Consider the following 72089-nt stretch of genomic DNA (forward strand, 5'->3'; position numbering starts at 1 on the left):
TAACTCCTGCACACTCACCCACCAACTATGAAAGTATTAATGCTGCACAGAAACAGTGACATCACTAACTACTGCACACTCACCACCAACCACCAAAGTTTTAATGCTGCACAGAAACAGTGACAGGATAGTGACATCACTAACTACTGCACACTCGCCCACCAACCACCAAAGTATTAATGCTGCACAGAAACAGTGACAGGATAGTGACAACACTAACTACTGCACACTCACCACCAACCACCAAAGTATTAATGCTGCACAGAAACTGTGACAGGATAGTGACATCACTAACTACTGCACACTCACCACAAACCACCAAAGTATTAATGCTGCACAGAAAAAGTGTTAGGATAGTGACATCACTAAATACTGCACACTCCCACCAACCACCAAAGTATCAATGCTGCACAGAAACTGTGACAGGATAGTGACATCACTAACTCCTGCACACTCACCCACCAACTATGAAAGTATCAATGCTGAACAGAAACAGTGACAGGATAGTGACATCACTAAATCCTGCACACTCACCACCAACCACCAAAGTATCAATGCTGCACAGAAACAGTGACAGGATAGTGACATCACTAACTACTGCACACTCCCACCAACCTCCAAAGTATCAATGCTGCACAAAAACAGTGACAGGATAGTGACATCACTAACTCCTGCACACTCACCCACCAACCACCAAAGTATTAATGCTGCACAGAAACAGTGACATCACTAACTACTGCACACTCACCACCAACCACCAAAGTTTTAATGCTGCACAGAAACAGTGACAGGATAGTGACATCACTAACTACTGCACACTCGCCCACCAACCACCAAAGTATTAATGCTGCACAGAAACAGTGACAGGATAGTGACAACACTAACTACTGCACACTCACCACCAACCACCAAAGTATTAATGCTGCACAGAAACTGTGACAGGATAGTGACATCACTAACTACTGCACACTCACCCACCAACCACCAAAGTATTAATGCTGCACAGAAAAAGTGTTAGGATAGTGACATCACTAACTACTGCACACTCCCACCAACCACCAAAGTATCAATGCTGCACAGAAACTGTGACAGGATAGTGACATCACTAACTACTGCACACTCACCACCAACCACCAAAGTATCAATGCTGCAGAGATACAGTGACAGGATAGTGACATCACTAACTACTTCACACTTCCTAGAACCACCAAAGTATCAATGCAGCACAGAAACAGTGACAGGATAGTGACATCACTAACTACTGCATACTCCCCACCAACCACCAAAGTATTAATGCTGCACAGAAACAGTGACATCACTAACTACTGCACACTCACTACCAACCACCAAAGTATTAATGCTGCACAGAAACAGTGACAGGAGATTGACATCACTAACTACTGCACACTCACCCACCAACCACCAAAGTATTAATGCTGCACAGAAACAGAGACAGGATAGTGACATCACTAACTACTGCACACTCACCCACCAACCACCAAAGTATTAATGCTGCACAGAAACAGTGACAGGATAGTGACATCACTAACTACTGCACACTCCCCACCAATCACCAAAGTACTAAAGCTGCACAGAAACAGTGACAGGATAGTGACATCACTAACTACTGCACACTCACCCACCAACCACCAAAGTATTAATGCTGCACAGAAACAGTGACAGGATAGTGACATCACTAACTACTGCACACTCCCACCAACCAACAAAGTATCAATGCTTCACAGAAACAGTGACAGGATAGTGACATCACTAACTACTGCACACTCCCCACCAACCACCAAAGTATTAATGCTGCACAGAAACAGTGACATCCCTAACTACTGCACACTCACCACCAACCACCAAAGTATTAATGCTGCACAGAAACAGTGACTGGAGAGTGACATCACTAACTACTGCACACTCACCCACCAACCACCAAAGTATTAATGCTGCACAGAAACAGAGACAGGATAGTGACATCACTAACTACTGCACACTCACCCACCAACCACCAAAGTATTAATGCTGCACAGAAACAGTGACAGGATAGTGACATCACTAACTACTGCACACTCCCCACCAACCACCAAATTATTAATCATACACAGAAACAGTGACATCACTAACTACTGCACACTCACCACCAACCACCAAAGTATTAATGCTGCACAGAAACAGTGACAGGATAGTGACATCACTAACTACTGCACACTCACCCATCAACCACCAAAGTATTAATGCTGCAAAGAAACAGTGACAGGATAGTGACATCACTAACTACTGCACACTCACCACCAACCACCAAAGTATTAATGCTGCACAGAAACAGTGACAGGATAGTGAGATCACTAACTACTGCACACTCACCCACCAACCACCAAAGTATTAATGCTGCACAGAAACAGTGACAGGATAGTGACATCACTAACTACTGTAAACTCACCACCAACCACCAAAGTATTAATGCTGCACAGAAACTGTGACAGGATAGTGACATCACTAACTACTGCACACTCACCCACCAACCACCAAAGTATCAATGCTGCACAGAAACAGTGATAGGATTGTGACATCACTAACCACTGCAGACTCACCACCAACCACCAAAGTATTAATGCTGCACAGAAACAGTGACAGGATAGTGACATCACTAACTCCTGCACACACCCCACCAACCCCCAAAGTATCAATGCTGCACAGAAACAGTGACGGGATAGTGACATCACTAACTACTGCACACTCACCACCAACCACCAAAGTATCAATGCTGCACAGAAACAGTGACAGGATAGTGAGATCACTAACTACTGCACACTCCCCACCAACCACCAAAGTATCAATGCTGCACAGAAACAGTGACAGGATAGTGACATCACTAACTACTGCACACTCACCACCAACCACCAAAGTATCAATGCTGCACAGATACAGTGACAGGATAGTGACATCACTAACTACTTCACACTCCCACCAACCACCAAAGTATAAATGCTGCACAGAAACAGTGACAGGATATTGACATCTCTAACTACTGCACACTCCCCACCAACCACCAAAGTATCAATGCTGCACAGAAACAGTGACAGGATAGTGACATCACTAACTACTGCACACTCCCACCAACCACCAAAGTATCAATGCTGCACAGAAACAGTGACAGGATAGTGACATCACTAACTACTGCACACTCACCACCAACCACCAAAGTATCAATGCTGCACAGATACAGTGACAGGATAGTGACATCACTAACTACTTCACACTCCCAAGAACCACCAAAGTATAAATGCTGCACAGAAACAGTGACAGGATATTGACATCTCTAACTACTGCACACTCCCCACCAACCACCAAAGTATCAATGCTGCACAGAAACAGTGACAGGATAGTGATATCACTAACTACTGCACACTCCCACCAACCACCAAAGTATCAATGCTGCACAGAAACAGTGACAGGATAGTGACATCACTAACTACTGCACACTCACCACTAACCACCAAAGTATCAATGCTGCACAGATACAGTGACAGGATAGTGACATCACTAACTACTTCACACTCCCACCAACCACCAAAGTATAAATGCTGCACAGAAACAGTGACAGGATATTGACATCTCTAACTACTGCACACTCCCCACCAACCACCAAAGTATCAATGCTGCACAGAAACAGTGACAGGATAGTGACATCACTAACTACTGCACACTCCCACCAACCACCAAAGTATCAATGCTGCACAGAAACAGTGACAGGATAGTGACATCACTAACTACTGCACACTCACCACCAACCACCAAAGTATCAATGCTGCACAGATACAGTGACAGGATAGTGACATCACTAACTACTTCACACTCCCAAGAACCACCAAAGTATAAATGCTGCACAGAAACAGTGACAGGATATTGACATCTCTAACTACTGCACACTCCCCACCAACCACCAAAGTATCAATGCTGCACAGAAACAGTGACAGGATAGTGACATCACTAACTACTGCACACTCCCACCAACCACCAAAGTATCAATGCTGCACAGAAACAGTGACAGGATAGTGACATCACTAACTACTGCACACTCACCCACTAACCACCAAAGTATTAATGCTGCACAGAAACAGTTGGATAGTGACATCACTAACTACTGCACACTCAAACCAACCACCAAAGTATCAATGCTGCACAGAAACAGGGACAGTATAGTGACATCACTAACTACTGCACACTCCCCACCAACTACCAAAGTATTAATCATGCACAGAAACAGTGACATCACTAACTAATGCACACTCACCACCAACCACCAAAGGATTAATGCTGCACAGAAACAGTGACAGGATAGTGACATCACTAACTACTGCACACTCACCACCAACCACCAAAGTAATAATGCTGCACAGAAACAGTGACACAATAGTGTGATCACTAACTACTGCACACTCACCCACCAACCACCAAAGTATTAATGCTGCACAGAAACAGTGACAGGAGAGTGACATCACTAACTACTGCACACTCACCACCAAACAGCAAAGTATTAATGCTGCACAGAAACTGTGACAGAATAGTGACATCACTAACTACTGCATACTCACCCACCAACCACCATAGTATTAATGCTGCACAGAAAAAGTGATAGGATAGTGACATCACTAACTACTGCACACTCCCACCAACCACCAAAGTATCAATGCTGCACAGAAACAGTGACAGGATTGTGAGATCACTAACTACTGCACACTCCCCACCAACCACCAATGTATTAATGCTGCACAGAAATAGTGACATCACTAACTACTGCACACTGCACCAACCACCAAAGTATCAATGCTCTACAGAAACAGTGACAGGATAGTGACATCACTAACTACTGCACACTCACCACCAACCACCAAAGTATTAATGCTGCACAGAAACTGTGACAGGATAGTGACATCACTAACTACTGCACACTCACCCACCAACCACCAAAGTATTAATGCTGCACAGATACAGTGACAGGATAGTGACATCACTAACTACTGCACTCTCACCCACCAACCACCAAAGTATTAATGCTGCACAGAAACAGTGAAAGGACAGTGACATCACTAACTACTGCACACTCACCACCAACCACCAAAGTATCAATGCTGGACAGAAACAGTGACAGGATAGTGACATCACTAACTACTGCACTATCCCCACCAACCTCCAAAGTATTAATGCTGCACAGAAACAGTGACAGGATAGTGACATCACTAACTACTGCACACTCACCACCAACCACCAAAGTATTAATGCTGCACAGAAACTGTGACAGGATAGTGACATCACTAACTACTGCACACTCACCCACCAACCACCAAAGTATTAATGCTGCACAGATACAGTGACAGTATAGTGACATCACTAAATACTGCACACTCCCCACCAACTACCAAAGTATTAATCATGCACAGAAACAGTGACATCACTAACTAATGCACACTCACCACCAACCACCAAAGGATTAATGCTGCACAGAAACAGTGACAGGATAGTGACATCACTAACTACTGCACACTCACCACCAACCACCAAAGTAATAATGCTGCACAGAAACAGTGACACAATAGTGTGATCACTAACTACTGCACACTCACCCACCAACCACCAAAGTATTAATGCTGCACAGAAACAGTGACAGGAGAGTGACATCACTAACTACTGCACACTCACCACCAAACAGCAAAGTATTAATGCTGCACAGAAGCTGTGACAGGATAGTGACATCACTAACTACTGCACACTCACCCACCAACCACCATAGTATTAATGCTGCACAGAAAAAGTGATAGGATAGTGACATCACTAACTACTGCACACTCCCACCAACCACCAAAGTATCAATGCTGCACAGAAACAGTGACAGGATTGTGAGATCACTAACTACTGCACACTCCCCACCAACCACCAATGTATTAATGCTGCACAGAAATAGTGACATCACTAACTACTGCACACTGCACCAACCACCAAAGTATCAATGCTCTACAGAAACAGTGACAGGATAGTGACATCACTAACTACTGCACACTCACCACCAACCACCAAAGTATTAATGCTGCACAGAAACTGTGACAGGATAGTGACATCACTAACTACTGCACACTCACCCACCAACCACCAAAGTATTAATGCTGCACAGATACAGTGACAGGATAGTGACATCACTAACTACTGCACTCTCACCCACCAACCACCAAAGTATTAATGCTGCACAGAAACAGTGAAAGGACAGTGACATCACTAACTACTGCACACTCACCACCAACCACCAAAGTATCAATGCTGGACAGAAACAGTGACAGGATAGTGACATCACTAACTACTGCACTATCCCCACCAACCACCAAAGTATTAATGCTGCACAGAAACAGTGACAGGATAGTGACATCACTAACTACTGCACACTCACCACCAACCACCAAAGTATTAATGCTGCACAGATACAGTGACAGGACAGTGACATCACTAACTACTGCACACTCCCCACCAACCACCAAAGTAAAAATGCTGGACAGAAACAGTGACAGGATAGTGACATCACTAACTACTGCACAATCCCCACCAACCACCAAAGTATTAATCATGCACAGAAACAGTGACATCACTAACTACTGCATACTCACCACTAAACACAAAAGTATTAATGCTGCACAGAAACAGTGACAGGATAGTGACATCACTAACTACTGCACACTCACCCACCAACCACCAAAGTATTAATGCTGCACAGAAACAGTGACAGGATAGTGAGATCACTAACTAATGCACACTCACCACCAACCACCAAAGTATTAGTGCTGCACAGAAACTGTGACAGGATAGTGACATCACTAACTACTGCACATTCACCACCAACCACCAAAGTATTAATGCTGCACAGAAACAGTGACAGGATAGTGACATCACTAACTACTGCACACTCACCCATCAACCACCAAAGTATTAATGCTGCAAAGAAACAGTGACAGGATAGTGACATCACTAACTACTGCACACTCACCACCAACCACCAAAGTATTAATGCTGCACAGAAACAGTGACAGGATAGTGAGATCACTAACTACTGCACACTCACCCACCAACCACCAAAGTATTAATGCTGCACAGAAACAGTGACAGGATAGTGACATCACTAACTACTGTAAACTCACCACCAACCACCAAAGTATTAATGCTGCACAGAAACTGTTACAGGATAGTGTAATCACTAACTACTGCACACTCACCCACCAACCACCAAAGTATCAATGCTGCACAGAAACAGTGATAGGATTGTGACATCACTAACCACTGCAGACTCACCATCAACCACCAAAGTATTAATGCTGCAAAGAAACAGTGACAGGATAGTGACATCACTAACTACTGCACACTCACCACCAACCACCAAAGTATTAATGCTGCACAGAAACAGTGACAGGATAGTGAGATCACTAACTACTGCACACTCACCCACCAACCACCAAAGTATTAATGCTGCACAGAAACAGTGACAGGATAGTGACATCACTAACTACTGTAAACTCACCACCAACCACCAAAGTATTAATGCTGCACAGAAACTGTGACAGGATAATGACATCACTAACTACTGCACACTCACCCACCAACCACCAAAGTATCAATGCTGCACAGAAACAGTGATAGGATTGTGACATCACTAACCACTGCAGACTCACCACCAACCACCAAAGTATTAATGCTGCACAGAAACAGTGACAGGATAGTGACATCACTAACTCCTGCACACACCCCACCAACCCCCAAAGTATCAATGCTGCACAGAAACAGTGACAGGATAGTGACATCACTAACTACTTCACACTCCCACCAACCACCAAAGTATAAATGCTGCACAGAAACAGTGACAGGATATTGACATCTCTAACTACTGCACACTCCCCACCAACCACCAAAGTATCAATGCTGCACAGAAACAGTGACAGGATAGTGACATCACTAACTACTGCACACTCCCACCAACCACCAAAGTATCAATGCTGCACAGAAACAGTGACAGGATAGTGACATCACTAACTACTGCACACTCACCACCAACCACCAAAGTATCAATGCTGCACAGATACAGTGACAGGATAGTGACATCATTAACTACTTCACACTCCCAAGAACCACCAAAGTATAAATGCTGCACAGAAACAGTGTCAGGATATTGACATCTCTAACTACTGCACACTCCCCACCAACCACCAAAGTATCAATGCTGCACAGAAACAGTGACAGGATAGTGACATCACTAACTACTGCACACTCCCACCAACCACCAAAGTATCAATGCTGCACAGAAACAGGGACAGTATAGTGACATCACTAACTACTGCACACTCCCCACCAACTACCAAAGTATTAATCATGCACAGAAACAGTGACATCACTAACTAATGCACACTCACCACCAACCACCAAAGGATTAATGCTGCACAGAAACAGTGACAGGATAGTGACATCACTAACTACTGCACACTCACCACCAACCACCAAAGTAATAATGCTGCACAGAAACAGTGACACAATAGTGTGATCACTAACTACTGCACACTCACCCACCAACCACCAAAGTATTAATGCTGCACAGAAACAGTGACAGGAGAGTGACATCACTAACTACTGCACACTCACCACCAAACAGCAAAGTATTAATGCTGCACAGAAACAGTGACAGGATAGTGACATCACTAACTACTGCACACTCACCACCAACCACCAAAGTATTAATGCTGCACAGAAACTGTGACAGGTTAGTGACATCACTAACTACTGCACACTCACCCACCAACCACCAAAGTATAAATGCTGCACAGAAACAGTGACAGGATATTGACATCTCTAACTACTGCACACTCCCCACCAACCACCAAAGTATCAATGCTGCACAGAAACAGTGACAGGATAGTGACATCACTAACTACTGCACACTCCCACCAACCACCAAAGTATCAATGCTGCACAGAAACAGTGACAGGATAGTGACATCACTAACTACTGCACACTCACCACCAACCACCAAAGTATCAATGCTGCACAGATACAGTGACAGGATAGTGACATCATTAACTACTTCACACTCCCAAGAACCACCAAAGTATAAATGCTGCACAGAAACAGTGTCAGGATATTGACATCTCTAACTACTGCACACTCCCCACCAACCACCAAAGTATCAATGCTGCACAGAAACAGTGACAGGATAGTGACATCACTAACTACTGCACACTCCCACCAACCACCAAAGTATCAATGCTGCACAGAAACAGGGACAGTATAGTGACATCACTAACTACTGCACACTCCCCACCAACTACCAAAGTATTAATCATGCACAGAAACAGTGACATCACTAACTAATGCACACTCACCACCAACCACCAAAGGATTAATGCTGCACAGAAACAGTGACAGGATAGTGACATCACTAACTACTGCACACTCACCACCAACCACCAAAGTAATAATGCTGCACAGAAACAGTGACACAATAGTGTGATCACTAACTACTGCACACTCACCCACCAACCACCAAAGTATTAATGCTGCACAGAAACAGTGACAGGAGAGTGACATCACTAACTACTGCACACTCACCACCAAACAGCAAAGTATTAATGCTGCACAGAAACAGTGACAGGATAGTGACATCACTAACTACTGCACACTCACCACCAACCACCAAAGTATTATTGCTGCACAGAAATTGTGACAGGATAGTGACATCACTAACTACTGCACACTCACCCACCAACCACCAAAGTATTAATGCTGCACAGATACAGTGACAGGATAGTGACATCACTAACTACTGCACTCTCACCCACCAACCACCAAAGTATTAATGCTGCACAGAAACAGTGAAAGGACAGTGACATCACTAACTACTGCACACTCACCACCAACCACCAAAGTATCAATGCTGGACAGAAACAGTGACAGGATAGTGACATCACTAACTACTGCACTATCCCCACCAACCTCCAAAGTATTAATGCTGCACAGAAACAGTGACAGGATAGTGACATCACTAACTACTGCACACTCACCACCAACCACCAAAGTATTAATGCTGCACAGAAACTGTGACAGGATAGTGACATCACTAACTACTGCACACTCACCCACCAACCACCAAAGTATTAATGCTGCACAGATACAGTGACAGTATAGTGACATCACTAACTACTGCACACTCCCCACCAACTACCAAAGTATTAATCATGCACAGAAACAGTGACATCACTAACTAATGCACACTCACCACCAACCACCAAAGGATTAATGCTGCACAGAAACAGTGACAGGATAGTGACATCACTAACTACTGCACACTCACCACCAACCACCAAAGTAATAATGCTGCACAGAAACAGTGACACAATAGTGTGATCACTAACTACTGCACACTCACCCACCAACCACCATAGTATTAATGCTGCACAGAAACAGTGACAGGAGAGTGACATCACTAACTACTGCACACTCACCACCAAACAGCAAAGTATTAATGCTGCACAGAAGCTGTGACAGGATAGTGACATCACTAACTACTGCACACTCACCCACCAACCACCATAGTATTAATGCTGCACAGAAAAAGTGATAGGATAGTGACATCACTAACTACTGCACACTCCCATCAACCACCAAAGTATCAATGCTGCACAGAAACAGTGACAGGATTGTGAGATCACTAACTACTGCACACTCCCCACCAACCACCAATGTATTAATGCTGCACAGAAATAGTGACATCACTAACTACTGCACACTGCACCAACCACCAAAGTATCAATGCTCTACAGAAACAGTGACAGGATAGTGACATCACTAACTACTGCACACTCACCACCAACCACCAAAGTATTAATGCTGCACAGAAACTGTGACAGGATAGTGACATCACTAACTACTGCACACTCACCCACCAACCACCAACGTATTAATGCTGCACAGATACAGTGACAGGATAGTGACATCACTAACTACTGCACTCTCACCCACCAACCACCAAAGTATTAATGCTGCACAGAAACAGTGAAAGGACAGTGACATCACTAACTACTGCACACTCACCACCAACCACCAAAGTATCAATGCTGGACAGAAACAGTGACAGGATAGTGACATCACTAACTACTGCACTATCCCCACCAACCACCAAAGTATTAATGCTGCACAGAAACAGTGACAGGATAGTGACATCACTAACTACTGCACACTCACCACCAACCACCAAAGTATTAATGCTGCACAGAAACTGTGACAGGATAGTGACATCACTAACTACTGCACACTCACCCACCAACCACCAAAGTATTAATGCTGCACAGATACAGTGACAGGATAGTGACATCACTAACTACTGCACACTCACCCACCAACCACCAAAGTATTAATGCTGCACAGAAACAGTGAAAGGACAGTGACATCACTAACTACTGCACACTCCCCACCAACCACCAAAGAAAAAATGCTGGACAGAAACAGTGACAGGATAGTGACATCACTAACTACTGCACAATCCCCACCAACCACCAAAGTATTAATCATGCACAGAAACAGTGACATCACTAACTACTGCATACTCACCACTAAACACAAAAGTATTAATGCTGCACAGAAACAGTGACAGGATAGTGAGATCACTAACTACTGCACACTCACCCACCAACCACCAAAGTATTAATGCTGCACAGAAACAGTGACAGGATAGTGACATCACTAACTACTGTAAACTCACCACCAACCACCAAAGTATTAATGCTGCACAGAAACTGTGACAGGATAGTGACATCACTAACTACTGCACACTCACCCACCAACCACCAAAGTATCAATGCTGCACAGAAACAGTGATAGGATTGTGACATCACTAACCACTGCAGACTCACCATCAACCACCAAAGTATTAATGCTGCAAAGAAACAGTGACAGGATAGTGACATCACTAACTACTGCACACTCACCACCAACCACCAAAGTATTAATGCTGCACAGAAACAGTGACAGGATAGTGAGATCACTAACTACTGCACACTCACCCACCAACCACCAAAGTATTAATGCTGCACAGAAACAGTGACAGGATAGTGACATCACTAACTACTGTAAACTCACCACCAACCACCAAAGTATTAATGCTGCACAGAAAATGTGACAGGATAGTGACATCACTAACTACTGCACACTCACCCACCAACCACCAAAGTATCAATGCTGCACAGAAACAGTGATAGGATTGTGACATCACTAACCACTGCAGACTCACCACCAACCACCAAAGTATTAATGCTGCACAGAAACAGTGACAGGATAGTGACATCACTAACTCCTGCACACACCCCACCAACCCCCAAAGTATCAATGCTGCACAGAAACAGTGATGGGATAGTGACATCACTAACTACTGCACACTCACCACCAACCACCAAAGTATCAATGCTGCACAGAAACAGTGACAGGATAGTGACATCACTAACTACTGCACACTCCCCACCAACCACCAAAGTATCAATGCTGCACAGAAACAGTGACAGGATAGTGACATCACTAACTACTGCACACTCACCACCAACCAACAAAGTATCAATGCTGCACAGATACAGTGACAGGATAGTGACATCACTAACTATTTCACACTCCCACCAACCACCAAAGTATAAATGCTGCACAGAAACAGTGACAGGATATTGACATCTCTAACTACTGCACACTCCCCACCAACCACCAAAGTATCAATGCTGCACAGAAACAGTGACAGGATAGTGACATCACTAACTACTGCACACTCCCACCAACCACCAAAGTATCAATGCTGCACAGAAACAGTGACAGGATAGTGACATCACTAACTACTGCACACTCACCACCAACCAAAAAAGTATCAATGCTGCACAGATACAGTGACAGGATAGTGACATCACTAACTACTTCACACTCCCAAGAACCACCAAAGTATAAATGCTGCACAGAAACAGTGACAGGATATTGACATCTCTAACTACTGCACACTCCCCACCAACCACCAAAGTATCAATGCTGCACAGAAACAGTGACAGGATAGTGACATCACTAACTACTGCACACTCCCACCAACCACCAAAGTATCAATGCTGCACAGAAACAGTGACAGGATAGTGACATCACTAACTACTGCACACTCACCCACTAACCACCAAAGTATTAATGATGCACAGAAACAGTTGGATAGTGACATCACTAACTACTGCACACTCCCACCAACCACCAAAGTATCAATGCTGCACAGAAACAGGGACAGTATAGTGACATCACTAACTACTGCACACTCCCCACCAACTACCAAAGTATTAATCATGCACAGAAACAGTGACATCACTAACTAATGCACACTCACCACCAACCACCAAAGGATTAATGCTGCACAGAAACAGTGACAGGATAGTGACATCACTAACTACTGCACACTCACCACCAACCACCAAAGTAATAATGCTGCACAGAAACAGTGACACAATAGTGTGATCACTAACTACTGCACACTCACCCACCAACCACCAAAGTATTAATGCTGCACAGAAACAGTGACAGGAGAGTGACATCACTAACTACTGCACACTCACCACCAAACAGCAAAGTATTAATGCTGCACAGAAACAGTGACAGGATAGTGACATCACTAACTACTGCACACTCACCACCAAAGTATTAATGCTGCACAGAAACTGTGACAGGATAGTGACATCACTAACTACTGCACTCTCACCCACCAACCACCAAAGTATTAATGCTGCACAGAAACAGTGTAAGGACAGTGACATCACTAACTACTGCACACTCACCACCAACCACCAAAGTATCAATGCTGGACAGAAACAGTGACAGGATAGTGACATCACTAACTACTGCACTATCCCCACCAACCTCCAAAGTATTAATGCTGCACAGAAACAGTGACAGGATAGTGACATCACTAACTACTGCACACTCACCACCAACCACCAAAGTATTAATGCTGCACAGAAACTGTGACAGGATAGTGACATCACTAACTACTGCACACTCACCCACCAACCACCAAAGTATTAATGCTGCACAGATACAGTGACAGTATAGTGACATCACTAACTACTGCACACTCCCCACCAACTACCAAAGTATTAATCATGCACAGAAACAGTGACATCACTAACAAATGCACACTCACCACCAACCACCAAAGGATTAATGCTGCACAGAAACAGTGACAGGATAGTGACATCACTAACTACTGCACACTCACCACCAACCACCAAAGTAATAATGCTGCACAGAAACAGTGACACAATAGTGTGATCACTAACTACTGCACACTCACCCACCAACCACCAAAGTATTAATGCTGCACAGAAACAGTGACAGGAGAGTGACATCACTAACTACTGCACACTCACCACCAAACAGCAAAGTATTAATGCTGCACAGAAACTGTGACAGGATAGTGACATCACTAACTACTGCACACTCACCCACCAACCACCATAGTATTAATGCTGCACAGAAAAAGTGATAGGATAGTGACATCACTAACTACTGCACACTCCCACCAACCACCAAAGTATCAATGCTGCACAGAAACAGTGACAGGATTGTGAGATCACTAACTACTGCACACTTCCCACCAACCACCAATGTATTAATGCTGCACAGAAATAGTGACATCACTAACTACTGCACACTGCACCAACCACCAAAGTATCAATGCTCTACAGAAACAGTGACAGGATAGTGACATCACTAACTACTGCACACTCACCACCAACCACCAAAGTATTAATGCTGCACAGAAACTGTGATAGGATAGTGACATCACTAACTACTGCACACTCACCCACCAACCACCAAAGTATTAATGCTGCACAGATACAGTGACAGGATAGTGACATCACTAACTACTGCACTCTCACCCACCAACCACCAAAGTAGTAATGCTGCACAGAAACAGTGAAAGGACAGTGACATCACTAACTACTGCACACTCACCACCAACCACCAAAGTATCAATGCTGGACAGAAACAGTGACAGGATAGTGACATCACTAACTACTGCACTATCCCCACCAACCACCAAAGTATTAATGCTGCACAGAAACAGTGACAGGATAGTGACATCACTAACTACTGCACACTCACCACCAACCACCAAAGTATTAATGCTGCACAGAAACTGTGACAGGATAGTGACATCACTAACTACTGCACACTCACCCACCAACCACCAAAGTATTAATGCTGCACAGATACAGTGACAGGATAGTGACATCACTAACTACTGCACACTCACCCACCAACCACCAAAGTATTAATGCTGCACAGAAACAGTGAAAGGACAGTGACATCACTAACTACTGCACACTCCCCACCAACCACCAAAGTAAAAATGCTGGACAGAAACAGTGACAGGATAGTGACATCACTAACTACTGCACAATCCCCACCAACCACCAAAGTATTAATCATGCACAGAAACAGTGACATCACTAACTACTGCATACTCACCACTAAACACAAAAGTATTAATGCTGCACAGAAACAGTGACAGGATAGTGACATCACTAACTACTGCACACTCACCCACCAACCACCAAAGTATTAATGCTGCACAGAAAAAGTGATAGGATAGTGACATCACTAACTACTGCACACTCCCACCAACCACCAAAGTATCAATGCTGCACAGAAACAGTGACAGGATTGTGAGATCACTAACTACTGCACACTCCCCACCAACCACCAATGTATTAATGCTGCACAGAAATAGTGACATCACTAACTACTGCACACTGCACCAACCACCAAAGTATCAATGCTCTACAGAAACAGTGACAGGATAGTGACATCACTAACTACTGCACACTCGCCACCAACCACCAAAGTATTAATGCTGCACAGAAACTGTGACAGGATAGTGACATCACTAACTACTGCACACTCACCCACCAACCACCAAAGTATTAATGCTGCACAGATACAGTGACAGGATAGTGACATCACTAACTACTGCACTCTCACCCACCAACCACCAAAGTATTAATGCTGCACAGAAACAGTGAAAGGACAGTGACATCACTAACTACTGCACACTCACCACCAACCACCAAAGTATCAATGCTGGACAGAAACAGTGACAGGATAGTGACATCACTAACTACTGCACTATCCCCACCAACCACCAAAGTATTAATGCTGCACAGAAACAGTGACAGGATAGTGACATCACTAACTACTGCACACTCACCACCAACCACCAAAGTATTAATGCTGCACAGAAACTGTGACAGGATAGTGACATCACTAACTACTGCACACTCACCCACCAACCACCAAAGTATTAATGCTGCACAGATACAGTGACAGGATAGTGACATCACTAACTACTGCACACTCACCCACCAACCACCAAAGTATTAATGCTGCACAGATACAGTGACAGGATAGTGACATCACTAACTACTGCACTCTCACCCACCAACCACCAAAGTATTAATGCTGCACAGAAACAGTGAAAGGACAGTGACATCACTAACTACTGCACACTCACCACCAACCACAAAAGTATCAATGCTGGACAGAAACAGTGACAGGATAGTGACATCACTAACTACTGCACTATCCCCACCAACCACCAAAGTATTAATGCTGCACAGAAACAGTGACAGGATAGTGACATCACTAACTACTGCACACTCACCACCAACCACCAAAGTATTAATGCTGCACAGAAACTGTGACAGGATAGTGACATCACTAACTACTGCACACTCACCCACCAACCACCAAAGTATTAATGCTGCACAGATACAGTGACAGGATAGTGACATCACTAACTACTGCACACTCACCCACCAACCACCAAAGTATTAATGCTGCACAGATACAGTGACAGTATAGTGACATCACTAACTACTGCACACTCCCCACCAACTACCAAAGTATTAATCATGCACAGAAACAGTGACATCACTAACTACTGCACACTCACCACCAACCACCAAAGTATCAATGCTGCACAGAAACAGTGACAGGATAGTGACATCACTAACTACTGCACACTCCCCACCAACCACCAAAGTATCAATGCTGCACAGAAACAGTGACAGGATAGTGACATCACTAACTACTGCACACTCACCACCAACCACCAAAGTATCAATGCTGCACAGATACAGTGACAGGATAGTGACATCACTAACTACTTCACACTCCCACCAACCACCAAAGTATAAATGCTGCACAGAAACAGTGACAGGATATTGACATCTCTAACTACTGCACACTCCCCACCAACCACCAAAGTATCAATGCTGCACAGAAACAGTGACAGGATAGTGACATCACTAACTACTGCACACTCCCACCAACCACCAAAGTATCAATGCTGCACAGAAACAGTGACAGGATAGTGACATCACTAACTACTGCACACTCACCACCAACCACCAAAGTATCAATGCTGCACAGATACAGTGACAGGATAGTGACATCACTAACTACTTCACACTCCCAAGAACCACCAAAGTATAAATGCTGCACAGAAACAGTGACAGGATATTGACATCTCTAACTACTGCACACTCCCCACCAACCACCAAAGTATCAATGCTGCACAGAAACAGTGACAGGATAGTGACATCACTAACTACTGCACACTCCCACCAACCACCAAAGTATCAATGCTGCACAGAAACAGTGACAGGATAGTGACATCACTAACTACTGCACACTCACCCACTAACCACCAAAGTATTAATGCTGCACAGAAACAGTTGGATAGTGACATCACTAACTACTGCACACTCCCACCAACCACCAAAGTATCAATGCTGCACAGAAACAGGGACAGTATAGTGACATCACTAACTACTGCACACTCCCCACCAACTACCAAAGTATTAATCATGCACAGAAACAGTGACATCACTAACTAATGCACACTCACCACCAACCACCAAAGGATTAATGCTGCACAGAAACAGTGACAGGATAGTGACATCACTAACTACTGCACACTCACCACCAACCACCAAAGTAATAATGCTGCACAGAAACAGTGACACAATAGTGTGATCACTAACTACTGCACACTCACCCACCAACCACCAAAGTATTAATGCTGCACAGAAACAGTGACAGGAGAGTGACATCACTAACTACTGCACACTCACCACCAAACAGCAAAGTATTAATGCTGCACAGAAACTGTGACAGGATAGTGACATCACTAACTACTGCACACTCACCCACCAACCACCATAGTATTAATGCTGCACAGAAAAAGTGATAGGATAGTGACATCACTAACTACTGCACACTCCCACCAACCACCAAAGTATCAATGCTGCACAGAAACAGTGACAGGATTGTGAGATCACTAACTACTGCACACTCCCCACCAACCACCAATGTATTAATGCTGCACAGAAATAGTGACATCACTAACTACTGCACACTGCACCAACCACCAAAGTATCAATGCTCTACAGAAACAGTGACAGGATAGTGACATCACTAACTACTGCACACTCACCACCAACCACCAAAGTATTAATGCTGCACAGAAACTGTGACAGGATAGTGACATCACTAACTACTGCACACTCACCCACCAACCACCAAAGTATTAATGCTGCACAGATACAGTGACAGGATAGTGACATCACTAACTACTGCACTCTCACCCACCAACCACCAAAGTATTAATGCTGCACAGAAACAGTGAAAGGACAGTGACATCACTAACTACTGCACACTCACCACCAACCACCAAAGTATCAATGCTGGACAGAAACAGTGACAGGATAGTGACATCACTAACTACTGCACTATCCCCACCAACCTCCAAAGTATTAATGCTGCACAGAAACAGTGACAGGATAGTGACATCACTAACTACTGCACACTCACCACCAACCACCAAAGTATTAATGCTGCACAGAAACTGTGACAGGATAGTGACATCACTAACTACTGCACACTCACCCACCAACCACCAAAGTATTAATGCTGCACAGATACAGTGACAGTATAGTGACATCACTAACTACTGCACACTCCCCACCAACTACCAAAGTATTAATGATGCACAGAAACAGTGACATCACTAACTAATGCACACTCACCACCAACCACCAAAGGATTAATGCTGCACAGAAACAGTGACAGGATAGTGACATCACTAACTACTGCACACTCACCACCAACCACCAAAGTAATAATGCTGCACAGAAACAGTGACACAATAGTGTGATCACTAACTACTGCACACTCACCCACCAACCACCAAAGTATTAATGCTGCACAGAAACAGTGACAGGAGAGTGACATCACTAACTACTGCACACTCACCACCAAACAGCAAAGTATTAATGCTGCACAGAAACTGTGACAGGATAGTGACATCACTAACTACTGCACACTCACCCACCAACCACCATAGTATTAATGCTGCACAGAAAAAGTGATAGGATAGTGACATCACTAACTACTGCACACTCCCACCAACCACCAAAGTATCAATGCTGCACAGAAACAGTGACAGGATTGTGAGATCACTAACTACTGCACACTCCCCACCAACCACCAATGTATTAATGCTGCACAGAAATAGTGACATCACTAACTACTGCACACTGCACCAACCACCAAAGTATCAATGCTCTACAGAAACAGTGACAGGATAGTGACATCACTAACTACTGCACACTCACCACCAACCACCAAAGTATTAATGCTGCACAGATACAGTGACAGGATAGTGACATCACTAACTACTGCACTCTCACCCACCAACCACCAAAGTATTAATGCTGCACAGAAACAGTGAAAGGACAGTGACATCACTAACTACTGCACACTCACCACCAACCACCAAAGTATCAATGCTGGACAGAAACAGTGACAGGATAGTGACATCACTAACTACTGCACTATCCCCACCAACCACCAAAGTATTAATGCTGCACAGAAACAGTGACAGGATAGTGACTTCACTAACTACTGCACACTCACCACCAACCACCAAAGTATTAATGCTGCACAGAAACTGTGACAGGATAGTGACATCACTAACTACTGCACACTCACCCACCAACCACCAAAGTATTAATGCTGCACAGATACAGTGACAGGATAGTGACATCACTAACTACTGCACACTCACCCACCAACCACCAAAGTATTAATGCTGCACAGAAACAGTGAAAGGACAGTGACATCACTAACTACTGCACACTCCCCACCAACCACCAAAGTAAAAATGCTGGACAGAAACAGTGACAGGATAGTGACATCACTAACTACTGCAGAATCCCCACCAACCACCAAAGTATTAATCATGCACAGAAACAGTGACATCACTAACTACTGCATACTCACCACTAAACACAAAAGTATTAATGCTGCACAGAAACAGTGACAGGATAGTGACATCACTAACTACTGCACACTCACCCACCAACCACCAAAGTATTAATGCTGCACAGAAACAGTGAAAGGATAGTGAGATCACTAACTACTGCACACTCACCACCAACCACCAAAGTATTAGTGCTGCACAGAAACTGTGACAGGATAGTGACATCACTAACTACTGCACACTCACCCACCAACCACCAAAGAATCAATGCTGGACAGAAACAGTGACAGGATAGTGACATCACTAATTACTGCACACTCCCCACCAACCACCAAAGTATTAATCATGCACAGAAACAGTGACATCATTAACTACTGCATACTCACCACCAAACACAAAAGTATTAATGCTGCACAGAAACAGTGACAGGATAGTGACATCACTAACTACTGCACACTCACCCACCAACCACCAAAGTATTAATGCTGCACAGAAACAGTGACAGGATAGTGAGATCACTAACTACTGCACACTCACCACCAAACACAAAAGTATTAATGCTGCACAGAAACAGTGACAGGATAGTGACATCACTAATTACTGCACACTCACCCACCAACCACCAAAGTATTAATGCTGCACAGAAACAGTGACAGGATAAAACATCACTAACTACTGCACACTCACCACCAACCACCAAAGTATAAATGCTGCACAGAAACAGTGACAGGATAGTGACATCACTAACTACTGCCTACTCCCCACCAACCACCAAAGTATCAATGCTGCACTAAAACAGTGATAGGATAGTGACATCACTAACTACTGCACAATACCCACCAACCACCAAAGTATCAATGCTGCACAGAAACAGTGACAGGATAGTGACATCACTAACTACTGCACACTCCCCACCAACCACCAAAGTATCAATGTTGCACAGAAACAGTGACAGGATAGTGACATTACTAACTACTGCACATTCACCACCAACCACCAAAGTATTAATGCTGCACAGAAACAGTGACACAATAGTAACATCACTAACTACTGCACACTCACCACCAACCACCAAAGTATCAATGCTGCACAGAAACAGTGACAGGATAGTGACATCACTAACTACTGCACACTCCCCACCAACCACCAAAGTATCAATGTTGCACAGAAACAGTGACAGGATAGTGACATTACTAACTACTGCACAGTCCCCACCAACCACCAAAGTATCAATGCTGCACAGAAACAGTGTCAGGATAGTGACACCACTAACTACTGCACACTCACCACCAACCACCAAAGTATTAATGCTGCACAGAAACAGTGACACGATAGTGACATCACTAACTACTGTAAACTCACCACCAACCACCAAAGTATTAATGCTGCACAGAAACTGTGACAGGATAGTGACATCACTAACTACTGCACACTCACCCACCAACCACCAAAGTATTAATGCTGCACAGAAACAGTGATAGGATTGTGACATCACTAACTACTGCAGACTCACCACCAACCACCAAAGTATTAATGCTGCACAGAAACAGTGACAGGATAGTGACATCACTAACTCCTGCACACACCCCACCAACCCCCAAAGTATCAATGCTGCACAGAAACAGTGATGGGATAGTGACATCACTAACTACTGCACACTCACCACCAACCACCAAAGTATCAATGCTGCACAGAAACAGTGACAGGATAGTGACATCACTAACTACTGCACACTCCCCACCAACCACCAAAGTATCAATGCTGCACAGAAACAGTGACAGGATAGTGACATCACTAACTACTGCACACTCACCACCAACCACCAAAGTATCTATGCTGCACAGATACAGTGACAGGATAGTGACATCACTAACTACTTCACACTCCCACCAACCACCAAAGTATTAATGCTGCACAGAAACAGTGACAGGATAGTGACATCACTAACTACTGCACACTCCCACCAACCACCAAAGTATCAATGCTGCACAGAAACAGTGATAGGATTCTGACATCACTAACCACTGCAGACTCACCACCAACCACCAAAGTATTAATGCTGCACAGAAACAGTGACAGGATAGTGACATCACTAACTCCTGCACACACCCCACCAACCCCCAAAGTATCAATGCTGCACAGAAACAGTGACGGGATAGTGACATCACTAACTACTGCACACTCACCACCAACCACCAAAGTATCAATGCTGCACAGAAACAGTGACAGGATAGTGACATCACTAACTACTGCACACTCCCCACCAACCACCAAAGTATCAATGCTGCACAGAAACAGTGACAGGATAGTGACATCACTAACTACTGCACACTCACCACCAACCACCAAAGTATCAATGCTGCACAGATACAGTGACAGGATAGTGACATCACTAACTACTTCACACTCCCACCAACCACCAAAGTATAAATGCTGCACAGAAACAGTGAAAGGATATTGACATCTCTAACTACTGGACACTCCCCACCAACCACCAAAGTATCAATGCTGCACAGAAACAGTGACAGGATAGTGACATCACTAACTACTGCACCCTCCCACCAACCACCAAAGTATCAATGCTGCACAGAAACAGTGACAGGATAGTGACATCACTACCTACTGCACACTCACCACCAACCACCAAAGTATCAATGCTGCACAGATACAGTGACAGGATAGTGACATCACTAACTACTTCACACTCCCAAGAACCACCAAAGTATAAATGCTGCACAGAAACAGTGACAGGATATTGACATCTCTAACTACTGCACACTCCCCACCAACCACCAAAGTATTAATGCTGCACAGAAACAGTGACAGGATAGTGACATCACTAACTACTGCACACTCCCACCAACCACCAAAGTATCAATGCTGCACAGAAACAGTGACAGGATAGTGACATCACGAACTACTGCACACTCACCCACTAACCACCAAAGTATTAATGCTGCACAGAAACAGTGACAGGATAGTGACATCACTAACTACTGCACACTCCCACCAACCACCAAAGTATCAATGCTGCACAGAAACAGGGACAGTATAGTGACATCACTAACTACTGCACACTCCCCACCAACTACCAAAGTATTAATCATGCACAGAAACAGTGACATCACTAACTAATGCACACTCACCACCAACCACCAAAGTAATAATGCTGCACAGAAACAGTGACACAATAGTGTGATCACTAACTACTGCACACTCACCCACCAACCACCAAAGTATTAATGCTGCACAGAAACAGTGACAGGGGAGTGACATCACTAACTACTGCACACTCACCACCAAACAGCAAAGTATTAATGCTGCACAGAAACTGTGACAGGATAGTGACATCACTAACTACTGCACACTCACCCACCAACCACCATAGTATTAATGCTGCACAGAAACAGTGACAGGGGAGTGACATCACTAACTACTGCACACTCACCACCAAACAGCAAAGTATTAATGCTGCACAGAAACTGTGACAGGATAGTGACATCACTAACTACTGCACACTCACCCACCAACCACCATAGTATTAATGCTGCACAGAAAAAGTGATAGGATAGTGACATCACTAACTACTGCACACTCCCACCAACCACCAAAGTATCAATGCTGCACAGAAACAGTGACAGGATTGTGAGATCACTAACTACTGCACACTCCCCACCAACCACCAATGTATTAATGCTGCACAGAAATAGTGACATCACTAACTACTGCACACTGCACCAACCACCAAAGTATCAATGCTCTACAGAAACAGTGACAGGATAGTGACATCACTAACTACTGCACACTCACCACCAGCCACCAAAGTATTAATGCTGCACAGAAACTGTGACAGGATAGTGACATCACTAACTACTGCACACTCACCCACCAACCACCAAAGTATTAATGCTGCACAGATACAGTGACAGGATAGTGACATCACTAACTACTGCACTCTCACCCACCAACCACCAAAGTATTAATGCTGCACAGAAACAGTGAAAGGACAGTGACATCACTAACTACTGCACACTCACCACCAACCACCAAAGTATCAATGCTGGACAGAAACAGTGACAGGATAGTGACATCACTAACTACTGCACTATCCCCACCAACCACCAAAGTATTAATGCTGCACAGAAACAGTGACAGGATAGTGACATCACTAACTACTGCACACTCACCACCAACCACCAAAGTATTAATGCTGCACAGAAACTGTGACAGGATAGTGACATCACTAACTACTGCACACTCACCCACCAACCACCAAAGTATTAATGCTGCACAGATACAGTGACAGGATAGTGACATCACTAACTACTGCACACTCACCCACCAACCACCAAAGTATTAATGCTGCACAGAAACAGTGAAAGGACAGTGACATCACTAACTACTGCACACTCCCCACCAACCACCAAAGTAAAAATGCTGGACAGAAACAGTGACAGGATAGTGACATCACTAACTACTGCACAATCCCCACCAACCACCAAAGTATTAATCATGCACAGAAACAGTGACATCACTAACTACTGCATACTCACCACTAAACACAAAAGTATTAATGCTGCACAGAAACAGTGACAGGATAGTGACATCACTAACTACTGCACACTCACCCACCAACCACCAAAGTATTAATGCTGCACAGAAACAGTGAAAGGATAGTGAGATCACTAACTACTGCACACTCACCACCAACCACCAAAGTATTAGTGCTGCACAGAAACTGTGACAGGATAGTGACATCACTAACTACTGCACACTCACCCACCAACCACCAAAGAATCAATGCTGGACAGAAACAGTGACAGGATAGTGACATCACTAATTACTGCACACTCCCCACCAACCACCAAAGTATTAATCATGCACAGAAACAGTGACATCATTAACTACTGCATACTCACCACCAAACACAAAAGTATTAATGCTGCACAGAAACAGTGACAGGATAGTGACATCACTAACTACTGCACACTCACCCACCAACCACCAAAGTATTAATGCTGCACAGAAACAGTGACAGGATAGTGAGATCACTAACTACTGCACACTCACCACCAACCACCAAAGTATTAGTGCTGCACAGAAACTGTGACAGGATAGTGACATCACTAATTACTTCACACTCACCCACCAACCACCAAAGTATTAATGCTGCACAGAAACAGTGACAGGATAAAACATCACTAACTACTGCACACTCACCACCAACCACCAAAGTATAAATGCTGCACAGAAACAGTGACGGGATAGTGACATCACTAACTACTGCCTACTCCCCACCAACCACCAAAGTATCAATGCTGCACTGAAACAGTGATAGGATAGTGACATCACTAACTACTGCACAATACCCACCAACCACCAAAGTATCAATGCTGCACAGAAACAGTGACAGGATAGTGACATCACTAACTACTGCACACTCCCCACCAACCACCAAAGTATCAATGTTGCACAGAAACAGTGACAGGATAGTGACATTACTAACTACTGCACACTCCCCACCAACCACCAAAGTATCAATGCTGCACAGAAACAGTGTCAGGATAGTGACATCACTAACTACTGCACACTCACCACCAACCACCAAAGTATTAATGCTGCACAGAAACAGTGACACGATAGTAACATCACTAACTACTGCAAACTCACCACAAACCACCAAAGTATTAATGCTGCACAGAAACTGTGACAGGATAGTGACATCACTAACTACTGCACACTCACCCACCAACCACCAAAGTATTAATGAAGCACAGAAACAGTGATAGGATAGTGAGATCTCTAACTACTGCACACTCACCACCAACCACCAAAGTATTAGTGCTGCACAGAAACTGTGACAGGATAGTGACATCACTAACTACTGCACACTCACCCACCAACCACCAAAGAATCAATGCTGGACAGAAACAGTGACAGGATAGTGACATCACTAATTACTGCACACTCCCCACCAACCACCAAAGTATTAATCATGCACAGAAACAGTGACATCATTAACTACTGCATACTCACCACCAAACACAAAAGTATTAATGCTGCACAGAAACAGTGACAGGATAGTGACATCACTAACTACTGCACACTCACCCACCAACCACCAAAGTATTAATGCTGCACAGAAACAGTGACAGGATAGTGAGATCACTAACTACTGCACACTCACCACCAACCACCAAAGTATTAGTGCTGCACAGAAACTGTGACAGGATAGTGACATCACTAACTACTGCACACTCACCCACCAACCACCAAAGTATTAATGCTGCACAGAAACAGTGACAGGATAAAACATCACTAACTACTGCACACTCACCACCAACCACCAAAGTATAAATGCTGCACAGAAACAGTGACGGGATAGTGACATCACTAACTACTGCCTACTCCCCACCAACCACCAAAGTATCAATGCTGCACTGAAACAGTGATAGGATAGTGACATCACTAACTACTGCACAATACCCACCAACCACCAAAGTATCAATGCTGCACAGAAACAGTGACAGGATAGTGACATCACTAACTACTGCACACTCCTCACCAACCACCAAAGTATCAATGTTGCACAGAAACAGTGACAGGATAGTGACATTACTAACTACTGCACACTCCCCACCAACCACCAAAGTATCAATGCTGCACAGAAACAGTGTCAGGATAGTGACATCACTAACTACTGCACACTCACCACCAACCACCAAAGTATTAATGCTGCACAGAAACAGTGACACGATAGTGACATCACTAACTACTGCACACTCACCACCAACCACCAAAGTATTAATGCTGCACAGAAACTGTGACAGGATAGTGACATCACTAACTACTGCACACTCACCCACCAACCACCAAAGTATTAATGAAGCACAGAAACAGTGATAGGATAGTGACATCACTAACTACTGCACACTCACCCACCAAACACCAAAGTATAAATGCTGCACAGAAACAGTGACGGGATAGTGACATCACTAACTACTGCCTACTCCCCACCAACCACCAAAGTATCAATGCTGCACTGAAACAGTGATAGGATAGTGACATCACTAACTACTGCACAATACCCACCAACCACCAAAGTATCAATGCTGCACAGAAACAGTGACAGGATAGTGACATCACTAACTACTGCACACTCCCCACCAACCACCAAAGTATTAATGTTGCACAGAAACAGTGACAGGATAGTGACATTACTAACTACTGCACACTCCCCACCAACCACCAAAGTATCAATGCTGCACAGAAACAGTGTCAGGATAGTGACATCACTAACTACTGCACACTCACCACCAACCACCAAAGTATTAATGCTGCACAGAAACAGTGACACGATAGTGACATCACTAACTACTGCACACTCACCACCAACCACCAAAGTATTAATGCTGCACAGAAACTGTGACAGGATAGTGACATCACTAACTACTGCACACTCACCCACCAACCACCAAAGTATTAATGCTGCACAGAAACAGTGACAGGATAAAACATCACTAACTACTGCACACTCACCACCAACCACCAAAGTATAAATGCTGCACAGAAACAGTGACGGGATAGTGACATCACTAACTACTGCCTACTCCCCACCAACCACCAAAGTATCAATGCTGCACTGTAACAGTGATAGGATAGTGACATCACTAACTACTGCACAATACCCACCAACCACCAAAGTATCAATGCTGCACAGAAACAGTGAAAGGATAGTGAGATCACTAACTACTGCACACTCACCACCAACCACCAAAGTATTAGTGCTGCACAGAAACTGTGACAGGATAGTGACATCACTAACTACTGCACACTCACCCACCAACCACCAAAGAATCAATGCTGGACAGAAACAGTGACAGGATAGTGACATCACTAATTACTGCACACTCCCCACCAACCACCAAAGTATTAATCATGCACAGAAACAGTGACATCATTAACTACTGCATACTCACCACCAAACACAAAAGTATTAATGCTGCACAGAAACAGTGACAGGATAGTGACATCACTAACTACTGCACACTCACCCACCAACCACCAAAGTATTAATGCTGCACAGAAACAGTGACAGGATAGTGAGATCACTAACTACTGCACACTCACCACCAACCACCAAAGTATTAGTGCTGCACAGAAACTGTGACAGGATAGTGACATCACTAATTACTTCACACTCACCCACCAACCACCAAAGTATTAATGCTGCACAGAAACAGTGACAGGATAAAACATCACTAACTACTGCACACTCACCACCAACCACCAAAGTATAAATGCTGCACAGAAACAGTGACGGGATAGTGACATCACTAACTACTGCCTACTCCCCACCAACCACCAAAGTATCAATGCTGCACTGAAACAGTGATAGGATAGTGACATCACTAACTACTGCACAATACCCACCAACCACCAAAGTATCAATGCTGCACAGAAACAGTGACAGGATAGTGACATCACTAACTACTGCACACTCCCCACCAACCACCAAAGTATCAATGTTGCACAGAAACAGTGACAGGATAGTGACATTACTAACTACTGCACACTCCCCACCAACCACCAAAGTATCAATGCTGCACAGAAACAGTGTCAGGATAGTGACATCACTAACTACTGCACACTCACCACCAACCACCAAAGTATTAATGCTGCACAGAAACAGTGACACGATAGTAACATCACTAACTACTGCAAACTCACCACCAACCACCAAAGTATTAATGCTGCACAGAAACTGTGACAGGATAGTGACATCACTAACTACTGCACACTCACCCACCAACCACCAAAGTATTAATGAAGCACAGAAACAGTGATAGGATAGTGAGATCTCTAACTACTGCACACTCACCACCAACCACCAAAGTATTAGTGCTGCACAGAAACTGTGACAGGATAGTGACATCACTAACTACTGCACACTCACCCACCAACCACCAAAGAATCAATGCTGGACAGAAACAGTGACAGGATAGTGACATCACTAATTACTGCACACTCCCCACCAACCACCAAAGTATTAATCATGCACAGAAACAGTGACATCATTAACTACTGCATACTCACCACCAAACACAAAAGTATTAATGCTGCACAGAAACAGTGACAGGATAGTGACATCACTAACTACTGCACACTCACCCACCAACCACCAAAGTATTAATGCTGCACAGAAACAGTGACAGGATAGTGAGATCACTAACTACTGCACACTCACCACCAACCACCAAAGTATTAGTGCTGCACAGAAACTGTGACAGGATAGTGACATCACTAACTACTGCACACTCACCCACCAACCACCAAAGTATTAATGCTGCACAGAAACAGTGACAGGATAAAACATCACTAACTACTGCACACTCACCACCAACCACCAAAGTATAAATGCTGCACAGAAACAGTGACGGGATAGTGACATCACTAACTACTGCCTACTCCCCACCAACCACCAAAGTATCAATGCTGCACTGAAACAGTGATAGGATAGTGACATCACTAACTACTGCACAATACCCACCAACCACCAAAGTATCAATGCTGCACAGAAACAGTGACAGGATAGTGACATCACTAACTACTGCACACTCCCCACCAACCACCAAAGTATCAATGTTGCACAGAAACAGTGACAGGATAGTGACATTACTAACTACTGCACACTCCCCACCAACCACCAAAGTATCAATGCTGCACAGAAACAGTGTCAGGATAGTGACATCACTAACTACTGCACACTCACCACCAACCACCAAAGTATTAATGCTGCACAGAAACAGTGACACGATAGTGACATCACTAACTACTGCACACTCACCACCAACCACCAAAGTATTAATGCTGCACAGAAACTGTGACAGGATAGTGACATCACTAACTACTGCACACTCACCCACCAACCACCAAAGTATTAATGAAGCACAGAAACAGTGATAGGATAGTGACATCACTAACTACTGCACACTCACCCACCAAACACCAAAGTATAAATGCTGCACAGAAACAGTGACGGGATAGTGACATCACTAACTACTGCCTACTCCCCACCAACCACCAAAGTATCAATGCTGCACTGAAACAGTGATAGGATAGTGACATCACTAACTACTGCACAATACCCACCAACCACCAAAGTATCAATGCTGCACAGAAACAGTGACAGGATAGTGACATCACTAACTACTGCACACTCCCCACCAACCACCAAAGTATTAATGTTGCACAGAAACAGTGACAGGATAGTGACATTACTAACTACTGCACACTCCCCACCAACCACCAAAGTATCAATGCTGCACAGAAACAGTGTCAGGATAGTGACATCACTAACTACTGCACACTCACCACCAACCACCAAAGTATTAATGCTGCACAGAAACAGTGACACGATAGTGACATCACTAACTACTGCACACTCACCACCAACCACCAAAGTATTAATGCTGCACAGAAACTGTGACAGGATAGTGACATCACTAACTACTGCACACTCACCCACCAACCACCAAAGTATTAATGCTGCACAGAAACAGTGACAGGATAAAACATCACTAACTACTGCACACTCACCACCAACCACCAAAGTATAAATGCTGCACAGAAACAGTGACGGGATAGTGACATCACTAACTACTGCCTACTCCCCACCAACCACCAAAGTATCAATGCTGCACTGTAACAGTGATAGGATAGTGACATCACTAACTACTGCACAATACCCACCAACCACCAAAGTATCAATGCTGCACAGAAACAGTGACAGGATAGTGACATCACTAACTACTGCACACTCCCCACCAACCACCAAAGTATCAATGTTGCACAGAAACAGTGACAGGATAGTGACATTACTAACTACTGCACACTCCCCACCAACCACCAAAGTATCAATGCTGCACAGAAACAGTGTCAGGATAGTGACATCACTAACTACTGCACACTCACCACCAACCACCAAAGTATTAATGCTGCACAGAAACAGTGACACGATAGTGACATCACTAACTACTGCACACTCACCACCAACCACCAAAGTATTAATGCTGCACAGAAACTGTGACAGGATAGTGACATCACTAACTACTGCACACTCACCCACCAACCACCAAAGTATTAATGAAGCACAGAAACAGTGATAGGATAGTGACATCACTAACTACTGCACACTCACCCACCAAACACCAAAGTATAAATGCTGCACAGAAACAGTGACGGGATAGTGACATCACTAACTACTGCCTACTCCCCACCAACCACCAAAGTATCAATGCTGCACTGAAACAGTGATAGGATAGTGACATCACTAACTACTGCACAATACCCACCAACCACCAAAGTATCAATGCTGCACAGAAACAGTGACAGGATAGTGACATCACTATCTACTGCACACTCCCCACCAACCACCAAAGTATTAATGTTGCACAGAAACAGTGACAGGATAGTGACATTACTAACTACTGCACACTCCCCACCAACCACCAAAGTATCAATGCTGCACAGAAACAGTCAGGATAGTGACATCACTAACTACTGCACACTCACCACCAACCACCAAAGTATTAATGCTGCACAGAAACAGTGACACGATAGTGACATCACTAACTACTGCACACTCACCACCAACCACCAAAGTATTAATACTGCACAGAAACTGTGACAGGATAGTGACATCACTAACTACTGCACACTCACCCACCAACCACCAAAGTATTAATGAAGCACAGAAACAGTGATAGGATAGTGACATCACTAACTACTGCACACTCACCCACCAAACACCAAAGTATCAATGCTGCACAGAAACAGTGACAGGATAGTGACATCACTAACTACTGCATACTCCCCACCAACCACCAAAGTATCAATGCTGCACAGAAACAGTGTCAGGATAGTGACATCACTAACTCCTGCACACTCCCCACCAACCACCAAAGTATCAATGCTGCACTGAAACAGTGACAGGATAGTGACATCACTAACTACTGCACACTCACCACCAACCACCAAAGTATCAAATCTGCACAGATACAGTGACAGGATAGTGACATCACTAACTACTTCACACTCCCACCAACCACCAAAGTACCAATGCTGCACAGAAACAGTGACAGGATAGTGACATCACTAACTCCTGCACACTCACCCACCAACTATGAAAGTATGAATGCTGCACAGAAACAGTGACAGGATAGTGACATCACTAACTACTGCACACTCACCACCAACCACCAAAGTATCAATGCTGCACAGAAACAGTGACAGGATAGTGACATCACTAATTACTGCACACTCCCACCAACCACCAAAGTATCAATGCTGCACAAAAACAGTGACAGGACAGTGACATCACTAACTCCTGCACACTCACCCACCAACCACCAAAGTATTAATGCTGCACAGAAACAGTGACATCACTAACTACTGCACACTCACCACCAACCACCAAAGTTTTAATGCTGCACAGAAACAGTGACAGGATAGTGACATCACTAACTACTGCACACTCGCCCACCAACCACCAAAGTATTAATGCTGCACAGAAAGAGTGACAGGATAGTGACATCTCTAACTACTGCACACTCCCCACCAACCACCAAAGTATCAATGCTGCACAGAAACAGTGACAGGATAGTGACATCACTAACTACTGCACACTCCCACCAACCACCAAAGTATCAATGCTGCACAGAAACAGTGATAGGATTCTGACATCACTAACCACTGCAGACTCACCAGCAACCACCAAAGTATTAATGCTGCACAGAAACAGTGACAGGATAGTGACATCACTAACTCCTACACACACCACCAACCCCCAAAGTATCAATGCTGCACAGAAACAGTGACGGGATAGTGACATCACTAACTACTGCACACTCACCACCAACCACCAAAGTATCAATGCTGCACAGAAACAGTGACAGGATAGTGACATCACTAACTACTGCACACTCCCCACCAAACACCAAAGTATCAATGCTGCACAGAAACAGTGACAGGATAGTGACATCACTAACTACTGCACACTCACCACCAACCACCAAAGTATCAATGCTGCACAGATACAGTGACAGGATAGTGACATCACTAACTACTTCACACTCCCACCAACCACCAAAGTATAAATGCTGCACAGAAACAGTGACATCACTAACTAATGCACACTCACCACCAACCACCAAAGGATTAATGCTGCACAGAAACAGTGACAGGATAGTGACATCACTAACTACTGCACACTCCCACCAACCACCAAAGTATCAATGCTGCACAGAAACAGGGACAGTATAGTGACATCACTAACTACTGCACACTCCCCACCAACTACCAAAGTATTAATCATGCACAGAAACAGTGACATCACTAACTAATGCACACTCACCACCAACCACCAAAGGATTAATGCTGCACAGAAACAGTGACAGGATAGTGACATCACTAACTACTGCACACTCACCACCAACCACCAAAGTAATAATGCTGCACAGAAACAGTGACACAATAGTGTGATCACTAACTACTGCACACTCACCCACCAACCACCAAAGTATTAATGCTGCACAGAAACAGTGACAGGAGAGTGACATCACTAACTACTGCACACTCACCACCAAACAGCAAAGTATTAATGCTGCACAGAAACTGTGACAGGATAGTGACATCACTAACTACTGCACACTCACCCACCAACCACCATAGTATTAATGCTGCACAGAAAAAGTGATAGGATAGTGACATCACTAACTACTGCACACTCCCACCAACCACCAAAGTATCAATGCTGCACAGAAACAGTGACAGGATTGTGAGATCACTAACTACTGCACACTCCCCACCAACCACCAATGTATTAATGCTGCACAGAAATAGTGACATCACTAACTACTGCACACTGCACCAACCACCAAAGTATCAATGCTCTACAGAAACAGTGACAGGATAGTGACATCACTAACTACTGCACACTCACCACCAACCACCAAAGTATTAATGCTGCACAGAAACTGTGACAGGATAGTGACATCACTAACTACTGCACACTCACCCACCAACCACCAAAGTATTAATGCTGCACAGATACAGTGACAGGATAGTGACATCACTAACTACTGCACTCTCACCCACCAACCACCAAAGTATTAATGCTGCACAGAAACAGTGAAAGGACAGTGACATCACTAACTACTGCACACTCACCACCAACCACCAAAGTATCAATGCTGGACAGAAACAGTGACAGGATAGTGACATCACTAACTACTGCACTATCCCCACCAACCACCAAAGTATTAATGCTGCACAGAAACAGTGACAGGATAGTGACATCACTAACTACTGCACACTCACCACCAACCACCAAAGTATTAATGCTGCACAGAAACTGTGACAGGATAGTGACATCACTAACTACTGCACACTCACCCACCAACCACCAAAGTATTAATGCTGCACAGATACAGTGACAGGATAGTGACATCACTAACTACTGCACACTCACCCACCAACCACCAAAGTATTAATGCTGCACAGAAACAGTGAAAGGACAGTGACATCACTAACTACTGCACACTCCCCACCAACCACCAAAGTAAAAATGCTGGACAGAAACAGTGACAGGATAGTGACATCACTAACTACTGCACAATCCCCACCAACCACCAAAGTATTAATCATGCACAGAAACAGTGACATCACTAACTACTGCATACTCACCACTAAACACAAAAGTATTAATGCTGCACAGAAACAGTGACAGGATAGTGACATCACTAACTACTGCACACTCACCCACCAACCACCAAAGTATTAATGCTGCACAGAAACAGTGAAAGGATGGTGAGATCACTAACTACTGCACACTCACCACCAACCACCAAAGTATTAGTGCTGCACAGAAACTGTGACAGGATAGTGACATCACTAACTACTGCACACTCACCCACCAACCACCAAAGAATCAATGCTGGACAGAAACAGTGACAGGATAGTGACATCACTAATTACTGCACACTCCCCACCAACCACCAAAGTATTAATCATGCACAGAAACAGTGACATCATTAACTACTGCATACTCACCACCAAACACAAAAGTATTAATGCTGCACAGAAACAGAGACAGGATAGTGACATCACTAACTACTGCACACTCACCCACCAACCACCAAAGTATTAATGCTGCACAGAAACAGTGACAGGATAGTGAGATCACTAACTACTGCACACTCACCACCAACCACCAAAGTATTAGTGCTGCACAGAAACTGTGACAGGATAGTGACATCACTAATTACTTCACACTCACCCACCAACCACCAAAGTATTAATGCTGCACAGAAACAGTGACAGGATAAAACATCACTAACTACTGCACACTCACCACCAACCACCAAAGTATAAATGCTGCACAGAAACAGTGACGGGATAGTGACATCACTAACTACTGCCTACTCCCCATCAACCACCAAAGTATCAATGCTGCACTGAAACAGTGATAGGATAGTGACATCACTAACTACTGCACAATACCCACCAACCACCAAAGTATCAATGCTGCACAGAAACAGTGACAGGATAGTGACATCACTAACTACTGCACACTCCCCACCAACCACCAAAGTATCAATGTTGCACAGAAACAGTGACAGGATAGTGACATTACTAACTACTGCACACTCCCCACCAACCACCAAAGTATCAATGCTGCACAGAAACAGTGTCAGGATAGTGACATCACTAACTACTGCACACTCACCACCAACCACCAAAGTATTAATGCTGCACAGAAACAGTGACACGATAGTAACATCACTAACTACTGCAAACTCACCACCAACCACCAAAGTATTAATGCTGCACAGAAACTGTGACAGGATAGTGACATCACTAACTACTGCACACTCACCCACCAACCACCAAAGTATTAATGAAGCACAGAAACAGTGATAGGATAGTGAGATCTCTAACTACTGCACACTCACCACCAACCACCAAAGTATTAGTGCTGCACAGAAACTGTGACAGGATAGTGACATCACTAACTACTGCACACTCACCCACCAACCACCAAAGAATCAATGCTGGACAGAAACAGTGACAGGATAGTGACATCACTAATTACTGCACACTCCCCACCAACCACCAAAGTATTAATCATGCACAGAAACAGTGACATCATTAACTACTGCATACTCACCACCAAACACAAAAGTATTAATGCTGCACAGAAACAGTGACAGGATAGTGACATCACTAACTACTGCACACTCACCCACCAACCACCAAAGTATTAATGCTGCACAGAAACAGTGACAGGATAGTGAGATCACTAACTACTGCACACTCACCACCAACCACCAAAGTATTAGTGCTGCACAGAAACTGTGACAGGATAGTGACATCACTAACTACTGCACACTCACCCACCAACCACCAAAGTATTAATGCTGCACAGAAACAGTGACAGGATAAAACATCACTAACTACTGCACACTCACCACCAACCACCAAAGTATAAATGCTGCACAGAAACAGTGACGGGATAGTGACATCACTAACTACTGCCTACTCCCCACCAACCACCAAAGTATCAATGCTGCACTGAAACAGTGATAGGATAGTGACATCACTAACTACTGCACAATACCCACCAACCACCAAAGTATCAATGCTGCACAGAAACAGTGACAGGATAGTGACATCACTAACTACTGCACACTCCCCACCAACCACCAAAGTATCAATGTTGCACAGAAACAGTGACAGGATAGTGACATTACTAACTACTGCACACTCCCCACCAACCACCAAAGTATCAATGCTGCACAGAAACAGTGTCAGGATAGTGACATCACTAACTACTGCACACTCACCACCAACCACCAAAGTATTAATGCTGCACAGAAACAGTGACACGATAGTGACATCACTAACTACTGCACACTCACCACCAACCACCAAAGTATCAATGCTGCACAGAAACAGTGTCAGGATAGTGACATCACTAACTACTGCAAACTCACCCACCAACCACCAAAGTATTAATGAAGCACAGAAACAGTGATAGGATAGTGACATCACTAACTACTGCACACTCACCCACCAAACACCAAAGTATAAATGCTTCACAGAAACAGTGACGGGATAGTGACATCACTAACTACTGCCTACTCCCCACCAACCACCAAAGTATCAATGCTGCACTGAAACAGTGATAGGATAGTGACATCACTAACTACTGCACAATACCCACCAACCACCAAAGTATCAATGCTGCACAGAAACAGTGACAGGATAGTGACATCACTAACTACTGCACACTCCCCACCAACCACCAAAGTATTAATGTTGCACAGAAACAGTGACAGGATAGTGACATTACTAACTACTGCACACTCCCCACCAACCACCAAAGTATCAATGCTGCACAGAAACAGTGTCAGGATAGTGACATCACTAACTACTGCACACTCACCACCAACCACCAAAGTATTAATGCTGCACAGAAACAGTGACACGATAGTGACATCACTAACTACTGCACACTCACCACCAACCACCAAAGTATTAATGCTGCACAGAAACTGTGACAGGATAGTGACATCACTAACTACTGCACACTCACCCACCAACCACCAAAGTATTAATGAAGCACAGAAACAGTGATAGCATAGTGACATCACTAACTACTGCACACTCACCCACCAAACACCAAAGTATCAATGCTGCACAGAAACAGTGACAGGATAGTGACATCACTAACTACTGCATACTCCCCACCAACCACCAAAGTATCAATGCTGCACAGAAACAGTGTCAGGATAGTGACATCACTAACTCCTGCACACTCCCCACCAACCACCAAAGTATCAATGCTGCACTGAAACAGTGACAGGATAGTGACATCACTAACTACTGCACACTCACCACCAACCACCAAAGTATCAAATCTGCACAGATACAGTGACAGGATAGTGACATCACTAACTACTTCACACTCCCACCAACCACCAAAGTACCAATGCTGCACAGAAACAGTGACAGGATAGTGACATCACTAACTCCTGCACACTCACCCACCAACTATGAAAGTATGAATGCTGCACAGAAACAGTGACAGGATAGTGACATCACTAACTACTGCACACTCACCACCAACCACCAAAGTATCAATGCTGCACAGAAACAGTGACAGGATAGTGACATCACTAACTACTGCACACTCCCACCAACCACCAAAGTATCAATGCTGCACAAAAACAGTGACAGGATAGTGACATCACTAACTCCTGCACACTCACCCACCAACCACCAAAGTATTAATGCTGCACAGAAACAGTGACATCACTAACTACTGCACACTCACCACCAACCACCAAAGTTTTAATGCTGCACAGAAACAGTGACAGGATAGTGACATCACTAACTACTGCACACTCGCCCACCAACCACCAAAGTATTAATGCTGCACAGAAAGAGTGACAGGATAGTGACATCTCTAACTACTGCACACTCCCCACCAACCACCAAAGTATCAATGCTGCACAGAAACAGTGACAGGATAGTGACATCACTAACTACTGCACACTCCCACCAACCACCAAAGTATCAATGCTGCACAGAAACAGTGATAGGATTCTGACATCACTAACCACTGCAGACTCACCACCAACCACCAAAGTATTAATGCTGCACAGAAACAGTGACAGGATAGTGACATCACTAACTCCTGCACACACCCCACCAACCCCCAAAGTATCAATGCTGCACAGAAACAGTGACGGGATAGTGACATCACTAACTACTGCACACTCACCACCAACCACCAAAGTATCAATGCTGCACAGAAACAGTGACAGGATAGTGACATCACTAACTACTGCACACTCCCCACCAAACACCAAAGTATCAATGCTGCACAGAAACAGTGACAGGATAGTGACATCACTAACTACTGCACACTCACCACCAACCACCAAAGTATCAATGCTGCACAGATACAGTGACAGGATAGTGACATCACTAACTACTTCACACTCCCACCAACCACCAAAGTATAAATGCTGCACAGAAACAGTGACATCACTAACTAATGCACACTCACCACCAACCACCAAAGGATTAATGCTGCACAGAAACAGTGACAGGATAGTGACATCACTAACTACTGCACACTCCCACCAACCACCAAAGTATCAATGCTGCACAGAAACAGGGACAGTATAGTGACATCACTAACTACTGCACACTCCCCACCAACTACCAAAGTATTAATCATGCACAGAAACAGTGACATCACTAACTAATGCACACTCACCACCAACCACCAAAGGATTAATGCTGCACAGAAACAGTGACAGGATAGTGACATCACTAACTACTGCACACTCACCACCAACCACCAAAGTAATAATGCTGCACAGAAACAGTGACACAATAGTGTGATCACTAACTACTGCACACTCACCCACCAACCACCAAAGTATTAATGCTGCACAGAAACAGTGACAGGAGAGTGACATCACTAACTACTGCACACTCACCACCAAACAGCAAAGTATTAATGCTGCACAGAAACTGTGACAGGATAGTGACATCACTAACTACTGCACACTCACCACCAACCACCAAAGTATCAATGCTGCACTGAAACAGTGATAGGATAGTGACATCACTAACTACTGCACAATACCCACCAACCACCAAAGTATCAATGCTGCACAGAAACAGTGACAGGATAGTGACATCACTAACTACTGCACACTCCCCACCAACCACCAAAGTATTAATGTTGCACAGAAACAGTGACAGGATAGTGACATTACTAACTACTGCACACTCCCCACCAACCACCAAAGTATCAATGCTGCACAGAAACAGTGTCAGGATAGTGACATCACTAACTACTGCACACTCACCACCAACCACCAAAGTATTAATGCTGCACAGAAACAGTGACACGATAGTGACATCACTAACTACTGCACACTCACCACCAACCACCAAAGTATTAATGCTGCACAGAAACTGTGACAGGATAGTGACATCACTAACTACTGCACACTCACCCACCAACCACCAAAGTATTAATGAAGCACAGAAACAGTGATAGCATAGTGACATCACTAACTACTGCACACTCACCCACCAAACACCAAAGTATCAATGCTGCACAGAAACAGTGACAGGATAGTGACATCACTAACTACTGCATACTCCCCACCAACCACCAAAGTATCAATGCTGCACAGAAACAGTGTCAGGATAGTGACATCACTAACTCCTGCACACTCCCCACCAACCACCAAAGTATCAATGCTGCACTGAAACAGTGACAGGATAGTGACATCACTAACTACTGCACACTCACCACCAACCACCAAAGTATCAAATCTGCACAGATACAGTGACAGGATAGTGACATCACTAACTACTTCACACTCCCACCAACCACCAAAGTACCAATGCTGCACAGAAACAGTGACAGGATAGTGACATCACTAACTCCTGCACACTCACCCACCAACTATGAAAGTATGAATGCTGCACAGAAACAGTGACAGGATAGTGACATCACTAACTACTGCACACTCACCACCAACCACCAAAGTATCAATGCTGCACAGAAACAGTGACAGGATAGTGACATCACTAACTACTGCACACTCCCACCAACCACCAAAGTATCAATGCTGCACAAAAACAGTGACAGGATAGTGACATCACTAACTCCTGCACACTCACCCACCAACCACCAAAGTATTAATGCTGCACAGAAACAGTGACATCACTAACTACTGCACACTCACCACCAACCACCAAAGTTTTAATGCTGCACAGAAACAGTGACAGGATAGTGACATCACTAACTACTGCACACTCGCCCACCAACCACCAAAGTATTAATGCTGCACAGAAAGAGTGACAGGATAGTGACATCTCTAACTACTGCACACTCCCCACCAACCACCAAAGTATCAATGCTGCACAGAAACAGTGACAGGATAGTGACATCACTAACTACTGCACACTCCCACCAACCACCAAAGTATCAATGCTGCACAGAAACAGTGATAGGATTCTGACATCACTAACCACTGCAGACTCACCACCAACCACCAAAGTATTAATGCTGCACAGAAACAGTGACAGGATAGTGACATCACTAACTCCTGCACACACCCCACCAACCCCCAAAGTATCAATGCTGCACAGAAACAGTGACGGGATAGTGACATCACTAACTACTGCACACTCACCACCAACCACCAAAGTATCAATGCTGCACAGAAACAGTGACAGGATAGTGACATCACTAACTACTGCACACTCCCCACCAAACACCAAAGTATCAATGCTGCACAGAAACAGTGACAGGATAGTGACATCACTAACTACTGCACACTCACCACCAACCACCAAAGTATCAATGCTGCACAGATACAGTGACAGGATAGTGACATCACTAACTACTTCACACTCCCACCAACCACCAAAGTATAAATGCTGCACAGAAACAGTGACATCACTAACTAATGCACACTCACCACCAACCACCAAAGGATTAATGCTGCACAGAAACAGTGACAGGATAGTGACATCACTAACTACTGCACACTCCCACCAACCACCAAAGTATCAATGCTGCACAGAAACAGGGACAGTATAGTGACATCACTAACTACTGCACACTCCCCACCAACTACCAAAGTATTAATCATGCACAGAAACAGTGACATCACTAACTAATGCACACTCACCACCAACCACCAAAGGATTAATGCTGCACAGAAACAGTGACAGGATAGTGACATCACTAACAACTGCACACTCACCACCAACCACCAAAGTAATAATGCTGCACAGAAACAGTGACACAATAGTGTGATCACTAACTACTGCACACTCACCCACCAACCACCAAAGTATTAATGCTGCACAGAAACAGTGACAGGAGAGTGACATCACTAACTACTGCACACTCACCACCAAACAGCAAAGTATTAATGCTGCACAGAAACTGTGACAGGATAGTGACATCACTAACTACTGCACACTCACCCACCAACCACCATAGTATTAATGCTGCACAGAAAAAGTGATAGGATAGTGACATCACTAACTACTGCACACTCCCACCAACCACCAAAGTATCAATGCTGCACAGAAACAGTGACAGGATTGTGAGATCACTAACTACTGCACACTCCCCACCAACCACCAATGTATTAATGCTGCACAGAAATAGTGACATCACTAACTACTGCACACTGCACCAACCACCAAAGTATCAATGCTCTACAGAAACAGTGACAGGATAGTGACATCACTAACTACTGCACACTCACCACCAACCACCAAAGTATTAATGCTGCACAGAAACTGTGACAGGATAGTGACATCACTAACTACTGCACACTCACCCACCAACCACCAAAGTATTAATGCTGCACAGATACAGTGACAGGATAGTGACATCACTAACTACTGCACTCTCACCCACCAACCACCAAAGTATTAATGCTGCACAGAAACAGTGAAAGGACAGTGACATCACTAACTACTGCACACTCACCACCAACCACCAAAGTATCAATGCTGGACAGAAACAGTGACAGGATAGTGACATCACTAACTACTGCACTATCCCCACCAACCACCAAAGTATTAATGCTGCACAGAAACAGTGACAGGATAGTGACATCACTAACTACTGCACACTCACCACCAACCACCAAAGTATTAATGCTGCACAGAAACTGTGACAGGATAGTGACATCACTAACTACTGCACACTCACCCACCAACCACCAAAGTATTAATGCTGCACAGATACAGTGACAGGATAGTGACATCACTAACTACTGCACACTCACCCACCAACCACCAAAGTATTAATGCTGCACAGAAACAGTGAAAGGACAGTGACATCACTAACTACTGCACACTCCCCACCAACCACCAAAGTAAAAATGCTGGACAGAAACAGTGACAGGATAGTGACATCACTAACTACTGCACAATCCCCACCAACCACCAAAGTATTAATCATGCACAGAAACAGTGACATCACTAACTACTGCATACTCACCACTAAACACAAAAGTATTAATGCTGCACAGAAACAGTGACAGGATAGTGACATCACTAACTACTGCACACTCACCCACCAACCACCAAAGTATTAATGCTGCACAGAAACAGTGAAAGGATAGTGAGATCACTAACTACTGCACACTCACCACCAACCACCAAAGTATTAGTGCTGCACAGAAACTGTGACAGGATAGTGACATCACTAACTACTGCACACTCACCCACCAACCACCAAAGAATCAATGCTGGACAGAAACAGTGACAGGATAGTGACATCACTAATTACTGCACACTCCCCACCAACCACCAAAGTATTAATCATGCACAGAAACAGTGACATCATTAACTACTGCATACTCACCACCAAACACAAAAGTATTAATGCTGCACAGAAACAGTGACAGGATAGTGACATCACTAACTACTGCACACTCACCCACCAACCACCAAAGTATTAATGCTGCACAGAAACAGTGACAGGATAGTGAGATCACTAACTACTGCACACTCACCACCAACCACCAAAGTATTAGTGCTGCACAGAAACTGTGACAGGATAGTGACATCACTAATTACTTCACACTCACCCACCAACCACCAAAGTATTAATGCTGCACAGAAACAGTGAATGGATAAAACATCACTAACTACTGCACACTCACCACCAAAGTATAAATGCTGCACAGAAACAGTGACGGGATAGTGACATCACTAACTATTGCCTACTCCCCACCAACCACCAAAGTATCAATGCTGCACTGAAACAGTGATAGGATAGTGACATCACTAACTACTGCACAATACCCACCAACCACCAAAGTATCAATGCTGCACAGAAACAGTGACAGGATAGTGACATCACTAACTACTGCACACTCCCCACCAACCACCAAAGTATCAATGTTGCACAGAAACAGTGACAGGATAGTGACATTACTAACTACTGCACACTCCCCACCAACCACCAAAGTATCAATGCTGCACAGAAACAGTGTCAGGATAGTGACATCACTAACTACTGCACACTCACCACCAACCACCAAAGTATTAATGCTGCACAGAAACAGTGACACGATAGTAACATCACTAACTACTGCACACTCACCACCAACCACCAAAGTATTAATGCTGCACAGAAACTGTGACAGGATAGTGACATCACTAACTACTGCACACTCACCCACCAACCACCAAAGTATTAATGAAGCACAGAAACAGTGATAGGATAGTGAGATCTCTAACTACTGCACACTCACCACCAACCACCAAAGTATTAGTGCTGCACAGAAACTGTGACAGGATAGTAACATCACTAACTACTGCACACTCACCCACCAACCACCAAAGAATCAATGCTGGACAGAAACAGTGACAGGATAGTGACATCACTAATTACTGCACACTCCCCACCAACCACCAAAGTATTAATCATGCACAGAAACAGTGACATCATTAACTACTGCATACTCATCACCAAACACAAAAGTATTAATGCTGCACAGAAACAGTGACAGGATAGTGACATCACTAACTACTGCACACTCACCCACCAACCACCAAAGTATTAATGCTGCACAGAAACAGTGACAGGATAGTGAGATCACTAACTACTGCACACTCACCACCAACCACCAAAGTATTAGTGCTGCACAGAAACTGTGACAGGATAGTGACATCACTAACCACTGCACACTCACCCACCAACCACCAAAGTATTAATGCTGCACAGAAACAGTGACAGGATAAAACATCACTAACTACTGCACACTCACCACCAACCACCAAAGTATAAATGCTGCACAGAAACAGTGACGGGATAGTGACATCACTAACTACTGCCTACTCCCCACCAACCACCAAAGTATCAATGCTGCACTGAAACAGTGATAGGATAGTGACATCACTAACTACTGCACAATACCCACCAACCACCAAAGTATCAATGCTGCACAGAAACAGTGACAGGATAGTGACATCACTAACTACTGCACACTCCCCACCAACCACCAAAGTATCAATGTTGCACAGAAACAGTGACAGGATAGTGACATTACTAACTACTGCACACTCCCCACAAACCACCAAAGTATCAATGCTGCACAGAAACAGTGTCAGGATAGTGACATCACTAACTACTGCACACTCACCACCAACCACCAAAGTATTAATGATGCACAGAAACAGTGACACGATAGTGACATCACTAACTACTGCACACTCACCACCAACCACCAAAGTATTAATGCTGCACAGAAACTGTGACAGGATAGTGACATCACTAACTACTGCACACTCACCCACCAACCACCAAAGTATTAATGAAGCACAGAAACAGTGATAGGATAGTGACATCACTAACTACTGCACACTCACCCACCAAACACCAAAGTATAAATGCTGCACAGAAACAGTGACGGGATAGTGACATCACTAACTACTGCCTACTCCCCACCAACCACCAAAGTATCAATGCTGCACTGAAACAGTGATAGGATAGTGACATCACTAACTACTGCACAATACCCACCAACCACCAAAGTATCAATGCTGCACAGAAACAGTGACAGGATAGTGACATCACTAACTACTGTACACTCCCCACCAACCACCAAAGTATCAATGTTGCACAGAAACAATGACAGGATAGTGACATTACTAACTACTGCACACTCCCCACCAACCACCAAAGTATCAATGCTGCACAGAAACAGTGTCAGGATAGTGACATCACTAACTACTGCACACTCACCACCAACCACCAAAGTATTAATGCTGCACAGAAACAGTGACACGATAGTGACATCACTAACTACTGCACACTCACCACCAACCACCAAAGTATTAATGCTGCACAGAAACTGTGACAGGATAGTGACATCACTAACTACTGCACACTCACCCACCAACCACCAAAGTATTAATGAAGCACAGAAACAGTGATAGGATAGTGACATCACTAACTACTGCACACTCACCCACCAAACACCAAAGTATCAATGCTGCACAGAAACAGTGACAGGATAGTGACATCACTAACTACTGCATACTCCCCACCAACCACCAAAGTATCAATGCTGCACAGAAACAGTGTCAGGATAGTGACATCACTAACTCCTGCACATTCCCCACCAACCACCAAAGTATCAATGCTGCACTGAAACAGTGACAGGATAGTGACATCACTAACTACTGCACACTCACCACCAACCACCAAAGTATCAAATCTGCACAGATACAGTGACAGGATAGTGACATCACTAACTACTTCACACTCCCACCAACCACCAAAGTAGCAATGCTGCACAGAAACAGTGACAGGAAAGTGACATCACTAACTCCTGCACACTCACCCACCAACTATGAAAGTATGAATGCTGCACAGAAACAGTGACAGGATAGTGACATCACTAACTACTGCACACTCACCACCAACCACCAAAGTATCAATGCTGCACAAAAACAGTGACAGGATAGTGACATCACTAACTCCTGCACACTTACCCACCAACCACCAAAGTATTAATGCTGCACAGAAACAGTGACATCACTAACTACTGCACACTCACCACCAACCACCAAAGTTTTAATGCTGCACAGAAACAGTGACAGGATAGTGACATCACTAACTACTGCACACGCGCCCACCAACCACCAAAGTATTAATGCTGCACAGAAACAGTGACAGGATAGTGACATCACTAACTACTGCACACTCCCACCAGCCACCAAAGTATCAATGCTCCTCAGAAACAGTGACAGTATAGTGACATCACTAACTACTGCACACTCCCCACCAACCACCAAAGTATTAATGCTGCACAGAAACAGTGACATCAATAACTACTGCACACTCATCACCAACCACCAAAGTATTAATGTTGCACAGAAACAGTGACAGGATAGTGACATCACTAACTACTGAACACTCACCCACCAAACACCAAGGTATTTATGCTGCACAGATACAGTGACAGGATAGTGACATCACTAACTACTGCACACTCACCACCAACCACCAAAGTATTAATGCTGCACAGAGACAATGACAGGATAGTGACATCACTAACTACTGCACACTCACTACCAACCACCAAATTATTAATGCTGCACAGAAACAGTGACAGGATAGTGACATCACTAACTACTGCACACTCACCCACCAACAACCAAAGTATTAATGCTGCACAGAAACAGAGACAGGATAGTGACATCACTAACTACTGCACACTCACCACCTACCACCAAAGTATTAATGCTGCACAGAAACAGTGACAGGATAGTGACATCACTAACTACTGCACACTCACCCACCAACCACCAAAGTATTAATGCTGCACAGAAACAGTGACAGGATAGTGACATCACTAATTACTGCACACTCCCCACCAACCACCAAAGTATTAATCATGCACAGAAACAGTGACATCATTAACTACTGCATACTCACCACCAAACACAAAAGTATTAATGCTGCACAGAAACAGTGACAGGATAGTGACATCACTAACTACTGCACACTCACCCACCAACCACCAAAGTATTAATGCTGCACAGAAACAGTGACAGGATAGTGAGATCACTAACTACTGCACACTCACCACCAACCACCAAAGTATTAGTGCTGCACAGAAACTGTGACAGGATAGTGACATCACTAACGACTGCACACTCACCCACCAACCACCAAAGTATTAATGCTGCACAAAACCGTGACAGGATAAAACATCACTAACTACTGCACACTCACCACCAACCACCAAAGTATAAATGCTGCACAGAAACAGTGACGGGATAGTGACATCACTAACTACTGCCTACTCCCCACCAACCACCAAAGTATCAATGCTGCACTGAAACAGTGATAGGATAGTGGCATCACTAACTACTGCACAATACCCACCAACCACCAAAGTATCAATGCTGCACAGAAACAGTGACAGGATAGTGACATCACTAACTACTGCACACTCCCCACCAACCACCAAAGTATCAATGTTGCACAGAAACAGTGACAGGATAGTGACATTACTAACTACTGCACACTCCCCACCAACCACCAAAGTATCAATGCTGCACAGAAACAGTGTCAGGATAGTGACATCACTAACTACTGCACACTCACCACCAACCACCAAAGTATTAATGCTGCACAGAAACAGTGACACGATAGTGACATCACTAACTACTGCACACTCACCACCAACCACCAAAGTATTAATGCTGCACAGAAACTGTGACAGGATAGTGACATCACTAACTACTGCACACTCACCCACCAACCACCAAAGTATTAATGAAGCACAGAAACAGTGATAGGATAGTGACATCACTAACTACTGCACACTCACCCACCAAACACCAAAGTATAAATGCTGCACAGAAACAGTGACGGGATAGTGACATCACTAACTACTGCCTACTCCCCACCAACCACCAAAGTATCAATGCTGCACTGAAACAGTGATAGGATATTGACATCACTAACTACTGCACAATACCCACCAACCACCAAAGTATCAATGCTGCACAGAAACAGTGACAGGATAGTGACATCACTAACTACTGCACACTCCCCACCAACCACCAAAGTATTAATGTTGCACAGAAACAGTGACAGGATAGTGACATTACTAACTACTGCACACTCCCCACCAACCACCAAAGTTTCAATGCTGAACAGAAACAGTGTCAGGATAGTGACATCACTAACTACTGCACACTCACCACCAACCACCAAAGTATTAATGCTGCACAGAAACAGTGACACGATAGTGACATCACTAACTACTGCACACTCACCACCAACCACCAAAGTATTAATGCTGCACAGAAACTGTGACAGGATAGTGACATCACTAACTACTGCACACTCACCCACCAACCACCAAAGTATTAATGAAGCACAGAAACAGTGATAGGATAGTGACATCACTAACTACTGCACACTCACCCACCAAACACCAAAGTATCAATGCTGCACAGAAACAGTGACAGGATAGTGACATCACTAACTACTGCATACTCCCCACCAACCACCAAAGTATCAATGCTGCACAGAAACAGTGTCAGGATAGTGACATCACTAACTCCTGCACACTCCCCACCAACCACCAAAGTATCAATGCTGCACTGAAACAGTGACAGGATAGTGACATCACTAACTACTGCACACTCACCACCAACCACCAAAGTATCAAATCTGCACAGATACAGTGACAGGATAGTGACATCACTAACTACTTCACACACCCACCAACCACCAAAGTACCAATGCTGCACAGAAACAGTGACAGGATAGTGACATCACTAACTCCTGCACACTCACCCACCAACTATGAAAGTATGAATGCTGCACAGAAACAGTGACAGGATAGTGACATCACTAACTACTGCACACTCACCACCAACCACCAAAGTATCAATGCTGCACAGAAACAGTGACAGGATAGTGACATCACTAACTACTGCACACTCCCACCAACCACCAAAGTATCAATGCTGCACAAAAACAGTGACAGGATAGTGACATCACTAACTCCTGCACACTCACCCACCAACCACCAAAGTATTAATGCTGCACAGAAACTGTGACAGGATAGTGACATCACTAACTACTGCACACTCACCACCAACCACCAAAGTATCAATGCTGCACAGAAACAGTGACAGGATAGTGACATCACTAACTACTGCACACTCCCACCAACCACCAAAGTATCAATGCTGCACAAAAACAGTGACAGGATAGTGACATCACTAACTCCTGCACACTCACCCACCAACCACCAAAGTATTAATGCTGCACAGAAACAGTGACATCACTAACTACTGCACACTCACCACCAACCACCAAAGTTTTAATGCTGCACAGAAACAGTGACAGGATAGTGACATCACTAACTACTGCACACTCGCCCACCAACCACCAAAGTATTAATGCTGCACAGAAAGAGTGACAGGATAGTGACATCTCTAACTACTGCACACTCCCCACCAACCACCAAAGTATCAATGCTGCACAGAAACAGTGACAGGATAGTGACATCACTAACTACTGCACACTCCCACCAACCACCAAAGTATCAATGCTGCACAGAAACAGTGATAGGATTCTGACATCACTAACCACTGCAGACTCACCACCAACCACCAAAGTATTAATGCTGCACAGAAACAGTGACAGGATAGTGACATCACTAACTCCTGCACACACCCCACCAACCCCCAAAGTATCAATGCTGCACAGAAACAGTGACGGGATAGTGACATCACTAACTACTGCACACTCACCACCAACCACCAAAGTATCAATGCTGCACAGAAACAGTGACAGGATAGTGACATCACTAACTACTGCACACTCCCCACCAAACACCAAAGTATCAATGCTGCACAGAAACAGTGACAGGATAGTGACATCACTAACTACTGCACACTCACCACCAACCACCAAAGTATCAATGCTGCACAGATACAGTGACAGGATAGTGACATCACTAACTACTTCACACTCCCACCAACCACCAAAGTATAAATGCTGCACAGAAACAGTGACATCACTAACTAATGCACACTCACCACCAACCACCAAAGGATTAATGCTGCACAGAAACAGTGACAGGATAGTGACATCACTAACTACTGCACACTCCCACCAACCACCAAAGTATCAATGCTGCACAGAAACAGGGACAGTATAGTGACATCACTAACTACTGCACACTCCCCACCAACTACCAAAGTATTAATCATGCACAGAAACAGTGACATCACTAACTAATGCACACTCACCACCAACCACCAAAGGATTAATGCTGCACAGAAACAGTGACAGGATAGTGACATCACTAACTACTGCACACTCACCACCAACCACCAAAGTAATAATGCTGCACAGAAACAGTGACACAATAGTGTGATCACTAACTACTGCACACTCACCCACCAACCACCAAAGTATTAATGCTGCACAGAAACAGTGACAGGAGAGTGACATCACTAACTACTGCACACTCACCACCAAACAGCAAAGTATTAATGCTGCACAGAAACTGTGACAGGATAGTGACATCACTAACTACTGCACACTCACCCACCAACCACCATAGTATTAATGCTGCACAGAAAAAGTGATAGGATAGTGACATCACTAACTACTGCACACTCCCACCAACCACCAAAGTATCAATGCTGCACAGAAACAGTGACAGGATTGTGAGATCACTAACTACTGCACACTCCCCACCAACCACCAATGTATTAATGCTGCACAGAAATAGTGACATCACTAACTACTGCACACTGCACCAACCACCAAAGTATCAATGCTCTACAGAAACAGTGACAGGATAGTGACATCACTAACTACTGCACACTCACCACCAACCACCAAAGTATTAATGCTGCACAGAAACTGTGACAGGATAGTGACATCACTAACTACTGCACACTCACCCACCAACCACCAAAGTATTAATGCTGCACAGATACAGTGACAGGATAGTGACATCACTAACTACTGCACTCTCACCCACCAACCACCAAAGTATTAATGCTGCACAGAAACAGTGAAAGGACAGTGACATCACTAACTACTGCACACTCACCACCAACCACCAAAGTATCAATGCTGGACAGAAACAGTGACAGGATAGTGACATCACTAACTACTGCACTATCCCCACCAACCACCAAAGTATTAATGCTGCACAGAAACAGTGACAGGATAGTGACATCACTAACTACTGCACACTCACCACCAACCACCAAAGTATTAATGCTGCACAGAAACTGTGACAGGATAGTGACATCACTAACTACTGCACACTCACCCACCAACCACCAAAGTATTAATGCTGCACAGATACAGTGACAGGATAGTGACATCACTAACTACTGCACACTCACCCACCAACCACCAAAGTATTAATGCTGCACAGAAACAGTGAAAGGACAGTGACATCACTAACTACTGCACACTCCCCACCAACCACCAAAGTAAAAATGCTGGACAGAAACAGTGACAGGATAGTGACATCACTAACTTCTGCACAATCCCCACCAACCACCAAAGTATTAATCATGCACAGAAACAGTGACATCACTAACTACTGCATACTCACCACTAAACACAAAAGTATTAATGCTGCACAGAAACAGTGACAGGATAGTGACATCACTAACTACTGCACACTCACCCACCAACCACCAAAGTATTAATGCTGCACAGAAACAGTGAATGGATAGTGAGATCACTAACTACTGCACACTCACCACCAACCACCAAAGTATTAGTGCTGCACAGAAACTGTGACAGGATAGTGACATCACTAACTACTGCACACTCACCCACCAACCACCAAAGAATCAATGCTGGACAGAAACAGTGACAGGATAGTGACATCACTAATTACTGCACACTCCCCACCAACCACCAAAGTATTAATCATGCACAGAAACAGTGACATCATTAACTACTGCATACTCACCACCAAACACAAAAGTATTAATGCTGCACAGAAACAGTGACAGGATAGTGACATCACTAACTACTGCACACTCACCCACCAACCACCAAAGTATTAATGCTGCACAGAAACAGTGACAGGATAGTGAGATCACTAACTACTGCACACTCACCACCAACCACCAAAGTATTAGTGCTGCACAGAAACTGTGACAGGATAGTGACATCACTAATTACTTCACACTCACCCACCAACCACCAAAGTATTAATGCTGCACAGAAACAGTGACAGGATAAAACATCACTAACTACTGCACACTCACCACCAAAGTATAAATGCTGCACAGAAACAGTGACGGGATAGTGACATCACTAACTATTGCCTACTCCCCACCAACCACCAAAGTATCAATGCTGCACTGAAACAGTGATAGGATAGTGACATCACTAACTACTGCACAATACCCACCAACCACCAAAGTATCAATGCTGCACAGAAACAGTGACAGGATAGTGACATCACTAACTACTGCACACTCCCCACCAACCACCAAAGTATCAATGTTGCACAGAAACAGTGACAGGATAGTGACATTACTAACTACTGCACACTCCCCACCAACCACCAAAGTATCAATGCTGCACAGAAACAGTGTCAGGATAGTGACATCACTAACTACTGCACACTCACCACCAACCACCAAAGTATTAATGCTGCACAGAAACAGTGACACGATAGTAACATCACTAACTACTGCACACTCACCACCAACCACCAAAGTATTAATGCTGCACAGAAACTGTGACAGGATAGTGACATCACTAACTACTGCACACTCACCCACCAACCACCAAAGTATTAATGAAGCACAGAAACAGTGATAGGATAGTGAGATCTCTAACTACTGCACACTCACCACCAACCACCAAAGTATTAGTGCTGCACAGAAACTGTGACAGGATAGTAACATCACTAACTACTGCACACTCACCCACCAACCACCAAAGAATCAATGCTGGACAGAAACAGTGACAGGATAGTGACATCACTAATTACTGCACACTCCCCACCAACCACCAAAGTATTAATCATGCACAGAAACAGTGACATCATTAACTACTGCATACTCACCACCAAACACAAAAGTATTAATGCTGCACAGAAACAGTGACAGGATAGTGACATCACTAACTACTGCACACTCACCCACCAACCACCAAAGTATTAATGCTGCACAGAAACAGTGACAGGATAGTGAGATCACTAACTACTGCACACTCACCACCAACCACCAAAGTATTAGTGCTGCACAGAAACTGTGACAGGATAGTGACATCACTAACCACTGCACACTCACCCACCAACCACCAAAGTATTAATGCTGCACAGAAACAGTGACAGGATAAAACATCACTAACTACTGCACACTCACCACCAACCACCAAAGTATAAATGCTGCACAGAAACAGTGACGGGATAGTGACATCACTAACTACTGCCTACTCCCCACCAACCACCAAAGTATCAATGCTGCACTGAAACAGTGATAGGATAGTGACATCACTAACTACTGCACAATACCCACCAACCACCAAAGTATCAATGCTGCACAGAAACAGTGACAGGATAGTGACATCACTAACTACTGCACACTCCCCACCAACCACCAAAGTATCAATGTTGCACAGAAACAGTGACAGGATAGTGACATTACTAACTACTGCACACTCCCCACAAACCACCAAAGTATCAATGCTGCACAGAAACAGTGTCAGGATAGTGACATCACTAACTACTGCACACTCACCACCAACCACCAAAGTATTAATGATGCACAGAAACAGTGACACGATAGTGACATCACTAACTACTGCACACTCACCACCAACCACCAAAGTATTAATGCTGCACAGAAACTGTGACAGGATAGTGACATCACTAACTACTGCACACTCACCCACCAACCACCAAAGTATTAATGAAGCACAGAAACAGTGATAGGATAGTGACATCACTAACTACTGCACACTCACCCACCAAACACCAAAGTATAAATGCTGCACAGAAACAGTGACGGGATAGTGACATCACTAACTACTGCCTACTCCCCACCAACCACCAAAGTATCAATGCTGCACTGAAACAGTGATAGGATAGTGACATCACTAACTACTGCACAATACCCACCAACCACCAAAGTATCAATGCTGCACAGAAACAGTGACAGGATAGTGACATCACTAACTACTGCACACTCCCCACCAACCACCAAAGTATCAATGTTGCACAGAAACAATGACAGGATAGTGACATTACTAACTACTGCACACTCCCCACCAACCACCAAAGTATCAATGCTGCACAGAAACAGTGTCAGGATAGTGACATCACTAACTACTGCACACTCACCACCAACCACCAAAGTATTAATGCTGCACAGAAACAGTGACACGATAGTGACATCACTAACTACTGCACACTCACCACCAACCACCAAAGTATTAATGCTGCACAGAAACTGTGACAGGATAGTGACATCACTAACTACTGCACACTCACCCACCAACCACCAAAGTATTAATGAAGCACAGAAACAGTGATAGGATAGTGACATCACTAACTACTGCACACTCACCCACCAAACACCAAAGTATCAATGCTGCACAGAAACAGTGACAGGATAGTGACATCACTAACTACTGCATACTCCCCACCAACCACCAAAGTATCAATGCTGCACAGAAACAGTGTCAGGATAGTGACATCACTAACTCCTGCACATTCCCCACCAACCACCAAAGTATCAATGCTGCACTGAAACAGTGACAGGATAGTGACATCACTAACTACTGCACACTCACCACCAACCACCAAAGTATCAAATCTGCACAGATACAGTGACAGGATAGTGACATCACTAACTACTTCACACTCCCACCAACCACCAAAGTAGCAATGCTGCACAGAAACAGTGACAGGAAAGTGACATCACTAACTCCTGCACACTCACCCACCAACTATGAAAGTATGAATGCTGCACAGAAACAGTGACAGGATAGTGACATCACTAACTACTGCACACTCACCACCAACCACCAAAGTATCAATGCTGCACAAAAACAGTGACAGGATAGTGACATCACTAACTCCTGCACACTTACCCACCAACCACCAAAGTATTAATGCTGCACAGAAACAGTGACATCACTAACTACTGCACACTCACCACCAACCACCAAAGTTTTAATGCTGCACAGAAACAGTGACAGGATAGTGACATCACTAACTACTGCACACGCGCCCACCAACCACCAAAGTATTAATGCTGCACAGAAACAGTGACAGGATAGTGACATCACTAACTACTGCACACTCCCACCAGCCACCAAAGTATCAATGCTCCTCAGAAACAGTGACAGTATAGTGACATCACTAACTACTGCACACTCCCCACCAACCACCAAAGTATTAATGCTGCACAGAAACAGTGACATCAATAACTACTGCACACTCATCACCAACCACCAAAGTATTAATGTTGCACAGAAACAGTGACAGGATAGTGACATCACTAACTACTGAACACTCACCCACCAAACACCAAGGTATTTATGCTGCACAGATACAGTGACAGGATAGTGACATCACTAACTACTGCACACTCACCACCAACCACCAAAGTATTAATGCTGCACAGAGACAATGACAGGATAGTGACATCACTAACTACTGCACACTCACTACCAACCACCAAATTATTAATGCTGCACAGAAACAGTGACAGGATAGTGACATCACTAACTACTGCACACTCACCCACCAACAACCAAAGTATTAATGCTGCACAGAAACAGAGACAGGATAGTGACATCACTAACTACTGCACACTCACCACCTACCACCAAAGTATTAATGCTGCACAGAAACAGTGACAGGATAGTGACATCACTAACTACTGCACACTCACCCACCAACCACCAAAGTATTAATGCTGCACAGAAACAGTGACAGGATAGTGACATCACTAATTACTGCACACTCCCCACCAACCACCAAAGTATTAATCATGCACAGAAACAGTGACATCATTAACTACTGCATACTCACCACCAAACACAAAAGTATTAATGCTGCACAGAAACAGTGACAGGATAGTGACATCACTAACTACTGCACACTCACCCACCAACCACCAAAGTATTAATGCTGCACAGAAACAGTGACAGGATAGTGAGATCACTAACTACTGCACACTCACCACCAACCACCAAAGTATTAGTGCTGCACAGAAACTGTGACAGGATAGTGACATCACTAACTACTGCACACTCACCCACCAACCACCAAAGTATTAATGCTGCACAAAACCGTGACAGGATAAAACATCACTAACTACTGCACACTCACCACCAACCACCAAAGTATAAATGCTGCACAGAAACAGTGACGGGATAGTGACATCACTAACTACTGCCTACTCCCCACCAACCACCAAAGTATCAATGCTGCACTGAAACAGTGATAGGATAGTGGCATCACTAACTACTGCACAATACCCACCAACCACCAAAGTATCAATGCTGCACAGAAACAGTGACAGGATAGTGACATCACTAACTACTGCACACTCCCCACCAACCACCAAAGTATCAATGTTGCACAGAAACAGTGACAGGATAGTGACATTACTAACTACTGCACACTCCCCACCAACCACCAAAGTATCAATGCTGCACAGAAACAGTGTCAGGATAGTGACATCACTAACTACTGCACACTCACCACCAACCACCAAAGTATTAATGCTGCACAGAAACAGTGACACGATAGTGACATCACTAACTACTGCACACTCACCACCAACCACCAAAGTATTAATGCTGCACAGAAACTGTGACAGGATAGTGACATCACTAACTACTGCACACTCACCCACCAACCACCAAAGTATTAATGAAGCACAGAAACAGTGATAGGATAGTGACATCACTAACTACTGCACACTCACCCACCAAACACCAAAGTATAAATGCTGCACAGAAACAGTGACGGGATAGTGACATCACTAACTACTGCCTACTCCCCACCAACCACCAAAGTATCAATGCTGCACTGAAACAGTGATAGGATATTGACATCACTAACTACTGCACAATACCCACCAACCACCAAAGTATCAATGCTGCACAGAAACAGTGACAGGATAGTGACATCACTAACTACTGCACACTCCCCACCAACCACCAAAGTATTAATGTTGCACAGAAACAGTGACAGGATAGTGACATTACTAACTACTGCACACTCCCCACCAACCACCAAAGTTTCAATGCTGAACAGAAACAGTGTCAGGATAGTGACATCACTAACTACTGCACACTCACCACCAACCACCAAAGTATTAATGCTGCACAGAAACAGTGACACGATAGTGACATCACTAACTACTGCACACTCACCACCAACCACCAAAGTATTAATGCTGCACAGAAACTGTGACAGGATAGTGACATCACTAACTACTGCACACTCACCCACCAACCACCAAAGTATTAATGAAGCACAGAAACAGTGATAGGATAGTGACATCACTAACTACTGCACACTCACCCACCAAACACCAAAGTATCAATGCTGCACAGAAACAGTGACAGGATAGTGACATCACTAACTACTGCATACTCCCCACCAACCACCAAAGTATCAATGCTGCACAGAAACAGTGTCAGGATAGTGACATCACTAACTCCTGCACACTCCCCACCAACCACCAAAGTATCAATGCTGCACTGAAACAGTGACAGGATAGTGACATCACTAACTACTGCACACTCACCACCAACCACCAAAGTATCAAATCTGCACAGATACAGTGACAGGATAGTGACATCACTAACTACTTCACACACCCACCAACCACCAAAGTACCAATGCTGCACAGAAACAGTGACAGGATAGTGACATCACTAACTCCTGCACACTCACCCACCAACTATGAAAGTATGAATGCTGCACAGAAACAGTGACAGGATAGTGACATCACTAACTACTGCACACTCACCACCAACCACCAAAGTATCAATGCTGCACAGAAACAGTGACAGGATAGTGACATCACTAACTACTGCACACTCCCACCAACCACCAAAGTATCAATGCTGCACAAAAACAGTGACAGGATAGTGACATCACTAACTCCTGCACACTCACCCACCAACCACCAAAGTATTAATGCTGCACAGAAACAGTGACATCACTAACTACTGCACACTCACCACCAACCACCAAAGTTTTAATGCTGCACAGAAACAGTGACAGGATAGTGACATCACTAACTACTGCACACTCGCCCACCAACCACCAAAGTATTAATGCTGCACAGAAACAGTGACAGGATAGTGACATCACTAACTACTGCACACTCCCACCAACCACCAAAGTATCAATGCTCCTCAGAAACAGTGACAGTATAGTGACATCACTAACTACTGCACACTCCCCACCAACCACCAAAGTATTAATGCTGCACAGAAACAGTGACATCAATAACTACTGCACACTCATCACCAACCACCAAAGTATTAATGTTGCACAGAAACAGTGACAGGATAGTGACATCACTAACTACTGAACACTCACCCACCAAACACCAAAGTATTTATGCTGCACAGAAACAGTGACAGGATAGTGACATCACTAACTACTGCACACTCACCACCAACCACCAAAGTATTAATGCTGCACAGAGACAATGACAGGATAGTGACATCACTAACTACTGCACAATCACTACCAACCACCAAATTATTAATGCTGCACAGAAACAGTGACAGGATAGTGACATCACTAACTACGGCACACTCACCCACCAACAACCAAAGTATTAATGCTGCACAGAAACAGAGACAGGATAGTGACATCACTAACTACTGCACACTCACCACCTACCACCAAAGTATTAATGCTGCACAGAAACAGTGACAGGATAGTGACATCACTAACTACTGCACACTCACCCACCAACCACCAAAGTATTAATGCTGCACAGAAACAGTGACAGGATAGTGACATCACTAACTACTGCACACTCACCACCAACCACCAAAGTATTAATGCTGCAAAGAAACAGTGACAGGATAGTGAGATCACTAACTAAAGCACAACCCCCCCAACCACCAAAGTATCAATGCTGCACAGAAACAGTGACGGGATAGTGACATCACTAACTACTGCACACTCACCACCAACCACCAAAGTATCAATGCTGCACAGAAACAGTAAAATCACTAACTACTGCACACTCACCACCAACCACCAAAGTATTAATGCTGCACAGAAACAGTGACAGGATAGTGACATCACTAACTACTGCACACTCACCACCAACCACCAAAGTATCAATGCTGCACAGAAACAGTGACAGTATAGTGACATCACTAACTACTGCACACTCCCCACCAACTTCCAAAGTATTAATCATGCACAGAAACAGTGACATCACTAACTACTGCACACTCACCACCAACCACCAAAGGATTAATGCTGCATAGAAACAGTGACAGGATAGTGACATCACTAATTACTGCACACTCCCCACCAACCACCAAAGTATTAATCATGCACAGAAACAGTGACATCATTAACTACTGCATACTCACCACCAAACACAAAAGTATTAATGCTGCACAGAAACAGTGACAGGATAGTGACATCACTAACTACTGCACACTCACCCACCAACCACCAAAGTATTAATGCTGCACAGAAACAGTGACAGGATAGTGAGATCACTAACTACTGCACACTCACCACCAACCACCAAAGTATTAGTGCTGCACAGAAACTGTGACAGGATAGTGACATCACTAACCACTGCACACTCACCCACCAACCACCAAAGTATTAATGCTGCACAGAAACAGTGACAGGATAAAACATCACTAACTACTGCACACTCACCACCAACCACCAAAGTATAAATGCTGCACAGAAACAGTGACGGGATAGTGACATCACTAACTACTGCCTACTCCCCACCAACCACCAAAGTATCAATGCTGCACTGAAACAGTGATAGGATAGTGACATCACTAACTACTGCACAATACCCACCAACCACCAAAGTATCAATGCTGCACAGAAACAGTGACAGGATAGTGACATCACTAACTACTGCACACTCCCCACCAACCACCAAAGTATCAATGTTGCACAGAAACAGTGACAGGATAGTGACATTACTAACTACTGCACACTCCCCACAAACCACCAAAGTATCAATGCTGCACAGAAACAGTGTCAGGATAGTGACATCACTAACTACTGCACACTCACCACCAACCACCAAAGTATTAATGATGCACAGAAACAGTGACACGATAGTGACATCACTAACTACTGCACACTCACCACCAACCACCAAAGTATTAATGCTGCACAGAAACTGTGACAGGATAGTGACATCACTAACTACTGCACACTCACCCACCAACCACCAAAGTATTAATGAAGCACAGAAATAGTGATAGGATAGTGACATCACTAACTACTGCACACTCACCCACCAAACACCAAAGTATAAATGCTGCACAGAAACAGTGACGGGATAGTGACATCACTAACTACTGCCTACTCCCCACCAACCACCAAAGTATCAATGCTGCACTGAAACAGTGATAGGATAGTGACATCACTAACTACTGCACAATACCCACCAACCACCAAAGTATCAATGCTGCACAGAAACAGTGACAGGATAGTGACATCACTAACTACTGCACACTCCCCACCAACCACCAAAGTATCAATGTTGCACAGAAACAATGACAGGATAGTGACATTACTAACTACTGCACACTCCCCACCAACCACCAAAGTATCAATGCTGCACAGAAACAGTGTCAGGATAGTGACATCACTAACTACTGCACACTCACCACCAACCACCAAAGTATTAATGCTGCACAGAAACAGTGACACGATAGTGACATCACTAACTACTGCACACTCACCACCAACCACCAAAGTATTAATGCTGCACAGAAACTGTGACAGGATAGTGACATCACTAACTACTGCACACTCACCCACCAACCACCAAAGTATTAATGAAGCACAGAAACAGTGATAGGATAGTGACATCACTAACTACTGCACACTCACCCACCAAACACCAAAGTATCAATGCTGCACAGAAACAGTGACAGGATAGTGACATCACTAACTACTGCATACTCCCCACCAACCACCAAAGTATCAATGCTGCACAGAAACAGTGTCAGGATAGTGACATCACTAACTCCTGCACACTCCCCACCAACCACCAAAGTATCAATGCTGCACTGAAACAGTGACAGGATAGTGACATCACTAACTACTGCACACTCACCACCAACCACCAAAGTATCAAATCTGCACAGTTACAGTGACAGGATAGTGACATCACTAACTACTTCACACTCCCACCAACCACCAAAGTAGCAATGCTGCACAGAAACAGTGACAGGAAAGTGACATCACTAACTCCTGCACACTCACCCACCAACTATGAAAGTATGAATGCTGCACAGAAACAGTGACAGGATAGTGACATCACTAACTACTGCACACTCACCACCAACCACCAAAGTATCAATGCTGCACAGAAACAGTGACAGGATAGTGACATCACTAACTACTGCACACTCCCACCAACCACCAAAGTATCAATGCTGCACAAAAACAGTGACAGGATAGTGACATCACTAACTCCTGCACACTTACCCACCAACCACCAAAGTATTAATGCTGCACAGAAACAGTGACATCACTAACTACTGCACACTCACCACCAACCACCAAAGTTTTAATGCTGCACAGAAACAGTGACAGGATAGTGACATCACTAACTACTGCACACGCGCCCACCAACCACCAAAGTATTAATGCTGCACAGAAACAGTGACAGGATAGTGACATCACTAACTACTGCACACTCCCACCAACCACCAAAGTATCAATGCTCCTCAGAAACAGTGACAGTATAGTGACATCACTAACTACTGCACACTCCCCACCAACCACCAAAGTATTAATGCTGCACAGAAACAGTGACATCAATAACTACTGCACACTCATCACCAACCACCAAAGTATTAATGTTGCACAGAAACAGTGACAGGATAGTGACATCACTAACTACTGAACACTCACCCACCAAACACCAAGGTATTTATGCTGCACAGATACAGTGACAGGATAGTGACATCACTAACTACTGCACACTCACCACCAACCACCAAAGTATTAATGCTGCACAGAGACAATGACAGGATAGTGACATCACTAACTACTGCACACTCACTACCAACCACCAAATTATTAATGCTGCACAGAAACAGTGACAGGATAGTGACATCACTAACTACTGCACACTCACCCACCAACAACCAAAGTATTAATGCTGCACAGAAACAGAGACAGGATAGTGACATCACTAACTACTGCACACTCACCACCTACCACCAAAGTATTAATGCTGCACAGAAACAGTGACAGGATAGTGACATCACTAACTACTGCACACTCACCCACCAACCACCAAAGTATTAATGCTGCACAGAAACAGTGACAGGATAGTGACATCACTAATTACTGCACACTCCCCACCAACCACCAAAGTATTAATCATGCACAGAAACAGTGACATCATTAACTACTGCATACTCACCACCAAACACAAAAGTATTAATGCTGCACAGAAACAGTGACAGGATAGTGACATCACTAACTACTGCACACTCACCCACCAACCACCAAAGTATTAATGCTGCACAGAAACAGTGACAGGATAGTGAGATCACTAACTACTGCACACTCACCACCAACCACCAAAGTATTAGTGCTGCACAGAAACTGTGACAGGATAGTGACATCACTAACTACTGCACACTCACCCACCAACCACCAAAGTATTAATGCTGCACAAAACCGTGACAGGATAAAACATCACTAACTACTGCACACTCACCACCAACCACCAAAGTATAAATGCTGCACAGAAACAGTGACGGGATAGTGACATCACTAACTACTGCCTACTCCCCACCAACCACCAAAGTATCAATGCTGCACTGAAACAGTGATAGGATAGTGACATCACTAACTACTGCACAATACCCACCAACCACCAAAGTATCAATGCTGCACAGAAACAGTGACAGGATAGTGACATCACTAACTACTGCACACTCCCCACCAACCACCAAAGTATCAATGTTGCACAGAAACAGTGACAGGATAGTGACATTACTAACTACTGCACACTCCCCACCAACCACCAAAGTATCAATGCTGCACAGAAACAGTGTCAGGATAGTGACATCACTAACTACTGCACACTCACCACCAACCACCAAAGTATTAATGCTGCACAGAAACAGTGACACGATAGTGACATCACTAACTACTGCACACTCACCACCAACCACCAAAGTATTAATGCTGCACAGAAACTGTGACAGGATAGTGACATCACTAACTACTGCACACTCACCCACCAACTACCAAAGTATTAATGAAGCACAGAAACAGTGATAGGATAGTGACATCACTAACTACTGCACACTCACCCACCAAACACCAAAGTATAAATGCTGCACAGAAACAGTGACGGGATAGTGACATCACTAACTACTGCCTACTCCCCACCAACCACCAAAGTATCAATGCTGCACTGAAACAGTGATAGGATATTGACATCACTAACTACTGCACAATACCCACCAACCACCAAAGTATCAATGCTGCACAGAAACAGTGACAGGATAGTGACATCACTAACTACTGCACACTCCCCACCAACCACCAAAGTATTAATGTTGCACAGAAACAGTGACAGGATAGTGACATTACTAACTACTGCACACTCCCCACCAACCACCAAAGTATCAATGCTGAACAGAAACAGTGTCAGGATAGTGACATCACTAACTACTGCACACTCACCACCAACCACCAAAGTATTAATGCTGCACAGAAACAGTGACACGATAGTGACATCACTAACTACTGCACACTCACCACCAACCACCAAAGTATTAATGCTGCACAGAAACTGTGACAGGATAGTGACATCACTAACTACTGCACACTCACCCACCAACCACCAAAGTATTAATGAAGCACAGAAACAGTGATAGGATAGTGACATCACTAACTACTGCACACTCACCCACCAAACACCAAAGTATCAATGCTGCACAGAAACAGTGACAGGATAGTGACATCACTAACTACTGCATACTCCCCACCAACCACCAAAGTATCAATGCTGCACAGAAACAGTGTCAGGATAGTGACATCACTAACTCCTGCACACTCCCCACCAACCACCAAAGTATCAATGCTGCACTGAAACAGTGATAGGATAGTGACATCACTAACTACTGCACACTCACCACCAACCACCAAAGTATCAAATCTGCACAGATACAGTGACAGGATAGTGACATCACTAACTACTTCACACACCCACCAACCACCAAAGTACCAATGCTGCACAGAAACAGTGACAGGATAGTGACATCACTAACTCCTGCACACTCACCCACCAACTATGAAAGTATGAATGCTGCACAGAAATAGTGACAGGATAGTGACATCACTAACTACTGCACACTCACCACCAACCACCAAAGTATCAATGCTGCACAGAAACAGTGACAGGATAGTGACATCACTAACTACTGCACACTCCCACCAACCACCAAAGTATCAATGCTGCACAAAAACAGTGACAGGATAGTGACATCACTAACTCCTGCACACTCACCCACCAACCACCAAAGTATTAATGCTGCACAGAAACAGTGACATCACTAACTACTGCACACTCACCACCAACCACCAAAGTTTTAATGCTGCACAGAAACAGTGACAGGATAGTGACATCACTAACTACTGCACACTCGCCCACCAACCACCAAAGTATTAATGCTGCACAGAAACAGTGACAGGATAGTGACATCACTAACTACTGCACACTCCCACCAACCACCAAAGTATCAATGCTCCTCAGAAACAGTGACAGTATAGTGACATCACTAACTACTGCACACTCCCCACCAACCACCAAAGTATTAATGCTGCACAGAAACAGTGACATCAATAACTACTGCACACTCATCACCAACCACCAAAGTATTAATGTTGCACAGAAACAGTGACAGGATAGTGACATCACTAACTACTGAACACTCACCCACCAAACACCAAAGTATTTATGCTGCACAGAAACAGTGACAGGATAGTGACATCACTAACTACTGCACACTCACCACCAACCACCAAAGTATTAATGCTGCACAGAGACAATGACAGGATAGTGACATCACTAACTACTGCACAATCACTACCAACCACCAAATTATTAATGCTGCACAGAAACAGTGACAGGATAGTGACATCACTAACTACTGCACACTCACCCACCAACAACCAAAGTATTAATGCTGCACAGAAACAGAGACAGGATAGTGACATCACTAACTACTGCACACTCACCACCTACCACCAAAGTATTAATGCTGCACAGAAACAGTGACAGGATAGTGACATCACTAACTACTGCACACTCACCCACCAACCACCAAAGTATTAATGCTGCACAGAAACAGTGACAGGATAGTGACATCACTAACTACTGCACACTCACCACCAACCACCAAAGTATTAATGCTGCAAAGAAACAGTGACAGGATAGTGAGATCACTAACTAAAGCACAACCCCCCCAACCACCAAAGTATCAATGCTGCACAGAAACAGTGACGGGATAGTGACATCACTAACTACTGCACACTCACCACCAACCACCAAAGTATCAATGCTGCACAGAAACAGTAAAATCACTAACTACTGCACACTCACCACCAACCACCAAAGTATTAATGCTGCACAGAAACAGTGACAGAATAGTGACATCACTAACTACTGCACACTCACCACCAACCACCAAAGTATCAATGCTGCACAGAAACAGTGACAGTATAGTGACATCACTAACTACTGCACACTCCCCACCAACTTCCAAAGTATTAATCATGCACAGAAACAGTGACATCACTAACTACTGCACACTCACCACCAACCACCAAAGGATTAATGCTGCATAGAAACAGTGACAGGATAGTGACATCACTAACTACTGCACACTCACCACCAACCACCAAAGTAATAATGCTGCACAGAAACAGTGACAGGAGAGTGACATCACTAACTACTGCACACTCACCACCAACCTCCAAAGAATCAATGCTGCACAGAAATAGTGACAGGATAGTGACATCACTAACTCCTGCACACTCACCCCCTACTACCAAAGTATCAATGCTGCACAGAAACAGTGACAGGATAGTGACATCACTAACTACTGCACACTCACCACCAACCACCAAAGTATCAATGCTGCACAGAAACAGTGACAGGATAGTGACATCACTAACTACTGCACACTCACCCACCAACCACCAAAGTATTAATGCTGCACAGAAACAGTGACAGGATAGTGACATCACTAACTACTTCACACTCCCACCAACCACCAAAGTATCAATGCTGCACAGAAACAGTGACAGTATAGTGACATCACTAACTACTGCACACTCCCCACCAACCACCAAAGTATTAATCATGCACAGAAACAGTGACATCACTAACTACTGCACACTCACCCACCAACCACCAAAGTATTAATGCTGCACAGAAACAGTGACAGGATAGTGACATCACTAACTACTGCACACTCACCACCAACCACCAAAGTATTAATGCTGCACAGAAACAATGACAGGATAGTGATATCACTAACTCCTGCACACCCCCCACCAACCACCAAAGTATCAATGCTGCACAGAAACAGTGACGGGATAGTGACATCACTAACTACTGCACACTCACCACCAACCACCAAAGTATCAATGCTGCACAGAAACAGTGACAGGATAGTGACATCACTAACTACTGCACACTCTCCACCAACCACCAAAGAATCAATGCTGCACAGAAACAGTGACAGGATAGTGACATCACTAACTACTGCACACTCACCACCAAACACCAAAGTATCAAATCTGCACAGATACAGTGACAGGATAGTGACATCACTAACTACTTCACACTCCCACCAACCACCAAAGTATCAATGCTGCACAGAAACAGTGACAGGATAGTGACATCACTAACTCCTGCACACTCACCCACCAACTATGAAAGTATCAATGCTGAACAGAAACAGTGACAGGATAGTGACATCACTAACTCCTGCACACTCACCACCAACCACCAAAGTATCAATGCTGCACAGAAACAGTGACAGGAAAGTGACATCACTAACTACTGCACACTCCCACCAACCACCAAAGTATCAATGCTGCACAAAAACAGTGACAGGATAGTGACATCACTAACTCCTGCACACTCATCCACCAACCACAAAAGTATTAATGCTACACAGAAACAGTGACATCACTAACTACTGCACACTCACCACCAACCACCAAAGTTTTAATGCTGCACAGAAACAGTGACAGGATAGTGACATCACTAACTACTGCACACTCGCCCACCAACCACCAAAGTATTAATGCTGCACAGAAACAGTGACAGGATAGTGACAACACTAACTACTGCACACTCACCACCAACCACCAAAGTATTAATGCTGCACAGAAACTGTGACAGGATAGTGACATCACTAACTCCTGCACACTCATGCCCAACTACGAAAGTATCAATGCTGCACAGAAACAGTGACAGGATAGTGACATCACTAACTACTGCACACTCTCCACCAACCACCAAAGTATCAATGCTGCAGAGAAACAGTGACAGGATAGTGATATCACTAACTACTGCACACTCACCACCAACCACCAAAGTATCAAATCTGCACAGATACAGTGACAGGATAGTGACATCACTAACTACTTCACACTCACCCACCAACTATGAAAGTATTAATGCTGCACAGAAACAGTGACAGGATAGTGACATCACTAACTACTGCACACTCACCACCAACCACCAAAGTACCAATGCTGCACAGAAACAGTGACAGGATAGTGACATCACTAACTACTGCACACTCCCACCAACCACCAAAGTATCAATGCTGCACAAAAACAGTGACAGGATAGTGACATCACTAACTTCTGCACACTCACCCACCAACCACCAAAGTATTAATGCTGCACAGAAACAGTGACATCACTAACTACTGCACACTCACCACCAACCACCAAAGTTTTAATGCTGCACAGAAACAGTGACAGGATAGTGACATCACTAACTACTGCACACTCGCCAACCAACCACCAAAGTATTAATGCTGCACAGATACAGTGACAGGATAGTGACATCACTAACTACTTCACACACCCACCAACCACCAAAGTATCAATGCTGCACAGAAATAGTGACAGGATAGTGACATCACTAACTCCTGCACACTCACCCCCAACTACCAAAGTATCAATGCTGCACAGAAACAGTGACAGGATAGTGACATCACTAACTACTGCACACTCACCACCAACCACCAAAGTACCAATGCTGCACAGAAACAGTGACAGGATAGTGACATCACTAACTACTGCACACTCCCACCAACCACCAAAGTATCAATGCTCCTCAGAAACAGTGACAGTATAGTGACATCACTAACTACTGCACACTCCCCACCAACCACCAAAGTATTAGTGCTGCACAGAGATAGTGACATCACTGCACACTCATCACCAACCACAAAAGTTTTAATGTTGCATAGAAACAGTGACAGGATAGTGACATCACTAACTACTGAACACTCACCCACCAAACACCAAAGTATTTATGCTGCACAGAGACAATGACAGGATAGTGACATCACTAACTACTGCACACTCACTACCAACCACCAAATTATTAATGCTGCACAGAAAGAGTGACAGGATAGTGACATCACTAACTACGGCACACTCACCCACCAACATCCAAAGTATTAATGCTGCACAGAAACAGTGACATCACTAACTACTGCACACTCACCACCAACCACCAAAGTTTTAATGCTGCACAGAAACAGTGACAGGATAGTGACATCACTAACTACTGCACACTCGCCCACCAACCACCAAAGTATTAATGCTGCACAGAAACAGTGACAGGATAGTGACATCACTAACTACTGCACACTCCCACCAACCACCAAAGTATCAATGCTCCTCAGAAACAGTGACAGTATAGTGACATCACTAACTACTGCACACTCCCCACCAACCACCAAAGTATTAATGCTGCACAGAAACAGTGACATCAATAACTACTGCACACTCATCACCAACCACCAAAGTATAAATGTTGCACAGAAACAGTGACAGGATAGTGACATCACTAACTACTGAACACTCACCCACCAAACACCAAAGTATTTATGCTGCACAGAAACAGTGACAGGATAGTGACATCACTAACTACTGCACACTCACCACCAACCACCAAAGTATTAATGCTGCACAGAGACAATGACAGGATAGTGACATCACTAACTACTGCACACTCACTACCAACCACCAAATTATTAATGCTGCACAGAAACAGTGACAGGATAGTGACATCACTAACTACTGCACACTCACCCACCAACAACCAAAGTATTAATGCTGCACAGAAACAGAGACAGGATAGTGACATCACTAACTACTGCACACTCACCACCTACCACCAAAGTATTAATGCTGCACAGAAACAGTGACAGGATAGTGACATCACTAACTACTGCACACTCACCCACCAACCACCAAAGTATTAATGCTGCACAGAAACAGTGACATGATAGTGACATCACTAACTACTGCACACTCACCACCAACCACCAAAGTATTAATGCTGCAAAGAAACAGTGACAGGATAGTGACATCACTAACTAAAGCACAACCCCCCCAACCACCAAAGTATCAATGCTGCACAGAAACAGGGACGGGATAGTGACATCACTAACTACTGCACACTCACCACCAACCACCAAAGTATCAATGCTGCACAGACACAGTAACATCACTAACTACTGCACACTCACCACCAACCACCAAAGTATTAATGCTGCACAGAAACAGTGACAGGATAGTGACATCACTAACTACTGCACACTCACCACCAACCACCAAAGTATCAATGCTGCACAGAAACAGTGACAGTATAGTGACATCACTAACTACTGCACACTCCCCACCAACTACCAAAGTATTAATCATGCACAGAAACAGTGACATCACTAACTACTGCACACTCACCACCAACCACCAAAGGATTAATGCTGCACAGAAACAGTGACAGGATAGTGACATCACTAACTACTGCACACTCACCACCAACCACCAAAGGATTAATGCTGCACAGAAACAGTGACAGGATAGTGACATCACTAACTACTGCACACTCACCACCAACCACCAAAGTAATAATGCTGCACAGAAACAGTGACAGGAGAGTGACATCACTAACTACTGCACACTCACCACCAACCTCCAAAGAATCAATGCTGCACAGAAATAGTGACAGGATAGTGACATCACTAACTCCTGCACACTCACCCCCTACTACCAAAGTATCAATGCTGCACAGAAACAGTGACAGGATAGGGACATCACTAACTACTGCACACTCACCACCAACCACCAAAGTATCAATGCTGCACAGAAACAGTGACAGTATAGTGACATCACTAACTACTGCACACTCCCCACCAACTACCAAAGTATTAATCATGCACAGAAACAGTGACATCACTAACTACTGCACACTCACCACCAACCACCAAAGGATTAATGCTGCACAGAAACAGTGACAGGATAGTGACATCACTAACTACTGCACACTCACCACCAACCACCAAAGTAATAATGCTGCACAGAAACAGTGACAGGAGAGTGACATCACTAACTACTGCACACTCACCACCAACCTCCAAAGAATCAATGCTGCACAGAAATAGTGACAGGATAGTGACATCACTAACTCCTGCACACTCACCCCCTACTACCAAAGTATCAATGCTGCACAG

Source organism: Taudactylus pleione, unplaced genomic scaffold, assembly GCF_031769625.1.
Source record: "Taudactylus pleione unplaced genomic scaffold, aTauple2 ptg000008l, whole genome shotgun sequence".
Taxonomy (NCBI): domain Eukaryota; kingdom Metazoa; phylum Chordata; class Amphibia; order Anura; family Myobatrachidae; genus Taudactylus; species Taudactylus pleione.